The 72,089-nt window shown below is 36.3% G+C and overlaps 1 protein-coding gene and 1 pseudogene across 2 annotated transcripts; both read right to left on the reverse strand.

Moving 5' to 3' along the window:
• Window positions 1–10,610: 10,610 nt before the first annotated feature.
• Window positions 10,611–53,082, reverse strand: OLFM3 (olfactomedin 3). 2 transcript variants are annotated; one of them, XM_021690120.1, is made up of 8 exons: window positions 52,937–53,082; window positions 46,985–47,002; window positions 44,084–44,092; window positions 43,311–43,446; window positions 37,031–37,186; window positions 31,877–32,096; window positions 12,379–12,485; window positions 10,611–11,288 (listed from the first exon to the last, which is right to left on the reverse strand). In XM_021690120.1, exons 1-8 carry the CDS (start codon window positions 53,080–53,082, stop codon window positions 10,611–10,613), a joined length of 1,470 nt encoding a protein of 489 aa, XP_021545795.1. The 2 variants fall into 2 exon arrangements, with proteins under 2 accessions (XP_021545795.1, XP_021545796.1); XM_021690121.1 differs by lacking the exons at window positions 44,084–44,092; window positions 46,985–47,002 and having other exon boundaries at window positions 43,311–43,457; window positions 52,954–53,082.
• Window positions 18,168–18,604, reverse strand: LOC110580425 (annotated as a pseudogene).
• Window positions 53,083–72,089: the final 19,007 nt, after the last annotated feature.

Consider the following 72,089-nt stretch of genomic DNA (forward strand, 5'->3'; position numbering starts at 1 on the left):
CTCTGTCCCTTTTTTCAACAGATTATTTGGATTTTTTTTGGTGTTGAATTGTAATAAGTTCTTTATATATTTTGGATATTAACCCCTTATCAGATATATCATTTGCAAGTATCTTCTCTCATTCAGTAGGTTGCCTTTTCATTTTGTTGACTGTTCATTTTGCTGTACAGAAGCTTTTAATTTTGCTATAGTCCCAACAGTTTATTTTTACTTTTGTTTCCCTTGCCTTAGGAGACATATCTACAAAATATTTCTATGGCCGATTTCAAAGAAATTATTGCCTATGTTTTCTTCTAGGAGTTTTATGGTTTCAGGTCTCACATTTAGGTCTTTAACCTATTTTGAGTTAATTTATTATTTTTTTAAAGATTTATTTATTTATTTTTTAGAGAGAGAGCTAGTGTACCCAGAGGGGCAGAGGGAGAGGGAGTTGGGGAGAGAGAATCTCAAGCAGACTCCGCATTGAGCATGGAGCCCTACACGGGGCCCAGCCTCATGATCCTGAGATCATGTCCTGAGCCAAAATCAAGAGTTGGACGCTTAACCTACTGAGCCACCCAGGCGCCCCTTGAGTTTATTTTTGAATATGGTATAAGAAAGTGGTCCAGTTTCATTCTCTTGCATGTGACTGTATAGTTTTCCCAGCACCATTTTTTTTTTTAAAGATTTTATCTATTTGACAGAGAGAGACACAGTGAGAGAAGGAACACAAACAGGGGGAGTGGGAGAGGGAGAAGCAGGCCCCCTCCTGAGCAGGGAGCCCGATGTGGGGCTCGATCCCAGGACCCTGGGATCATGACCTGAGCCAAAGGCAGGCGCCTAATGACTGAGCCACCCAGGGGCCCCTTCCCAGCACCATTTATTGAAGAGACTTTTTTTTCATTGTATGTTCTTGCCTCCTTTGTTGTAGATTAATTGACCATATAAGTGTACATTTATTTCTGGGCTCTCTATCCTGTTCCACTCATCCATGTGTCTGTTTTTGTGTCCATGCCATACTGTTTTGATTACTACAGCTTTGTAGTATAGCTTGAAGCCTGTGTTCTCCCTTACTTTTTAATATTGACAATTCTCTTTATGGAATTATTTGGACTGAGTGGGCTCTACATTTGGCCTAGAAACATAAGCAAAGATTCTGAAGGTAAGAGAGGAAAGAGGACATTCAAAATGTGGATATAAACTTGGAGGAAAGAAAAGTAATATTATGTATGTGGATAAGGAGGAGGGCTTTATGACTGGATTAGGGGAAGTATGTTGGGTATTAATAGAAAATAAAGTTATAAACGTCAGGTGTATTCAGTCAGAACAGCCTGAAATTGATGTAATGGGAAGCAGAAAACTACGGTTTGCTAAAGAACAGGGAATGTCATAATGTTTCATCAAGATGAACCTGACAGAAGAATGCAGATTAGATTTTGTGAGGACGGTCGGAGACAGAGATACCTGACAGCAGAATTTTGTAGTACCTTTTGTAGGTAGAAGATGGGGAGACCTTGTATCGCTTGTGGCACGGGGGTGAGTCAGGAAGGTGGAGGAAAAAATCTTGAAACAACAGATTTTTATATTTTAGTAAGGGTTTGAATATAGGGAATGAAGGTAATGGAAGAATTAATGATGTCTCAAGCAGTGCTATTGGTGAAATGTAATGGTTTGACTGGTCAAGCCAGCAACATAGAGAACCTAGAGTTTACCAGAGAATACTATGCTAATATAGATGACATTTATGACCTCAAGAGCTCATAGTCCAGGGTGGAAGGCAGAAAAGGAAATGAACACTTATTTGTAGGAAAAGTACTATAATTGAGGCAAGTATAAGATAATATGACAGTACAAAAAGAGATCAGGGAGCATAGCTGAGGGAACCATTAGGAAAACTTTCTAGAAGAAGCAAGTTCTTAAGCTCATCTTTGAAACACAGGCGGGAATTAATCACATAAGAAAGACACTACGTATATTGCTATAGGTAAAAGGAATAGCAGGAGAGGAATGATGAGGAGTGAAACCTAAGTGTTTATTAGTTGAGCTAAATTATGGGTGGTTGTATTGTTGTGTTAAGGAGAGTAGACTTAAGTAGAGTTATCCTCTAGGGAAACTAAGGTAGGAAAGATTAGCTCATTTATGGTTATGCTATCTTTAAGTTAATGGAGTATTTGTGATACTCCATTAGAGTATCACACTTAGATAGCTAGAAATTCTCAACTTGGAGATATGAAATGGATTTAGAAGTCATTCAGTAAGCTGAAACCATGTGAGAGGGTGAGTTCTTAAAAGAAGTGTGAAGAGGAAAAAACCATGGATTTCAAACTGAGTTGTGTAAGTGGGGGGATATCCCGAGATAGGTAGCAAGTTTTAGTCTTAATTGGCTATATAAACAATATGAAATGTTTGTCTTAGCTTTTATATAATATAGGTAATTCTCTAGAAACTGCTTGAAAACTTTTGGAAACTGAATTAGTAAACTTTCATTTTTTGTCTTTCCTTTCCTTCTTGTATTCTACCTTTCAATCTGAGCTATACAAGGATCTGAGTCCCAGTTCATGCATAGCTTTATTGATCATTTAGAATAACGGATAGGAGAAAGAGCTTGGGGACCATGTAGTTAAGTGGCGTTCAACTTCTTTTTTTAAACAACAAAAAATGTTTTCAGACAATAAAACCTAAACGTAGGAACATTTTAAAAGGTAGATAAAAGTGAGGTTCTTTATTGGAAGTGGTGAGTGAGGGTTGTGGTTCGTTTTCCCACCTCAATTAAGTTTGTCTGTTTTTTTGTGGTAGATTCGGAAGGATCCCTATAAAAACCTCAAGCTCTAAAGGGCAGTTTTTGAAAACTGCTGATAAAGCCTCCTGCTTTCATTTACAGAAACCAAGAAATTTTCTCAAAGGCATATACTTAAACCTAACTTCAGAACTAATATTCTGCCTCTGCAAGAGTTGCTTGCAGTAGATGAATAACCCATCTTCACTAATGCTACTTAGAAGGCATTACAAGTTGCATTTACTTAGACTCACAGGCAAATTAATGACCATCAGATTTCTTATTGGTGCGTCCTTTGAAAATACAGGATAAGGAAGGAGGGGGTAACACGTGAAGAGGGGAGGAATGGCTCCTTTACTTTTCCCTGGCCTGGTAGCACATGCCCTTTTGAGAAAACCCTGTTGTGCCAAAGACAAAGTCTTTACTTATAGGAAAAATAAAGGCAAAATTAGAAATAAAGAAGTTGAGTGGGTGAAAACTTAGATGTTTTTTCCTTTTAAAAATGAGTGTGAAGGGGAGAAATAAGGCAAATAATGAGGGTAGCCCTTTTAAGGTATTTTGTCCTGTAATAAAATTCTATACCATGGAGAGAAAATTCACCCAAGAGAGTAAATTAAGCCATTTTTATCTTCTTTACACTTCCTGTATTTAAAATCTTACTTCAGTAAGAAATGGGGATTTGTTTCCAATAAAACAAATTTGGAAAAGTCAATTTCTCATGATGTTCTCAGAATGGAACAAAGTTTTTAGTGTTTTTAGATATGAGAAGATACTCCATCTTATACTTCTTTGGTTATTAACAGTTACTGTGGGATTATTCTGTGTTAGAAACTGCCAGGATATATAAGGAAAATAATTAATTGCCCCTACTCTTGAGAAGTCCATACTAACTTGGAGGAAACAAATAATGTGATGTGATAATTTCAGTAATACAAGATTAATACTTTGGGAGCACAAAAGAATGACTTTTTTATAGACTTCAGAAATAAGGTAATATTTTAAGTGAATTCTAAATGATGAACAGGAATTTAATGAAAGGGAGTAAGAAGTCAGTCTTGACTGTGGATTATGAAGGAAGGTATAAACTTTACCCTTTAATCCGACTTGCAAAATGAAGGGCTTGCTTGGTCAGGGAGCATTTCATAAAGCCATAGCTGATGGAGGTAGCCCTTGGCCAAAGCAAAAGGTAAAGCTGATTATATAGGAGAGGAATCAGGTCAATATTCAAAAGAAACGTTTCCAAATAGGGCACCCAATTCTGAGTATAGAAATGGAGATGAGAGGGTTGATTGAAGAGAGCTAGGAAACACTGAGTGAACCGAACAAATTGGAAGGTAATTGTTGAGAACAAACATCTGAAATAGGCATTGATTCAGATTTTAGACATGTTTAAATTTTGTCGTATTTTATTTGTCATAGAAATCCCATAATGTGAGGGAAGGTGCATTTAAAGAGCCAAAGGCGTGGTAGGAAGCAAGGCTGAGGATGGGATGATATTTTTGTTAAGTGACGTAAGAAGGAAGAGCAGTGGGGGCAGAGGGCAGGTGAGGGAACGATAAGTACTTTGGTTTGGAACATATTAAGTGTTAAGTGCCGTGGAACATCTATGGAGAAGTATAGACATTGAAACATAAATATTCTGCTTTCTTTTTAGGGATAAAAACGTTTGCCCTCCCTATTCCATAGGGCTGTTCTAAAGCCTTACATGAAAGAATAGAAATGAAATAGCCTTGAAAAATAGAAAGCCATGTACAATGGAAAGAGTTCTTTTGGTTATGTTTGTTCAGTGCACATACTCTAAGGAAGAATGGCAAGAAAAGCTAATCACAAATTAATTATGCATATTAGCCACTTTGCTGGGCCAAACTTTACCTGAAGGGCAGGAATATCACTTATATAGAAATTCATTACTTATATAAAGAAATGTTCTGTTTCTTTTTCAATGCATACTGCATATTACAAGAGTAGTTTCTAACAGAGTTTAATAAAGACACTGGAGGAGAGAGAATAAAAATACTTCTTTTTATTATTTTTGGTTCACATTGAAGTAGAAGCTAATGGATGTCTTCTCGAGTTCTTTGGTTGGGAGGGGGGAAGAAAACATCATTGACAGAAGCAGCTTCAATGCTTTACTGACTGGAGGTTTTTTTTTTTTTTTTAATAAAATCTTTTTATTTTCTGTAGCTGTAGATTGCATACATATCAAAACCAAGGCAAGTGTTATAACCTTTCCTTTTTTTGCTGTTTCTGTGTTGCCACAGTTGCTAATTTCAGAAGAGTAGTTTGCAGTTGAATTTGATGAAGCACACACCACATCTACTCAATTTCAGTCAGATTCTAATGGGGCTGCCAAAAGGCTGTGCTAGAATTTTAAGAAAGTGTTCTCAAGATTCAAATAGTTATAGGAGCCTTTTAATAGAGACCCTGGGTCACTGAATCTGGCAAGAAGGTGCCCTGAAGACTGGATCACAGAAAAATAATTAGATTTGGACAAAATATTAAATCCCTTTAAAGTTTTTATAGGGAACAACTTAATCTTGAGTTCTTCTGAGGAAAAAAATTACCAATAATATTAGGGTGTTGATTTTTTTCCTCTCTGAAGCAAGCTGAAATTCTTGGATTGCAAGACAGATAACAGACATTCAGTGCTTATCATAAAGATGTTCAGTAAATTTGTGATTAAATTAGATTGCATTGACATAGTGGTGATCTTTTGGTCATGGTTTTTTGGGAATGTGATGAAAGCTGTGAATCTTCTACATGAAAGAATGTACAACCACATATATACACTAAATTTAGCACATATTTTCAGGGTTCAGCCATGCCCAGAAGTATATCCTCAAACTCCAAGTTAAAAAAATAACTTCTGCAATAGAGACATATTAAATATTTGATCCATGGATTCTAGGAACGTAAAGGAAGATGTTCAGTTTTGTATGTGGATTGGACTTGTGACAGTCCATTCTTTGACTGAATTTACCATGGCAGGCTCCTTCTAAGAGAAATTGCCCTTTACTGTTCTCTCTTATACATCACTTTCTACCCCAATCCTGCCCCTAGCAAACATCCACTCACTTTTTATGACTTAAGGTATTTATTTCCTTCACAACAATTAGTACAATTAGAACTTTTTTTTCATTAATATTTTCGTTGCAGCCTGTTCTTACTAAAATGTAAGCACATGAAGAAAATCTTATCTGTTGACAGCTGTATCCTTAGCATCTAGAAATTGTCTAGATACATAGTTTGCTCAGGGATTATTTTTCAAATAAATGAATAAATAATGCTGTATTACCTAGCTGGAAAGCCCAGAAACTACATATTGGTAACATATATGAATTCATGAAGTTAAGAATTACAATATAGACAAAGAGGTTAGCTGATATGTATTACCAACTTCAGTATGATAAATTTCTATAACATGCTTGAATTTAAAATGGCTGATGCTTCTTTTTGCTCATTCTTTTGAGGTCTTTTCGAGGCCTTTGTCATACAGTATTTATTTTTTGGAAATGTCTGCTGATAATATGATATTTCTAGGTCTGATTGTGGTAGGCAATGATATATTATGGCAATATTTTGGTTATTTATTTATTTATTTATTTATTTATTTTAGAATATGGGTGTGAGCTCTTAGAGCTTGGTAGGGATGCAACTTTGTACTGAACTGCATTTATGTGTCTGGTATCAGCAAATTTCTCGTAGCACTAAGGTATTCCTGAGAAGTTTTCCTTATTTACCACATTGCTCCACATCTCTAAATAGGAATAATGTTTTAAGATAGTTATAGTTATGAAAGGTACTAAGTACTCTTGGCAAGGTACAGTTCTAGGTCCTTATATCATTTTCAGGACATGTTTAATAATAACTTATACTTGTAAAACTTATTTGGCAATCAATGAACTGAGCTTCAAAGGGGATAAGTTTTCTGCCAACCAGTTTGACATTTTGGAGACAAAGCAGAATCCAAACAGGATTAAAATTGCTCTAAGTGTAATGGAACAGGTCACCCAAAAGGGATAAATTAACATAATTTTAAGATGTGAATCTGATAAATCAGCTTGATAACGTAAGTTTGGGAGACTTTCTTTCTGATTGGTTAAAGGGTAGAGCAGTTTTCTATTAAAGAGACTGTCATCAGTTGAATTCATTATTTCATAGAAAAATAGCTAAAAGATTTTGAGGTTGGTTTTCCTTCCATAAACTGCTTTCATTGTATTTTTTCGAGTATAAGTTAAATTCAAAACAATATATTTTCGAGTATAAGTTAAATTCAAAACAATATATTTTACAAAGCCCCAGACCTTCTCTGAAGACTCACTGATTATGAAAAATTATTAGCTAAGAGATTTATTTATGCTAAGCTTACTTAATTTTAGAACCAGAAACCATTCCATGATCTTGATTTCAGTATGGATATAGCCTACTGAACTGAGTGATATTTAGTGCCTCTGAGACTTTCTAGAAATCAGTGTTTCTCGCTATGAGCAGTCAGAGATGAAGGTTTTGTGTCATCCTGTAACAGCTGAATTTTAATTTAATGCTCCCTGCCTATAGTGCTAGGTAGACCACTTGATAGTAGTTCTTCTTGTGATCCACTTATCATGTGATGATGGAGAAGGCTACGTAAGATTTGTCTGTGAATGCCCATTCTTTTATAATGCCATAGGAACTCAAGGTGTTCATAAAGGATATAATGGTACCTTCCTGGTCAAGTCAGCAAGGTGCCATTTTTAAATTCTGTCTTCAAAAGAAGACAGAATTCAGCTTTTAGAACTCTGCAATGTCTATTTTTTCATATTTGCTCTAATTCGAAGGAATGGTTTTAATTTTGCTATCAGTTGCATTCAAATTTAGCATTTGGAGAAATGATTTGGTAATCCTGAGTGCTAAGGAGACCAGTAGGGTTTTCTTTTCTTCTTCTTCTTCTTTTTTAATCTACTCTTTAGGGAGAATAAAGCTAAAGGATTATTACGTGTAAAACTTACCTTCAGAGGAAAATAACTTTTATTTTTAGGAGAACATAAGAACAATTTTGTATAGTTACATTTAAAAAATAATTCTTCTGTGTGAAAAATTTATACTTGTAAGTTTGGTAGTGATTTGAAAGACCATTTTCTTATTAGGAATAAATTGTTTCTGAAGACAAGATTTCATTAGAAGGAGTACTACGGATTACAAAGGATGAAATGACGTATGAGTATGGTGATAAAAACCAGAAATTCTGAATTTATGAGAAATCTTATCTAATTACTTGTAATGTTACATTTAGGCATATCATTATTTTCTCTTTTATCCTACATATTAGTAATGTACTGAAACACTATCATTTTGTGAACTAATAGATATAAGTGTAGATAATAAGTATTGTGATTCAAGTGCCACAAATACAAATGTCACACAAACACAATCAGACCATAATCATGTTATTATTTGAATGACATGGAAGTTTGTTAATGATCTGGTTAATTCAGAAAATACCAGTTGCACAGTTCATTTAGGATCAAGCTTGGATATCTTTACTGATAAGATTATGTAAATGATTTTAAAGTAGTAAATTATTTCCCTCATAAAATTTATTTGAGATTTAAAAAAACCCCAGTGATTAGAGTAAGTTATTATTTCAGGCACAAAACTGATGATAATTTATTAAGAAAAATGCTTTTGAACTGTAAATGTTTAATGCAAATCACATTTTTAAACTCATGTTACCCCACTTCTATGACAATAATAAAATCTGTGCTTGCCCTAGCAGCACATACAAAGAAATTGGAAATGGTGATGATACCTTACAAAGAAAACAATAAAGTGCTTTACAAGCTGCACATCTCACAAAAAAGCCGTGATCATCCAGGTTTTGAATGTATGTGATACTATATTACATAATTCTTTTAAAAAACAAGTAATGAAGACCCAGATATCCATCAGAGGCCATCTACTTAAAAATTATTTCATTTTTGAAATTAACTTTCTTTCTTCATACAAACTCTTGATATACAAAGTATTGGCTGATTATTTTTGTGGTGTGTGTACAATGACAAGTGAATCCCCTAAGTTTTCTAACTCTCAAAAGCAGAGGAGAACTTATATAAACATTTTAGAAGAGAAGACAACATTGCAAAAGGACCCAGAGTGGTCACCAAGTCATGCTAACTTTTTGTAGGCAAAAAAGAAAAGAAGTCTTTGTTTAACAATCTCAAGATTGAGTTATTTAATTCTATGACTTTGACAGTGAGATATTTGAGAATTATGTTTTGTGACATTTGAAATGAATTACTCTTAAGTGTTAGCATTCCTTTACACAATGCTTTATCTGAATTATTATATCCTTACTTTACAAAGGAAATTGTTATTATGTATGTGTGAAACTAAACATTTACCACAATTTAAGTTATACATTATTTGTTATAGAATATACTTTTTAAACTGTAAAACCAACCCACACTAGTTTCTGTAAAACTGCCTTAGGTAAGTATTCTTAACATATGGAAAGGACATCCAAACTCAACGACATGTTTGATAAATATTGATTATGTGTTTTTGGAGTTATTAAAACAAAATATTCTTAAAGCTTTCTTTTTTGGTTACATTATTTCTGTGCACATTATGAATCACGGTAACAAGGGGTTGCCTTCCCATCTTGTTTTCTGAATTGGCTTTTGCACATTTAAACTGCACAGACAACTTCCAAATCTTCCCATCATTTTCTTTTGCACTAATATTGCCAGTAACTCTCCAGAGCTCATAATGTAAATCTAGATGACCTCACAGAAATTTTCTTTTTAAGAGTTTCTATATGTGCTTCATGTACCTTCAGAGTCCTGACACAAGTAATTACATTATTGCAAGTTGTGTGTAAAATTTAAGTTAAAACACTAATATATTTATTTATGAAGAACAAAATTTGGTTGGTTGTATGATAAATGAGTTAAGTCAACTCAAATCCAAAATTTTCTGACTCAGTTGCATCTTTGCAAGCAACAATACAGGTTGCTTTCAGTGGCGTGAACAGAGTAACTCATCTGTAGTGAATCAGTTTTAGCATTCAGTATCAGTGATCCAATAAACTTGGTAAAAGAAATATTCTATGTAAGGGATTTAGTTTGATTTTTCCTTCTAGCTTATGAATTTAAGTAAAGGGGTAAGCCGAGAAGATATTTCCTTCTTGACCATACTTGAAAATTGTCCCGTAATAATTACTGAGATTAAATTCAGTGTATTTTATAAAAAATATTACTTACTTTCACAGAAGTGAAGAGATACAATTGCACAATGGTGGTTACAATGGTAGAAATACATATTGCCAATAAAATGTTAGCAAGAGATTTAAAAATGACTGTACAGCACCGCATCAGAGAATTCTATAACAGCAAAATGAGTAATATATTTTTTCCATATAAATAAAATCCTTAAATCTTTTTTTAGAAATAAATGGGAGGAAAGTGCTTTTTTTTCTAATTCCTACCAAAATATTTCCTGATGTAGAGCAAAAGACAGTAAAAAAATGACAGAATTAAAAAAAAAAAAGACATTCATGCATTTAAGCCATCATTAGTCTCTGACTCTAATATAAGGCAGAACATTAATCTTTTGCAAAACTATAACTTTAGCCACTTAAGCTCTTTTTAGTGCTTTTCATGACAAGGACATGATAGGCCCTGCAAATTTAGGAGTTAAGATGTGTTTCCAACAGGTTAATTTAGACAGGCTCGGCTGATTTTTGACAAACCAACTTTATAATAAAAAATGCTTTGGAAAAATGATGAAAAGTTATAATAAAGGGAAAAGAGAAGGGGTTCTATAGAGTTTATCACAAATGACGCGGTTATGATCAATGAAAACAAATTACATTTGCTTATGTGTCATCCTCTGTCTTAATAATGTGGAAAAGGGTGACATTGAATAGGACCTGGTGACCATTGTTCCAGGCATAAAGAGCTCTATCTCTTGCGTTGTAGTCAAGCATGGATATGTGAAAGTATTGGTTATGAAAGGGAATGTCCGTGTACTCATATGTGGAGGTTTTGGTGGAATATGAATAATACACCTTGGCTCCCGTTAAGTGGGAATTGGTGACATACAGTGTCCCACAAATCATGAAAGATTCCCCTGCACTTCTCTTGGGATAGCCAGTGCTCCAGCTCTTCATCACCTCCAGGGTATCTTGGTTAAGTTGACTGATGACAATATTGCCAGCATTTTGGTTAGTTGCATACACAGCCCACAGCCCAATCTCATCAGCCATTAGGTCGATGTCAGAGAATCCACCCCATGTATAGGGGTAAACGTTGTGAAAACCAGCATACTCGAGGCTTCGTTGGGCAAGCACTCTCCCCATATCAAAGCTGTATTTGATGATGATGTTACTCTGATATTTGTTAAAATAGAGTGAACCGTTGTAGACAACATGGTTGGTTCCTGCCCATTTGAAAGGGAGGTTGTATGTCCTTGATTCAGCCCCACTGACAAAGTCTGCGATTGATTTGTACTCACGAACAATTTTATTGTTAGTATAACTGTCCATGTACCAGACCTGAGGAAAAGGGAAAAAAAATAGGAGTGACTAAATTCTGTACTTTTCTGAGAATTCCAAAGTAAAGACAGACTCAGCACATTTTAATATCACCATTCTCAGGATCTGGAAGCCACATTATTTTACTGCTGACCTCCCACAATGTGATAGCACTGCAGGCAAAAATAGTGGCATTTTCTATGTGGAAAGCAAAAACTCAATTTACTGCCTTGAAGTTGATGTGCTTTCTGTTCTTTTTATGATTTATTTATTTCTTTGACCGTTCAGTGCATATCACTGAGTGAACTAAACATGTATCAATGCAAATCACATCACTTTGTTCAGCTGATAGATCAGTGCAATCAATGATAACTGCAAACAAATATCACCTTCAGCAAATGTGTTTTTTGCTCTGAAAATTATCGTCTAATTTTATTCATTTATTTCTCCTTTATGGATACCATAGAAACTTATAGTAACTCTTGTTCATTGGATCAGCTTATAGGTGCAGCTGCTTTTTAGTGTAACCATTTTATTAATTTGCCACTAGTCTCATTTGCATGTAACCCTTGAGAATCTTAATGTAAACTGAGTTTTGTAATAGATCATAAATAGCTCTATGTTAAGTTTCCAGTATATTGATTTACATAATACAGGCATTGCCAACTTATGAAAATATACTCCAAAAGTTTCAGTACTATTTACTTTAAAATTACCTCTAGATTCCAGGGATATTTCAACTTGTTAGTGAATTGGTTGCTCTTGAGTTTTTCACTTAGTGGTTTTTTTTTTTTTCCTCACACTAAGGAGCAGGTTTTAGAAGGAGTATATAGAGAATTTTGTATACTTATAATTAGCTCTTTATTAGCATTAAAACAAGACTAAAACTAATAAAAATAGGACTTGCTTTACTGGTGAGTTATAGTATGGAATATTTAATAAAATAAGGTTGCTATAGCTATGTTAATATTATCAAATTGAGAATAATTGCAAACAACGTAATAAAGTTGAAAGTTGAAACTAATATTCCTAAAGAAAATAAATAATTCAATAGACATAAAGTGCAAATAAAACATGATTCTAAGCAAAGGTGTTTGGGGAAGCAACATACTCTATTATTTTTTTCAGATGCTAAAGGGTCTGTCATCCAAGCGCCAAATCGGGTTCCAGATGTCTTGACTGTAATTGGGCCTGTGATTTTCATCAATTTGCCACATGCTGAAATTGGAGAAACATAAACATGTTGGGTGAACATGACCAATGATTGCAACACACAGACTTATACCAAAGTCAAACTAATACCATACTCAAGAGCAAAGAAAGGGATCCTGAAATAAAGCAAATCCATGAGATTAATATCACATATTCTGAATGAATGATCATTCATATTGGGTGCTGTGCATTTAACTATAATTTGAACCATGAGTAGCTGCTTTTTCAATGCTCTAAATCTAAAGAGTGGGAGTTTTAAAATAGGAAATGATTTGTACAGTCTGGAAAGAAATAGTGAGGGAAGTCATTATTATTATACCAATTTAGCAGCTGCTTCATTTAAGTAAAAAAGTCAGAGAAATTAAACAAATTGACCATGGCCTGTTTACCTGATCACCAGCTCTCCTATCTTTCCCCCTCCCCTATGGCTTGAGACTTTGGACAACTTATACTAAGCCAGAAAGATCTCTATAAGCTGATTTTAAGTTTTGGTGAATGAGCAGCTCCTGTGAAAGATATCTTTATAGAAGATAGCAATAAAAATTCAATCACAGTCTACCTGAAAGAGGTAGAGCTTTGAAGGGTAAATGCCTTGTGCAGGGCCTGATACAGTAGCCGTTGAAGGTGCAAACAAAAAAAGTCCAAAAAACTCAAGCCCTCAAGACCCTGTAGACACGTGCAGCGAAAGATATAGAGTATCAGTCAATGCAGTACATGATGAAAAATTAATGACTTTCTTGACTTTCTTGAAAAATTGTAATATTCTTATCACCATAGCTGCAAGATTTTAGGAAAAGCTCAGACTTCATAAATGCCAAAACCTAGGCCAAACAGAAACCCAGGCATTTTCTAAGATTTTAAACAGCAAAAATTAAAAGTGACTTACACATATTGTGAAAGGCAATATGAGTACCTATAAATGTTGACCTTTAGTCTATACAAAGGAATACCTTTCCCATCCATTTATGCCCCCTACTTTCCCCCTTATGTTCTTTTTTCTTCCTTTGCTTAAATTTTTTTTTGTTCTGTTTGTTCAGTGTTTCTTCCATTTTCTGCCTATCCTTAGAGTTTATAAATTTCTAGTTAGTTCCTTTTCCCGTGTATTTGGAAGATAAAGAACAGATTCCCCAAAGCAAATCAAGGACATTACTAACTGTAGTTTGAAGCTTATTTTGACTCCTTTTTCTTGATATGTGTTCCTCATAAGAATAATTTGTAACTGGTAAAATACTAAGCTGTTCAGTTAGGAGGATGATGGATGATAACGTTATATTTTGTACTATTATTTCAGTGATAACTACAAATTTAGTAATCTCTAGCACTTCATGAAACCTGAATGGAATACATTTTTCTCCTTTCATGAAAGAAATCAGATATGATGGCATTTTTATATATTTTATATAAATGAATTACTTTATAATTTCCTCATACCTGATAAACTAGGCAAATAATTAAAAAGACTTCATGGCATTATCTGTATTGAATAGCAAAACACTGGGCTAAACCTATTTAGAATATGTCAACTCAACTTGGTATAAACATATGGACAATACAGGGATAAGTACTATCAATTTGAAATAGGCAAAAGCAAATACATTCTGAATGAATCTCATTGAGTATATTCTTTGCACAATAAGTGAAAGTAATATGATCCTTAATGATGTCCTACATAAATATTTCTAAGTTCATAGATTATAAATGCATGAAAATTTCAAGAGAATTGAAATAAATAGGAAGATATCCCATCCCCTGAAAAAACACCACAAAACATGTTTTCCCCCCTTAGGCATGAATAATAAATTCTTTTGTTAAAATACAAATAGCAAAATAAGGTAAAATATGAAAAAGTAACTCTGGCTTAATATGATGGACTAATACATGTGTTTATCTCCTTTTTTCCTAAGATCTAATTAAAATGATAGTAAAGGAGTAAAACATGGGTGAAAAAGCCTAAAGCAAAGAGAGTGACATGAGAGTCATCAGTAGAGAAGAAAGTTTAAACAATTTCTAGAAGGCAGAAGGTAGTAGAGTGGTAATTGTAAGACGGTAATTGTGTAAGTGGTAATTGTAAAAGATGTAGGATAAGATAAGATGCATCAGTGTGTCTAAGCAGAAGAGGCAATTGCTAAGGAGGGAGCTGCTTTGAAGAAGAGAAGGGACTCACAAACACAGTTACTGCAAGGGTTCTGGGAGTGATATAGCGCATTGAAAGCATGCCTGAAAAGCAGTCAGTCCTGTCTTCATCCCTAGATCCAGGACCCCAGGAGGCAGCTTTAAAAAAATTCTACAAATCTGTGTTAAATACTTGAAAAGGATTAGGGCAACTAATGTTGGCATTGGAGCTCCAGAACAAAGGCTCCTGCATTCTGACATGGGTAGCCTTCTGCCTTACTCATTAGGGAAAAAAGTGGCAAGCCCTACCTAAATACACAGTTTCCAAGCAGATTTATTGTTCAGATCTTTAAAAATGAATGGATAACCAAGGATTAGCATGTGTTTTCAAAAAGCTTACAATGAGGGGCGCCTGGGTGGCTCAGTCGTTAAGCGTGGGCCTTCCGCTTGGGTCATGATCCCAGAGTCCTGGGATCGAGCCCCACATGGGGCTCCCTGTTCGGCGGGAAGCCTGCTTCTCCCTCTCCCACTCCCCCTGCTTGTGTTCCTGCTCTCGCTATCTCTCTGTGAAATAAATAAATAAAATCTTAAAAAAAAAAAAAAAAAGCTTACAATGAGAATGACTAAGGTAAAAGTGCAGAGAAAACAGACCCCATAAGAAGAGAGAGAATACAGAGCAGAAGAGATACTAAGGTACTAAGATCTTTAGAGAGTTTTGTATACTGTAGACCGTTCACTGTAAAAGGAAAACACAAAAGAGCTACTAGAAGTTAAAAATATGATTACATTTTTAAAAATAGGTTGGAAGATAAGGAGCTATCCCAAAAATTAAAACAAAAAGATAGACATGAATATAGAAGAAATACAGATGCATGTAGGATCAACCACAAAAGGAGAGGAAAAGAGTAAATTATCAAAGAAATTCTGCAGGATTCTTTCCCCAGTTACAAAACCTAAATACAGGTATCCTCTACCCTTCAAAAGTCTGTGTTACCCTGAGCAGTGAGAGTGGTGCCACCAAGCTCCTTTCCTGGAACTATACTCAGAATCTCAGCATCAAGCAGCTGTAGCTTTGAACTCTGACTATGAGCACCAGTACTTTATCTGGATTTATTTTGTGCATCTGTTAGCTAGATGTGTCCTAAGGTATCAGAAAAGCCTGAAAGAGGTTATTTTTTGGGTCTGGAAATGCTCAAGAAATTTTCTATATAAAGTAATGGTTACTGCTTCTTTTAATTTGCGCCATTTTGGCTTCTGAAAGTTTTCATAAGAATGCTCTACTCTCATATAATGGGGGAAGCCTGTGTTCATACTAAAAGGGCATGCCATAATGAATGAAAAAAGATTTAGTCTTAGAAAATTACTGTGACGTTTTAGAAGATTAATAATAAAGGGAAGAAAATGGAACTTTTCAGAGAAAGAATGTGAGTTGGTCACATGCAAACAGGTAAGAATTAGACTGGCATTGGGCTTATCAATACTGGATTCTGGAAGACAATAATCAGTGCCTTTATATTTAGGGGAAAAAATCAGAGGAAGCTATACTAGGAATATTGTCTCACATGTAAACTTTCCAAAGTTTACCTACAATGTACTTTTTCTTAAGAAGTTACCTGAGCATATATTGTAGCAAAATAAACAGTAAACCAAGACAGGGGAAGACATGAAGTCAGGAAAACAGTAACTTCTTGTCCCAGAATGACAACTGCACAGTAGACCTTGAGAGCAGTTAGTCCAGAATGGACAGACATGTGCAGGAGGGAGGTCTCAGAAATAAGAGGAATTGATCTATGGAAATACTATATGAGATCCGCTAAGAAAAACTGGGTATGGCAAAGTCAATTATTGAAGTACAAACATAAGAGGAAAATTCATTTCAACTTAACTCTAGAAATTTTCCCTTTTGAATGTCACAGATGATATGAAGTTGGACTCAGAGAAAAGGAATACATCAGGGTCCAGCACTTAGCTCCTGAAGAACAACATGAGCATTGTCATAATCATGAAAACATTTATGTTTAACTTGGAGAAGCAGCCCATAAACTAATTAGAGAATACTTAACAGATATTTAATCTACTCTGTGATTATGGAAACAACAAAATGTTTCCAACCATGATAACATAGAAGAATAGGTAAAATCCACACTATGAAAGAATTAAAAATTAGGAGAAGAGAAGAAAGAAAGATGGAGGTGTAACTGACATCATATTTAAAAATAGGGTGTTAAGAGAGCTTTCCTGTAGTTGATGAAAAAAATAATAAAAACTTAAATCTGAGGTGTGAAATTACAAAGTTGATAAGGGTTGAGCTGTATTATGAGGAGACAAGGAAGTGCCTTTGGCTAAGTGACTTAAGTCTGCATTTTGCTGAGCAGAAAGTCAGTAAACAATGTCCAAAATTGATACCCCCCCCAAAAAGTGGAAAAATAAGCATATTTTTAGAGATACACATTTAACCACCTGAAGCCCCAACATTGAACTTAAATGTGGTTGCCTCTGGAGAAGAGTTCCTTTTTATTCTAAGTCCTTTTTATTCTAAGCATATAATTTTCTAGTCATGTGCATACAATATTTAAATTATAATTTTATTTTATTTTTTTAAGGATTACTTATTTGTCAGAGAGAGAGAGCAAGAGAGAGAGCGCACAAGCAGGGGGAGCGGCAGGCAGAGGGAGAAGCAGGTTCGCCACTGAGCAAGGAGCCCAATGTGGGACTCAGTGCCAGGACCCTGGGATCATGACCTGAACCGAAGGCAGATGCTTAACCGACTGAGCCACTCAGGCGTCCCTAAATTATAATTTTAAAAGCTAAAATAGTTGCAAAAATTTAATCTTAGCCATTAAATTTAAAAAGCAAAAATCACATTTGTGAATTGCCTATTGAAAAATAATTTCCACGTTTTTAAATGCTGTGCTTCCTTGCAGGTCTAGGAAGTAGGTGGAAATTAAAGATTGAAATAGTCTCCAGAAATGAAAGCTGGGAGTATTCTGAATTTTAATTTGGCTTCAGTCCTGTAAGGACTAGATTGAAATTCTGTTCTTTAAACTTCCATCACTGTCTTAGAGTTGACATGGCAATCTCTTTCTCTTTAATTATTTCAACCTTAAAACAATTAGAATCCTTACTATGAATTACATTTATCGGTTATTTCATAGAGATGTTAAGAACAGCTAATAGGTGATTACATTTGTTTGTACATGTGTAGGAGCTATACTAAGAGATATTATGCATGTGATTCAAGTAGAAATGCTGTGCATTTATTTCAAAATAGTGACTATGACCTAGGAAAAATATGACCCACTTTGCATAGTGGGTCTGCATCCAACAGCACCTATTAGCTGTTCTTAACATCTCTATGAAATAACCGATAAATGTAATTCATAGTAAGGATTCTAATTGTTTTAAGGTTGAAATAATTAAAGAGAAAGAGATTGCCATGTCAACTGTAAGACAGTGATGGAAGTTTAAAGAACATAATTTCAATCTAGTCCTTGAAAAATTAGCCTAAAATTTCTTGAAAAATACCTTATTTTTATTTTTTAACAGTTTTTATTGAAAGTTTTATATAACATTACTTTATTCCTGCATCTTCTCAATTGTTTCTTCCTTATATTTGCCCTCTTCTTTTTTTACTTGGCGAGATTTGGCTTTATGTTCAAGGATTTTTTGGTGGTCCTTATCCAGTTTTAGTTTACTGATAACCATCTTGCTAGGGTGGATGCCCACATGGGTAGTTGTGCCATTTGCCTTCTCCCACTGTACTCATTCAATGTCGGTGACATCTTTTGTCCTGTAAACCTGGGCTACTTTGCAAATTTGCTGACCTTTGTAGTGTCCTCACCCAACCTGTGCTTTATCATCTTTTTGTATGGGCTTGCACTGAACATTGTACTTCTGTCTGAGCTTTTGGAAAGAGAAGAAGACATACTTTTCCTGTAGGTGTGAAAAGGTGCATGAAAATGCCTTTTATGGTTCTTGCTCTAGTCAGAAATCACAAAGGGACTGAATTTCATTTTGGCCCCTGGCACTTCAATGGTGGCCACAAAAGGAAAGAGTGAACATGTCTTTTAAAGATGAATGAGCTTTTGGAAAAAAGATACCTGGAATCTCAGAAGCCAGTTAAAACTAGTTCTGGATATAGATCAATATAATGTCTCAATATGAAACATAAGCACAATGGAATGTTCATTTCCATAACACTTTATATTCAGAGGAAATGATGAAATGGAAACACAGGAAGAAATTATAGTGACCTCAAGTTGTTTTGGTACTGAAAGTGAATGGAGATTTTGTAGTTATGGAGTTAACACTTTAGACGGCCAGACTCTACAATTAAAACTCAAAATGAGATTTTTAACCTTCTTTATCAGCAAAGTCAGATCCTCTAACATAGGTAGCCTCTATTGCCTCAAGACTGAAGCATAGTTTGGACAAAGCAAGAAGACACAAAGCCCATATTTGCCTCAGATAAGTGCATATTTCATGTGTTGATTCATTTTATGGGTGTGAATGAGTTTCTGGACTCAGTTTATGTAACATAACTTTAATATGAATTGAGTGGATGGATTAGTTAAAACCTGTACAAGAACTATATTTAGGACTAGGAATTGTGCCTTGAATCTCATATAATCAACATTTCCAAAAACTGACAGCACATCAGTCGCTTGAGGTGTCTTGGCTTCTGTGGTGTTTGGATATAACCCACCTTTTTATCCATATGGCAAAGGGATACTGCTGAGCTTAGATCACCTAGACCAGGAATTAAGATAGAATTTACACCAGTACTTAAAAGCTTCTGACATCTAAACTAAAAATGACTTTGCTTTCTTCTTGTAGCAATGGACATTTTCTTTGAAATACCCTCTAACCAGTTCTTAGTATTTAAATGTAAAATACTTAATTTATTCATTTAACAACCATTTACTGAGAACTTATGTGCCAATATTGTGCTTGGTGCTGGGAATATAAGGGGAACAGAGAGACAAAATAGGTCCATGTGTTGTAGCTTCTCAAAATACCATCGCTTATCCTTTCCATATCTTATTTTCTTCTTCTTTTTCCTTTTTGAATCAATTGAGAAGGGAAGTTAAATGAAGAAGTGATTTCAGACCAAAACTATATATAGAGAAAAAGGATGTAGCATTGAGTGCACTGAATATCTCTTGATATTAAATAAAAATTATAGAAAGTCAGCCCTGAGTACTAAAATATATAAGTACCATGAGAGACTATGGACTCTGAAAAACAAACTGAGGGTTCTAGAGGGGAGGGGGTGGGGGGGATGGGTTAGCCTGGTGATGGGTATTATAGAGGGCACGTACTGCATGGAGCACTGGGTGTTATACGCAAACAGTGAATCATGGAACACTACATCAAAAACTAATGATGCAATGTATGGTGATTAACATAACATAATAATAAAAAAAATAAAAAAAATATAAGCACCTCCTCCATTAAGACAGCCTACTTAGGTAACTTGAAATTTATCTAATTTTAAACCACATTTACCTTTATTCTTCTACAAAACATACTTAAATTGTCAAACAGAAAGAAACAAGCAAGTTCAGCTAGTTTCTCGTTTAATTTTCTATAAAAAATGAATGTGAGGGAGTGCCTAGGTGACTCAGTCAGTTAAGCGTCTGCCTTCAGCTCAGGTCATGATCCTGGGGTCCTGGTATAAAGCCCTCCTTCAGGCTTCCTGCTCAGCGGGGAGTCTGCTTCTCCCTCTCTCTCTGCCTTTCCCTCACCTCCTTCCCTGCTCCTGCTCTCTCTCTCAAATAAATAAATAAATAAAATCTTAAAAGAAAAAATTAACATGAGGGCCAAGAAAGGACATATTTAGCAATTGTATTTCTTATTAGGTCTCACTGATTTTGTCTTGCATATGTGTCTTAATGGTAGTTGTCCTGAGTGTGTGAAGGAAACCTATCTCTATAATCTAGCAAGTCAATATAATTTTGCAAACTTTAACTCTGTGAGATTTCAGTGAATGTTTTTGTTTTTGTTTTGTGAATGGATTTTTAAGTTAGATGTAAACCAGTTTTAAAATAAGCATGTGGGGTGCCTGGGTAGCTCAGTTAGTTGAGCGTCCAACTCTTGATTTAGGCTCAGGTCATGATCTCAGGGTTGTCAGATTGAGCCCTGTGTCACGTTCTGCACTGGACATGGAGTCTGCTTGAGATTCTCTCTCACTCCCCTGCCTCTCCCCCCCCACCCCCGCCAAACCGCTCATTCTCGCTAGCTCTCTCTCTCTAAAAAAATTTTAAAAAGATGCATGTGAAACTATGGGAGCTCAGTTCCAAATAAAGATATTTTATATGTAGTCTCTGGCCAGAGAGATTCCTGTGAACATTTATGAACTTTGTGTTTTGCATTCTTTGATTCTTCTATGTGATTCCGCTCCATCATTTTCCTCCATGTCTGTCACCCATTAGCTATCTCCCATCTGCCCATTGTGTAGTGCCAGTCTTTGTCTTCTTGGCACCACCCTGGGTTTGATCTTGATCCACCATAACTTTCCACCCCACAGTGACATTCTCTGAGTAAACCAAAATTTATAGCATTAATCTATAAAGTGCACCTGAAGTGAAAAATTATAATGGCTCAAAGTATCAACAATTTTAAAATAATAACATCTTAAATGAGTCATTTATTCATTGACTCATTTATTCATTTCATTACTCATTAATTCATCAAGCTAAGATTTAATGAGCATCAAGCACTGTTCCATATACTAGAATTACAATGGTAAGCAAAACATGACACCTCTTTTTCTGGTGAAGCTTCCATTTTGAAGAAAGGGAATAAAAGAAAGAAGCAAACAAGGAAATATATCAGGTAGGAAAAATTTTAATGCAGATATTTAAGTAGGATAATTTGATAGTGACTTGGGGGGTCTGCTTTAGATTCGGTGAGCAGGGAGGACCTCTCAGAAAGGGTAATATTTAATCTGAGATCTAATTGACAAGAAGTTAGCCATGGAACCATAAGTTGAAGGGACGGACATTCAGGCAGTGGATCAGCTAGATGGCAGTATCTTAAATTGGGGGGGGGGGTTTCCTTACTGTCTGGATATGAATACTGATTCTATTATTTACTCTCTGGGGATCTTGAACAGTTTTTAACCTTCCAGTGTCTCATGGATAACAACAGTAATAATATCTATTTCACAGGGTTATTGGGAAGATTAAGAAATATATATATAACTTAATAAATATTAGCTAGTCTCACTGTTCTTACAAAGGTCCTATATCTGGATATGCTTGGTGAGTTAAGAGACACAGAAATTTAGAGAAAAAAAGGAAGGCCAGTGTGTCTAGAGCACACTTGGAAAAGTAGAGGAGGTTAGAGAGATGGTCCAGAAGAGGAAGCTATGTAAAGTCAGAGTACTTGGATTTTATTCTAGGTATGATGGAAAGCTATCAGAGAATTTTAAGAAGATGGGGGAGTGACAGAATGTGAGCACTACATTTTAAAAAGGTCACTTTAGGTAGCATATGGAAATTAATTACAGAGGGTATACAGTAAAGGCAGAAAGACCAGTTAAGAGATTATCACATTGGTCCAGGTGAGAGATGATGGAAGTGGTGATGGGGATGGAAAATAGTAGATGGTTTGGGTTATGTTTTTTGGGATAAAGTTGACAGGACTGGCTTCACAATAGATGTTAGGATGGAAAGTAAAAAGAGGAATTGAAGAAAACCTTAAATTAAAAAAATAGTCCATGATAATACAAATTTTGGCTTGTTCAGCTGGGAAGATTGTATTGCCATTTACTCACAGGAAGTGACTGAAGAAGGGATGGGTTTGGGAGAAAAGATCAAGAATTCAGTACAGATTATTTTAAGTTGTTCATGACTGGTATGCATGCCAGTGGAGGTGTAAAGAAGATAGTATAAAAATCTAGGGAGCATTGACACCCTTTTGAGACACAGTTTTAACAGTCTAGGGAAAGCCACAGGCTAAAATTGCCTTAGAGAGAGGACATACACAGAAAAGAGAAAATCATTTAGAACAGAGCTGTGGGGCGTTGTGACCCAGCAAAAGAGCTCAAAAGAAGCTACATATGGGACCTAAAAATAGTGTAGTGTTAAGAAAAACAAAACAAAACAAAAACACAGCCTTTTAAGAAGGATGAAGTACTGGCTTGTGGGGAATACCACTGAGATATCTAATAAGCTCCCAGAAATGATCATGGAAGTGACCAGCAAGAGTCACTGGTGATCACAAGAATCAAATGAAGACAGTGTTAAGAACAGAAGCTGGATCACAGTTGGTTTTGAAGACTGTAAATTAAAGCAGCAGCTATAGAAGATTCTTTCAAAGGAGAAAAAGCAAGGGTCATGGGAACTTTTTATTATTGTGCTGACGTTATTAAGAAAAGTTTGTTTGCCTTTAGGGATAACCTAGTAGAGAGGGGAGATGGAAAAGAGAATAATTAAATAAATGAACTCCAGCAGTAGATGGGAATCTATTTAGGAACCATGAGTAACTATGTCTCTAGGTATCTGTTTATACTGTTTTGGGGAAATGGGGGAATATACTTTATTTTTATTCCCACAAATTCCCAGAAATTTTCAAGGAAATGTTTGTATGGTATATTCCATCCAGGTTAGAATGCTGAGGTGGGTGTTAGGAGATCTGGTTCCTAATCTAAGCTGCAGCATTAAATTATCATGTAAAATTGGATAATGCACTTACTCTCTGGGATGGAGTTTCCTCATCTCAAAGATGGAAGTTCTGAAGCTTGTCATTTTCTTATTCTAATTAAGGAAACATTGAGTGGATAGGGGATCAACAAACTTTTATATGTTGCTGGGAAGAAGGTGGTGTTTGTGGTTGTGGTAAAACACAGGGTGATCATGGTCATCATCATCATCATCATCTGCTCATATTCTTGGGAAGCAAAAAAACAAGGCTGTCAATGTTGCTTTCTTCCCAGTTGAAGTTTATCTTCTAAATACTTATTTGATTCTGAGCTAAAATTCATCTTGGTAAATGAAATTGGTAAAATAAAGATGCAGGAATTTATAAACAACTGGCTGCTTTTTTAGTTATAATTTTATGGATATTAGTGTTAAGTGAACACAGGTATTTTCAGATTCTGAAGGAATGCAGAAATTGTAGAAATAAAGTAAAATAAACAATAGAAGTCATTTCTGTTTCTTGGCTCCCCAAAGCTAGTTTTTGTTCAAATAAATCATTATCTTTCTTACTTCACTCTCACTTTCTGTGAGGACAAAGCCAGACAGAAAGTATAATTTCCCCAAATGCCTAGAAGACAAATGTTCTTGCAAAAGAGGATGGCAAAGAAGGAAGTTAAGAGTCTTGCTTCAATGATTTTCTTCTGCTATGCGCCTCTGTCTACAGTGAGACACATGAAAATATTAGCATTTTATAATATATTGCATATGTATGATTGTATACAGAAAATATACTGAATAGATAGTTTAGGAAACTATTTTATTTTCTGATGACTTTTAGACATTAAACTTCTTATGATTAGTTGCAATCCATATTTATCAATCAGTAGCTCAGGAAAATATATCATTTGGGATTCAGCAGATCTGTTGTTTGGATCAATGAAGCAAAAAACCACCTGTCTTTTGTTTATTTCTTCAATATATAATTGTATCTTGTAATATCCTGGACTAACAGCTTCTGGATTTAAATCCTAAAGCCATGCCCATATAAGTAAATTAAATGGAGTTGTGAATATCTTTATGACAGAATGTTATTTCTTTTTACTTAAGGCCATTGGAGAACTCATGTAGCAAGAAGTAGATATGATTTGATCTTTAAAGTCTATTAAAGCTACTGAAAATAAGTTTGTCTCTGCCATACATAGTGAATTCTCGTATAGTAAAATCTATGTAGATTACTTAAAATTTTATTTGTATATTTAATCTTGGCACTTCCACTACTGAGACAAAGGTGGTGAAAATGATGGACCTAACTGATTATTGGATAGGGCACTAGAATGAGTTTTTAGTGGGTGTCTGGTAAATAAGGCCAAGCATAATATGTTTCTAAATACCTGTGTCTTTCCAAAATTAAGTTTTAAATTTATTAATTTATTGTAACTAGCATTTTATAATGTATTGCATGTGTATAGTTCTGTATATTCAAAAATACAATGAATAGGTAGTTGAGGAAAGTGACCATTTTATTTCTCTTGATTTATGCAACTATTCTTAAAATTATCTCAACTTTTTCTGGGATAGAGCTTATATTATGAGCATATGTTTCAGAAGAAGCCTAGTTAACATCCAGATCGAAAGGAGCAAAATTGTATTATGAAATCCCAAATAATTTGGCAATTCATGCTTGCTTCTGAAAGCACAATTTTTATATCCTTGGAAGTCTTACCATTTAGTTGTAATCTAGGAAAATGTAGGACATAAAAAGAAAGATAAATAATAAATCAATTTATGGTAAGATATACCAATTACCCAAAAGTGTGCTAAAATAATGAAGGTTCCAGGATTCTGGAAGAATGAGTCATCACCAAGTACTTGGATACTGGAGCAATTGCATTCTGTATTACAATCTAGAATTTTAGGGAAAGTAGGACTGTCCTTGCTAAATAACTCATTTGAAGATCTTCTCAATTTAATTTTTGGGATTATTCTTGTAAATTTCCCCTACTAAATTTCCAAGTTAAATCTCACTCCACTTCACTCCAGGCACACAGTTTGACTTTTCTATTAATTCCCGCTTTCACTGAGATTTTCAGTGTCTCTTGTTTTAAGTGCTAGGTAGAACCAAATATCATGTGTTTTGTAATGAAATGTTGCATTGCCATTGAAGAAAGGACAGATGGCAACAGAAACAAAGGTTAAAGAAGGCTGTGCTTTTGTTGTCTTTTTTTTCCCAAAAGAACTTTGGCTTTGTAAAAGATACAGATGTTTTATATATGACATATACTGATTTATTTCTTGAGTGCAACATAAAGTTTTTTATTTTAAAAATATTTGCTCTCGGGGCACCTGGGTGGTGCAGTCAGTTAAGCGACCGACTCTTGGTTTTGGCTCAGGTATGATCTCAGGGTCATGAGATCGAGCCCCGCGTCAGGCTCCTTGCTCAGTGCAGAGTCTGCTTAAGACTCTCTTTCCCTCTCCCTCTGCCCCTCCCCCCCCTCAAATAAATAAAATAAATTTTTTAAAAAAATATTTGCTCTCAAACCCTCTGTTGACACTAATTTTTACCTACTATGTTTCAGGTGTTTTATGATGGTCTAAAAGAATTCAACTGGAATAAGACATAGATGGCCCCTGATCTCTCAGAGGAGGGGAAACTTGTCTTTAAGGGGGTAAAGATTAAAAAAATATAAAAAAAGGTGTGCCAAGTTTCATGGGGAGTGGGATGGGGGACTCTGGGAGACTGTGCCGGGGTAGCCAACCACATACAGGAGCAATCAGAGAAGGCTCCATAGGAAACTTGGTGTCTGGTGTGTAAAATGCAAAATCATTAGAATTTGGATAGGTCAGGTGGAAGAATCTTCTATGACAGGGTAGAAGAAGGTCCGTGTCCAGCCAAGAAAGCATGCATGACTGAGGAACTGAAAGATTAGAATGGCTAAAGCTTATAGTGAGTACATGATGAGAACTTGTGAAAAAAGGGCTGGAGAATTAGGCAGAATCCATGTCATCACGACAGACCATGAAAAGCTATTTGGATTTAATTTTAAAAGAAAATCATTTAAACATGGGTGTAATATGATTAGATTTGCATTTGGAAAAGACTACTCTAAACACCTCATGTGGTGGAGAGGGAATGACTTCAGGTAAAGGGGAGTGGGTAGGAGGCCCCCTGCAGTAACCCAAATGAGGGATGATGAATGACGGTCTGGGTTAGGGTGGTGGAAGTGAGGAAGCAGGAGAGAGGTGGTTTTAAGAGATTGGTTGGAGTAGAGGAATGATGTGAGTGCACGTGAATGAGGCTTAGGAAAGGATAAAAATGTCTCTCTACCTCCTTTCTTTCTACAGCAACAAAGAAAGAAATCTGGGGATGAAATCTGCCTTTGAATTCAGAAGGAACTTGGGTTTAAAGATGCTGCCTCCATCACGTACCTTTGGTAAATTAATTTAAACTGTCTGAGCATGAATTGCCCATAAGAGTGCCTAACCCAGAGTTCTTGCGGTGGCTAGAACTAACACAGGTACAATAGCTGGCCAAGTGCTTGTCAAACAGTAGGCTGTCTGTACTGATGTTGTGGTCTCCTTTTGTGCGTATTGCAACTTCTTAACAGTAGAGGGAGACAGGGTGCTACTACTCATCTTTGTAGCACCCAGTACTTACCAGAGTGCCGGTACATTCTGGAGAGTCAATAAATATTTGTGGAATGAGCAAATAAGACTATTACCACATAGACAATTTGCTTTCCCTTTTAAAATCTAATTTGGCATAAACATGCCAGTAACCCAAATTTCATACCTGTGACCTAAAGTTTTTTTTTTTTTTTAAGATTTTATTTATATATTTGACGGAGAGAGAAAGCGCAGAAGCAGGGGGAGAAGCAGAGGCAGAGGGAGAAGGGGGCTCCCCGCTGAGCAGGGAGCCTGATAGATATACGATATATAGATATATACGGGGCTCCATCCCAGGGCCCTGGGATTATGACCTGAGTCAAAGGCAGATGCTTAACCGACTGAGCCACCCAGGCGCCCTGACCTAAAGTTTTGAGTGCTCCTGCTACTTCTCTCTATTGAACATGAAACCTCAAAACTGTTAATAGAAAGATGCATCCTGTGGTTCACTAGATGGCACCACACCATTGCCCTAAAGTAGAATTAACTTGAAGGAGTGGGGGTGTGTGTGTGCAGAGGACTGGAAAGACTGATTATTATCTACATTAAACATCTATTGATGCTCTCAGGGTGTGTGAGAGCTTTAACTGTGCTTTTTTCAGCAAATTCTCACATGCATATAATTATATTTTGCATGTCTAGGAATGGGATATTTAATTAAGCACACGAGACTTTATTCTGTCTCTCACAGGAGAAAATTAAGCAGTTAGGAAAGAGCATTACTGTACCTCATTCAGGCCCACTAGGGTGCATTACTGTTGAAGATTTTCTCCCCCTTAATTTCTATTTTCTCTAAAACCTTAATTCTCTAGTAGAAATAAGCTGAATGGCGCCCTAGTGCTCTCAATGACTTGTGATTCCTTTAGCGCCTTGTTTACTATTTGGGAGTAACTTAGACCTTGCAGGCAATGAGGTTAGTTTGTTTTTTAGTATCTTAAAATTTATGTGATGTATAGTGTGACATTTTCCCTAAAAGCAAATTCACTGAAAAGGTGAGTGGGAATGCATTCATCATTGTTGCAATTTTATTCTCTTGCCCCAATCCATTTCTGCCTTCTGCTAATTGGTTGTGTGCATTGAGAGGCTTTTGTAAAGAGTGAAGATGCCATTGATGGATGAACCTTCTTGCTCCTGTTACTATACTGAGGATACCATGATTATCCAATGTCCCACTATAGATCCAGACAGCAGAGCAACTGGATTTTAGATGCTTTGGAACATTGAACCTCTCATGTTTTTTTCCTGTACATCTCCTGTTAATGATCCTGATGTTGATAACATCTGTTTTCTGAGTCCATGTGTTCTGATATTTTGATAATTGGGCAGTTGATAGGAGGCCTGGAGTTAAAAGAGTTCTCAGAGATAATTTCATCCAATCTTTATTTAAAGTCCCAGGAAATAGAAATACAAAGTGGTATGAGACTATTAACTTAAGGCACCACTCTCAATTATGTGTTTGTGTTTTCTTCTGCAAATATACGTTTCAGATACTTCCTTTCAAACTGGAGTAATTTTTAAAAGGACAATATGAAGATTGTGTTATTTATTTTTTCAGGGACCATGTAACTTCATACTCATGGCATTAAGGCAGTCTGTCTCTACCTGGATATGTTCTTTACATTGTAATTAATGGTTGTGATCCATTTGATAAATATTTTTTCTGCTTAGGAGACTCTCAGTAAGTAGTTCTGATTGTTCTGTAGATCTGTTCTGATGGAGAAAAGTACTCAGTTCTTGGGACAAAAAGCATAAATGAGTTAGAGTCATTGCGGCACCGCCTCTCTACTAAGTAAATAGGGATCTCAGGACTACTAATAACCTAGGAAAGAGTTTATAACATGTGAGAATTAGTTCTAATCTCTTGTGTAAGGTCATATCAATTAATTCAAATTGCAGACATCTCATTAAATAAGAAAGTTGAATACTATTTTATTGCTGTTAGATATTTGCATTGGTAGCTAGGTTTTGTTTTTGGTTAGTTAAGATAAAATTAAATATTAACTAGTTAATGCAGTTAATTTGACAGTTACATTCTTTCAAACTTTGTTGTCCGTGAGGACAAATTAATAAAAAGAGGCTTTGATGTTAAAATATATATATATTGTGGATCACAGTCCTAAGGCCTGAGGACATCATGGAAACATTATCCATGGTTCAGTAAAAAGGAGTAGGATGAATTTACGTCCACTTAAATTTATCCCCTTTGTCCCAGATATCATTTTCAATATTAAAGGAGGCTGTGTGTGGGAGAGTTATATGTGAACTGAAAAAAACAAAACAAAACAAAATGGGATTGTGAAAGAGCTGAAAGGAGTGTCAATTTCATTTCCTAACTGCAACATTATTTCTTGCTGAGTCAACTCTGAGAGAATATGTGTTAGAAGTGAAATTCATTTCTAAAGTTAAGCAAATTCCAAGAATTTCCCATGACAGTCCCTCAAAAACCTGACTGGCACACTTTAAGGTCCAAGGTGTTTACTAGCTAGAACTATTCTATTGCCTATCCTTCCTTTAGTAGAGTGCAGGTGTACTTAGCAGATATCTGGTCTTAGTGTACAAAGCCTGTGGCTTGAGTTTATTGTGAGCTGGTAGGAATGACCAAATGAATTGATTCTCAGAATCTGGAGTGATTCATCTGTAACAAAGAGACCTCTTCCAAAATAAAGTCCTACACAGACCAATCCTATGCACTGTCATTTACAGAAAATCTGTAACCAAAAATTTTATGAGCTAATAAAAATGCATCTGGATATTTCTTTGTAACCCCCAAAGTAATTTAGATAGTGAAGGCACTCAGTTCTTGGACTGAGATTTTCTCCTCATCTGGTTTGGTGGACACATCATCTGGCAGGCTATGTAATATGTGCATCAAACTAAAGGCATTTTTTTAATTTAAAAATAAAATATAACAGAATTCACTTATGTCAGTAATATTTACCTGTTGGATATTAGCAATAAACTTCATAACATTAATTATAAAAGAACAGCATATAAGGAGGTTATCTAAGTGCTATATCAGATAAATAATTCCTCCTTTGCTTAGTCTTGGTCAATCCTGTGCCACCTGACTCAAATAGGTGGCTAAGAGAGTTTTTTTTTTTTTTTTTTTTAAGGAAGACTTGAAATAGCTTTTACTGTGTTGAAAGTTAGAAATTGTTACTATATGGCTCCTTATAGAATTAACTTATTTGGCAAATATTTATTTGGAATACAAGGTTTAAAGGGAGGATCATAGACATTGGAACAAAATCTAGAAGATAGCTATCCAATTACACATGCAATGATAATGAAGCATGAAAAGTCCAGTCATTGGTGAAATATCAGTGTTTGGGAGCACCTAGCTGGGACACACAGTATATACATAGGGAGAGCAATGAAGGATTCTGGCAAGACGTGACATTTAACCTGAGACCTGAAGAATGAATGGGAGTTTGTCTCATGTGGCAAGTAAACATGTGTTAACACAGAAAGGATAAGCAGGAAAGAGCGTTTCAGGGGAGGGGACAGGCATCTCAACACTGCCCTGTGATAAGAAAGTGTGGAACACACATGACTGGGATGTAGCATGTGAGGGGAAGAGCGGCAGGACCTAAGATGGGAGAAGTAGGGTGGGCTACATATGGAGGGCCTCATAAGCTGTGGACTATATCCTAGGATTTTCAACAGTGCAAACTAATTTCAGATTTATGGTTCAGATAAATCCTTTTGGCCATAATGTGGACAATGGATGAAAAGTGCAAGACTAGGAGTCACAGAATCTACTGGAGTCATGATTGTTAGGAGAAGAGTTATAGGTGAAAAAGTGTGGGCCTTGACTGATGAGGAATAAGGAACTGGGGGTGCCTGTACAAGCGTTTAGCTTTAGGGTTTGTGTTAATTGCCTTCAGAGTAATTTTGTCAGAATCTCTAGGAAATCCTGGGTTGACTGCAGTGGGGCCTCTAATGTGATTCCCCACATTGTTTTGAACTGTACTAAATGCAACGTTTTGTATATTCACTCTCTTTTTTCATTTGGATTGCATTTGTAAAATAGTCTTTAAGGTATTCATCAGCCATTCAAATTTTAAGTGTTTACATTTATTCTCTGAAGTTGTCTGTACTAGAAATGATCTTTTCCAAATTCTTTATTTCTCTTTTTAGTTTATTTTCAATTTCAGAAAAGTTTTTCTTTCCGTTGAGGGAACGCTCTTCTATGGTTATTGACTTGACCTCCCTGGCATGTCACTTCATGTCAACAACCAAAATACTGTTCCTAAATGGACTAACAACCCCTCTTTAATTCAATTTGTGACCACATATTTATTTTGCATTAAATTACAGACTAATGCCAGGATGATTTCAGTTGAATAATTAGCTCATGGGTGAAGGGGAAGAGTTTGGAAACTTAGACCAGGTTGAACCACACATTTTAGGAGTCAAGATCTAGAGTCCATATCCCATGTCATATGCTTGACCCCTTGCAGAGTAGTGAATATATATTTGAGTAGGTGCCTCCTTTTTATTTCTTGAGTGGATCAGAATAGCTAGCTGATGGCAATTCTCTGTAGTAGAGGAATTGTTTTTATTTGATTTAATCACTGCATAAATCACTTCATATTTGGTCCCAAGGTAACTACCTTTTTCCCAGCCTCTGACTTTCTCCACTACTAAAAATGCCTCTCCTCCCTTCTAGCCAAGTAATGATTGACCATCACATATTATCTGTCTGGAGTAACTTACTGCCATTAGTGTAGCCAATAGAATTGTCTGTATTATTTCAAGCCACCAAATGGTAACAGGGTGTTCTGAAAATTAGGCAACTGTTAATCAAATAACACTGATTACACAGGCGTGCTTAAGGCGTTAAGGAATACTTAGAAAGCAGGCTTTGGTTTCTCTATAATTAGGTATTCATGACTATCTGCAAAATGTAAGAATGCAGTTTTCATTGAAACCACTTAAAAGCACAACTTAAACAAATGAAATTGTTCTACTTACTCAGCTTTTTCATGCAGTCACGAAGCCTGGTTTCCAGGTTCAGCACCCTTTGATGCAGTTCCTCATAGTCATAGGCACCGATTTCCTCTTGAATCCCAGTGAGGACGGCAGACAGATTGCGGATTTCCTCCTTGAACTGGGTGATTAACTTGGCATCTGTTTTGTACTGTTCCAGCACAGGGATCAAGGGCAGGAGTTCATCCATCTTCTCTTTCAACTCCTGTGAAAACCAGCCAATTGTTCCTGAGAGTCATTGAAACAGATCAAGCAGCTATGTTCTTTTTAATATGATACCTAAAGGAGATTATTAAAACAAATTCAAAATTCCTTTTTTTGAAAATTAAAAGAAAAATTTTATTAATTTATAATCAGGATACAACATTATATTAGTTTCAGGTTTACGGCATATTGATTCAATATTTGTATATCAAAATTCTTCTTGATTTTGGGTTAAAATTAGGTACTTTGTGAGAATGTAAGTGGCTACATGATCATTAGTAGTAAATCCATTTATCTCAATACAAGAACCTCTCTTTAAATGGTTATGTGCTTTTCTTTTTTTTTTTTCTTAAAGATTTTTTTAATTTATTCCTGAGAAGCAGAGGCAGAGGGAGAAGCAGGCTCCCTGCAGGGAGCCTGATGCAGTACTGGATCCCAGGATCCCGGGATCACTACCTGAGCCGAAGGCAGATGCTTAACCGACTGGGCCACACAGGTGCCCCTGTGCTTTTCTATAAAACAAATTGATCCTTATCATAATTATAAAAACTTTTTATGATAGCAATTAAGGGTTAATGTATTATTTCACTTTCTGGTAGCATTTTATAATGTGAACAATGCATTATTTAGGAAATATAATCAGGGTCCATCTTCTAATTGTGAATTACTAGAAATAGCTCACTGACTAATTGTCTATGTTATGGGGATACTTACAAGAAATTTTGTATCCTGGAACAGCTTTTCTGTAACACTTAGAATTGTTCCAACTATGGCTTTCTCCCATTCTATCCCTTCCATTATGCTCAGGTAGTCCTCATTCTTTTTAACATCCATCTTAGCACAACATCATTAGGAAGGTAAGTTCAGCAAGCATAATAAATCATGCAAAGCTCCTTAAAGCTCAAAGAAATGCATGTTGCTGTTTACCATTTTGAATTATTACCCACACTCTGACTCCATTTGCTCTAGCATAGATAATTTAGAGCTCTTTAAGTAAGGCAGAGTTGCTCACCCATGTAGTGAATTAACTCCTTTAACTCTTTCAGGGACCAATGTGCTCACAGTTTATGTAACAAAGGAACTAGTTGTACAGAGTTGTTCGAAACTGCAAAGTTGATTTTCATCTGGAGAACAAGAAGCATATTTTGCCAACACAGTGTCTCTTTTTTTTTTTTTTTTAAAGATTTTATTTATTTATTTGACAGAGAGAGATAGCAACAGCAGGAACACAAGCAGGGGGAGTGAGAGAGGGAGAAGCAGACTTCCCGCCAAGCAGGGAGCCCGATGCGGGGCTCGATCCCAGGACCCTGGGATCATGACCTGAGCCGAAGGCAGATGCTTAACGACTGAGCCACCCAGGCGCCCCAACACAGTGTCTCTTATTTCTAGCATCACGGAACTGAGCCTCACCTGCAGTTTCACTTTCAGTTTCTAAGTGTGTCACCCTTTCTTCTTTTCCTTTAATTTGGTGGTAGTGGTCAGTGAAAATATTTCATGAGTGTGAGTCAGTTGTGTGTGTGTGTTTTTTTTTACAGATGATCTCATTTGTGGAAAGAGCTGTCACTGTTAGGATCATTTGAGAATAATCCAAAGGTGCTGTCAGAAACCATGCTGTATACTAACTAATTAAAGGAGCTGAAAATTGCATTTTAAAATTACATTTGGAAGATGTTATTACTATAAATGCATTAAAATAGCAGGAGCTCCCATTGCTGCCTTGATTTATGGGCTTATGTTTCTTGTGGGGAAATTTCCACTTGCTCTGTAAGCTCAGAATTCTTCAATTTTGTCTATATGTCCATGCTGAGTGGGAGGGGACAGAGTCTTCATAATGAGAAAGATTCATAAATATCACAGTGAAAAGGTGGAATTGCATAGCTCTACTCATTTTGGTGGCTCATTTGGAAATAAACTTATTAGTCTGAGCATCTTATGGCATCCCAAGAGGAAGACACAATTGCTTCATTATGATTTTAATAAGAAGAGTTCTGTTGGTAGCATTTGCTGCATATTATAGCAACAGTTACAATGAAGAGTTTTATGTTACACTATGGGAATACTGAAAAGAGAGCAATTCAGTGTCACAATTTTGGGGACTTTTTTTTCCCTGAACTAAAAAAAAAAAAAAAGTAATTATATTTTAGGATCTTTTCAAAAATTCATAATTTGATTATTGGTAATCAATTTTGAAACTCTTGATGCTAGTCAGAGAGCAGTGGAACGTTCGACCAATATACATATCAAATACTTAAAAGGTTAAAGTAGAATAGCACAGATCTGTACTTACTAATTTCTTCTAGAATTTCACTTTCTACTATGTCGCTCTTACAGCAAAGGTTGTAGCTAGACTACCTTGCCCAACCATGATCTTTTCATATAAGAATGATAGTCTCAAGTGTGATAACTAGAATAAGATTTTCATCCTACAAAGTACAGAAGACAGAACCTACTTAGCGTTTTTGATAAGTTGAAAACGGTGTACCAGAGTAGGATTTTCTTCCAATTTGAACGTATTGTTTGATGTAAACTTACTTTTGGAATGTTCCAGTTCTTTGTCTCAAATATGGCATCTCAGCACCTAGGTGCCGAGTCACCATTGGACTCATGCTCAGACTCAGTGAATACATAAATTCAACAAACATATTTAGCATGTTATTATTATAATTAAATTTCAGAGAGTTATAGTCTACTTGGAGAGGCAGTATAGAACTGGTAATATTAGGCTTACTTCTAGAGCTGGATGTTGTGGTTCTGATGTATATTAGGTATTTAGTGCTGAACAAATTGCATCAATTTCTTCATCTCAACGATGGAGATAGATATGGTGCCTACTTTATAATATTGTTGAGAGGATTAAATTAGCTAATATATATTTAAAGTTGTCAGAACTATGTGTTGAATATGTGTAACTCTTCAGAAAAATATTATTGCTGTTTGGATTTTTACATATAAGTGAAGTATCTACTTGGATTATGTGAATTAGTAAAATCAAAATCATTAGGTCATGTGGTGCTACCTGAAAATTAAGTTTTCTTACTGGTAGCCTGGCTGCTGCTAGGCAAACTTCTAGAAAAGGTAAATCATTTCCTTGAGTTTCTCTCAGCTTTGTATCTCTTTGTTTACTTCTGATCTTCTCCCAACAGTTCCCACAGATGGACATGCTTCATCATGTGTCCCCAGGCAGGCCAGGCCTGGCACCCTCAAACTATCCCTTGGCATCGCAGAGTTCTGCATTGTCCATCTGAGCTTAAATAATTTTCACTCTGTGCCAGACACCCTGAGCATCTCTCCTTCTGTCCTCCTTCCTTTCTGGGAATGCTCTCCCTGTAAGTGCCTATCTTGTTGATGGTCTCAGCATCCAGCTCACGTTACTCCTCTACAGCCTACATCCTAACCCTGAACATGGCAAATGTTCTGGTTTTCTCCAAGTCCTCTGTGATTGTGTGTGTGTGTGTGTGTGTGTGTGTGTGTGTGTGTGTGTTGGGGGGACTAGTCCAAAACTACTTTCTTGAAAATTGCCAAATCTTGTAACTCTTCCCCTGATCTTCTCTGAATGAAATTAAATAACATTACTCTTCCCTTTGTGCTGTTAAATAATATTTATGCTTCCATTTACTATCAATTTTACCTGTTTGTTTTAGTTGTCTTTCATAGAAGAGAGATCATTATATATCCAGCAGTGGGCCCAACTCTGCCTTGCACACAGTTCATGCTCTAATGTTGGTTGACATTAACTCATTTCCTCCTCAGCCTTATATTTTTCGCAGTTTACCATTCCCCCATAAATTCTCTATTCATCCAGTTCACTCATTCTCTCATTTCCAATAATATTTACATTTATTGTATCTTCTAAGCCTTGTGTTAATTTGTTCTAATTTCTTAACCTCCTGGCTTTGTGTCCTTTTCTCTTCAACTTAAACTTCATGATTCATCCCTTCAGCCTCATCTCTTGTCAATACCCTCAATTTTCTTACCCTCTCTTCCTTCTGTTGTACCTCTCTGGTAAAACTTTAAAACTGGTTCACCGCGAAACTGTTTTCTATACCTACCTACTCGGCTCCTGACCACCACTAAAGAAAATTACAAAACCATGAAAATTTCTGCCAGATCAAAATGTGCTATGTGGAGATCCTATCACATGTCCCTGACTAGCTCTGTGTCCATCATCATTATGTGTGAAAAGCACTTCTGATGCTTAAATTCAGGCCCATTCCCTTATCATCAGCAGTGACTTTCACTAGAGAAGGGAAGGAAAAAAGAAACTATTATGCTTATAAAACCACAGTATGTTTTATAAACTATGCGCTATCGCTTTGGAGGCAGATTATTTCTTTTTAATAGAGGCTCAAGTGGTATAATCATAGTCAGATTTTTAAAAATATGGCACTGTCATACATAGGTACTAAACATCCACATAGCATGCTTAAAAGCACTATTTCTCCATTTTCAGTGTTTCTGGATAATAGCCAAAAACAACTTAAAGTCTAAGAAAAGACTTGGTATCAAATTATGAAACATCCATCTTTTTATTTTTGTATGCTATTATTAATGGTATTATTGCCTCTTTTAATAATAAATATTCTCTATATGTCTCTTGATATTAGCAGGGCATAAAGTCATCAGAACAAACTTTGATAAATTTAATTATTAATTTTCCTTGAGATTTCCCCTTGTCTTAGATATTGAATTGCCTGTAAATATATCCAGAAACTCCACCAAGCTCTAGGAGGATTAGGCTCTTTTTATAGCAAGTCTGCTATGCATTCCTACCAGCTAATGGTCAGTTTCAGTGGAGAGATGATTGACATCCCCAGTGAGTCTTTAACCTTGCTCGTATGGGCCAATGCACAGTTATTTCTAGCTGATTGCCATGCTGTCTGTCCATTACACTCAGTGTCTGATTTGGATTGACAGTATTGCAGAAGTCAAACCTACTTGAAAATGCTTGGTCATTAGTGTCTTCCGATCATCTTCAATCTGCCGAAACTTGGCTTTCAGCCCTTTCATTTGGGTTTCCATTTTTAGAACATATTGGAAATCTCTCTGAGTTCTCAAGTTTAAGACTTCAATAGACTGGGACATGTTCTGAACCTGTTAAATAAGAACATTGGCTATACATTATTTTCTGTGTACAGGAGCATGCAATCACTACTGAAGTAGCAAAAATGACATTAACATAAAGAACTGCCAAATATCAAATCCATATTTGCAGCCCCACACGATATGTTTTCAGAGAACAATTCTTTGTGATAAACAATCAAAAAATTCGGCAAAGGAAAATTAAACCTAGGTGGGAAATAATAAAATTTGACATTTAGCATTAGAGATAAATAAATATAAATAAGAGTTTAATAAATCAGAAAAGTAAATTTTAAAAACAGAAATTTCATTCCAGGGGTTTGTAGGCTTATAATGCCCCAAGCTGTTGAATGTTAAAATGAGTTGTTTCTGTAAGTACTAACTCTGATTTCTTCAAGATCGGGATGTTTAGCAATTGTGGATGGTAGTGACGTGTCCAACAGAATTAGAATGCATTCATGTCAGTACAGTTATTTCAGCATCTTAAGTTCTCCCAGGGGTGAGACTGAATTGACCAAGATGCATGTGGCAATGCTGGGACACCCCCAAACATAGTGTTTAAGAGACCTGGAAAATGGCGCTGTATCAAGTGTTTGGTAGGTAGGCAGTAAACTCCCATTAAGCTGATGGTAACTTCTTAGGTTCCTAGGGCCCCAGGCTATGTAGAAGTAGGAAATAGGTGACTTATAAAACATTTAGAAATGGGAAAGAAAGGCTGCTCTAATTTTTTGTGGTAGCAAAAACCTAAAAATAAAGTGAAAATGTCTAATAGTTGGAGAGCTAGTAAATGAATTGGGGAATGGAGGACAAATACACTGTTCTAAAGGGTAAGCTAGGTTTCTGTACCTTGGTACTCAAAGTATTGTCTACAGAGCAACAAGTTTGGCATCACTTGGGAGCCTGTTAGAAATGCAGACTCTTGGGACCTACCCCAGAGCTACTGAGTCAGAATCTGCATTTAGAATCCCCGAGCGATCCCCGTGTTTATTAAATTTTGCTCAACATGGAGGAATTTCCATGAGAAAAGCAAGTGAAAGGAGCGAATGTAACAGCCTTTATATAATTTGATCTTTTATTCTAAATCAAATTCTCTGTGTGTGTGTGTATGTGTGTGTGTCTCTCTCTCTCTCACACACACATACCCATAAAAGAAAATGGGGCATATGAGCAAAAAATCATGGTGGAGAGAGGTATGTAAGGATTAGAAGAATACATATTGGGATGTTAGTTTTTTGGCAGGAGGTGAGATGTGGGTGAGAAGAGAAGTAACAAATATTCTAGAAAGGAGTCCCTGCTAAATAGAATATATGTAAATTTGCATAGAATTATGTTTTATTTGCATGAAATGAATACATGAAAGCACCAAAAAAACATTGTGGTGGAATTTCAAGTGAATTTTACTTTGTTTCATACATTTTTATGCATTATTCTTTTTATTTTTAAATACGCATTATTTATGTGTAAGTGAAAAGTTATTTTCATTGCAACAATTGTGAGTTACAAATAAGGAAGGAGTAATTTATTCAATTTTTGTCATCACATATGTCACAAAGCTCAGTGGACCAGCTAGTTATAAAGAGCCCATTGTTGGTGCATTCCTCAGAACTGGAACATTCCGAAAAGGCAGTGCGTTCTGCAACCTTGGCTTGCCTACTTCTACTTACTAAAGAAGGTTATATTTTCCTGTTTTGTTTTTCTTTTCCTGCTGTTTCACCCATAGTGCTGCCTTTTATGAATGCTATCTTTTCAGGTGTTATTAGAGTCTAGCTTATATTAAAACTGATTGTGTATTGTGTGTGTTGGGTCGGAGCAAAGAAGCAGCTGCCCTTCTGTGAGCTCTGTGAGCTTCAAACCTGCATCTTATTAAAATCTTTTATTTCCAAGATCTTACACAGAACCAGGCACAGACTAATTGCTCAATAAATACCTATTGGGTAAAATTATCTTAGGTTTCCGATAGTACTAATAGGTAATTAGTCTTTTACTATTTTAAGGAAAGTTCCCTCCTTCTGTCACCGTTACACTATATATACCATTACATCACTCTCAAATATTTCTTAATTTACTATCATTCCTACTTAGGCAGCTTCATTTTTTTTTTTTTTAATCTTTATTGCAGCACAAAATTACTGAGACAGCATTGAAAGATGGAGATGGTAAATGCATCTTGGATAAATTTGATGCTCTCAAAATAATTTTCAGCTCCATTATGGTTAAGCATGAATAAAGAAAAGCCATTTGTATTAAAGAAACTGTCTACACATTTGAATATAGCATTTGTCTCCGAAGATACCCATCATTGGCATGACCATATTTTCCTAGGAATTCCATGTACCTAGGCAGAGTCTGTACAGTGAGAAAATGATAGGCAAATGAGATATTCGGGATAGCCTCTCTTTTATTTCACCTCCGACTAACCCTATGGAGTTAATTTTCAACTTTATTTGTGTTGTGAGAAAATGCGCTGAGAGAGTTTTTGCTGAGGCTTGATTGTGACCATCTATATTGTAGAACTCTGCATAATTATAAGAGCTACCTTGGGGGTAATATATATATATATATATTAAAGATTTTATTTATTTATTTGACAGAGAGAGAGACAGCAAGAGCAGGAACACAAGCAGGGGGAGTGGGAGAGGGAGAAGCAGGCCTCTCGCGGAGCAGAGAGCCGGATGCGGGGGTCGATCCCAGGACGCTGGGATCATGACCCGAGCGGAAGGCAGACGCTTAACGACTGAGCCACCCAGGCGCCCCTACCTTGGGGGTAATAGATAGAGGTAGAGCTGGGTAGTTGAAAAGGATTTGGCTTTGGTCTGTCTTTTGCTTTTCCTGCTAGCTATATCTGAGAATGTTTACTTTCCCACTGTTTACAGAGACCCCCTGAGTATGTTTCCTGACGATACCTGAGACTGGATTCCCACAGTTACACCTGTAAGAAGGAGACCCATCTGCTGTGGTTCCTCTTTTAGTCTGTTTATCTCTCATGTTCTACAGCTTAGTTTTTCATGTGTGTCCCTGTGTTTAGACCCTCTCTACATCATCTGGCAAGCTCACTGTCTCCCTGATAATTTTTTAAACTATTTATCTTGGTTCTTTGTATAAATAAAATGTCTGAGGCCTTTCTGACCTTAAACACAAATTAACTTAGATTTTCACTGTAATTCATAATTATTGTGGAGGCTAACTTGGAAAAAACACAGCCTACAGTTCAATATGTTTGGAGAGTGTTGGCATTAACAAAACTAAACAGATTCTTTGCTGTAGGTCTTCACAGAACCTTTAGTATTGAAGTGTGCTGGTGTAGAGGAAATCATCAAGAGCGAAGTATCATGTACAGTGTTTCTTAAAATCATTTTATTGGGTGGATGTCACTGGCATCCTCTTCCAAAAATCACACTTTAGGAAATATTGTCCTAGACAAAGCAGGACATCTTCAACTGTACAGAGAAGCTACACAGCTAACAGACATTTTTTAAGTGAACAGTTTTAGTTTGGGTGTATTTATTTTCATTATATGGTAGTAGAAGGAAGTTATTGTTGCTAGGCTTGCAATTGCATAAAGTCAGCATGTCTCTATTAACAAGACCTGAAATATTGTGAAACCAATTGTAATTCTTTAAATATTAAGTAATATAGATACTGATTAAAAATGTCTGACAGTACATCAGTTAAGTGTGGGTACCACTGGTGACATTCTGGTTGATACTAGCATGATGCTGAGAAAATGCCAAGCTTATCTGGTAAAGCCCCACAGCCTACTGGTTGAGTGACATTGGTAGGTTCTTCCACCTCAAAGAGCAGTTTCTTTTTATGTACACTTAGAAGGGCAGGACCTCAGCTGTGAGGAGTGAATGGACAGGGTACAGATATGATGACATATGGGACATACTGTTATCAGCATTATTCTTCTTAAAAATATTTCCTTATTATACGACTAAGTCAATTCTTTGGCTGATAGTGAATGGGCTGCTTAAACTCATGCTCCTGTTTTTACATCTGGTGCCCGTAGGTAGATGGGAAGCTATAGAGAAGTCAGGAAGGAACTGGCTCAGTCTGAGTAAGGAGTGCTCGTTTCACAGGGCTTTTCTTCGGGTCAGTGCAGCAAACTAGTGCTACTTCTTTCCTTCAAGCCACTCTGTGTACACAATTGACTATTCCTCTTGGCCTATTAATACCCTCCAGTGAGGAATTTAATATGCTTAACTTGTAGAGACCTAGATTCTGTTAATAAATTTTGTGGGTTTTTGGGTCACTGAAATATGATGATTTTTTTGAAAGTGTGATTTCCTAGAATTTCTTTAAAACATTAAACATGTTGCATATTAGATGGAGTGGTCATAGACATTTCAGCGATTGCTTTCAGCCAACCTCCTGGGTTGTATTTTTCTTTGCCTTATTCATCCTGCACTAATTCCTGGTTTTATCATAGTTCTGGAATACATTTCACTTTGGACCTGTAGAGGGTATTATCCACTTCCTGATACTTTATTTGAATTTTTTGACTGATTTTTGAAGAAATGTCTGAATCTCTATAGAGGTGTGTATATGTAGTGCTATACTGAAAAACAGTGACACAAATAATAAGATTATAGTGTTTAAGAATATGTTTCTCACCGTAGCTGATATAGAAAAAAGATGCTTTTGCACAGAAAAGAACATAGGAGCAGAAAGTCTGTAATTTGAGGAGAAATACCGTTTAATAGAAAAGAAAAAATTGGATTTAAAAAATTAAATCTTTTTACCAATGTAATTAATTTCCCTAGTAGCCAAACAATATGAAACTATGTATTTGGATTTTTTTCATAGAAATAAAGAAAATCAAGATTGGTAAGCAATACCCAAGACAAATCACAGTTCATATGTCATGCTTTCTAATAGCTAAGAGGCACATTAGCTAGGGTCATTAACTTAAATGAAAATGACGTTTGCTCTTGTCTGGGAGACAGATATTGAAGGAACAAGGGAAGATGGGATCGTATAAAAAGAGACTTAAGAAGAGAGAGCCAATAGATTGATGATATCTCTAAGGAGAGGGGGAGGAAAAACGGGACTAATCATTGTATAAAAACAAGAAAAAAACTTTCTTAAAATCTTAGCGCATCAATAGACTTCCAAGTAATGTACACGGAGGGAATTTATTTTCATTATATGGTAGTAGAAGGAAGTTATTGTTGCTAGGCTTGCAATTGCATAAAGTCAGCATGTCTCTATTAACAAGTTTGATGCTTTCATTTTCCTAGCTCCTCTTAATTTTCCGTAAAAAGTTCCTATTCACTGCCATCATTGTGTGAATGATCATGAAAATGATATTGCACAGAGTGAATTGTTGAGTATGGTGTCCTCTAAAAGCACATACTACCTTATTTATCTTATTATCCCTGAAGGTATTTAAAATTCCAACATGTTGCCATCCCTCCATCAGTCTGGCCACCCAGCTGTCCTACTATATTCACAGTGAAATTCTGAACGAGAATGATTGAAAGAACCATTCATTGTTTTTTTTTCTTTCTCAAACTAAACATAAATAACCTTTCATGAGCTGACTTCTATCTGTAAAAAAGAATAAATCAAGGGCATTCTGCATTTGATTGTTATGGATCTGGCTTAAGTAAATTATATGGAGAAAATGCTATTGAATGAAATTGAAGAGCTTAATGTTCAGGAAGGACTTAGAGAATGATGATAAATACTTGAAATTACTCATTATCTGTTCAGAAAGCTTGCATATTGCATTCCATTATTTTAACTTCCTTGCAAGGTTGTTAATGGGATTCAAATGCATAAGCTCAAAGAGCCTAGTGTGATCCTGGGAGTGGAGGATAAATTCCTGGCATAGGAGTAAGACTGCCTGCCTTTTTTTTTTTTCTTAAGGATAGACCAACTGGATATTAAGAAACATGATAACCAGTCTTAAGAAGGTAAGATTGAGAAAAGTAAAAAGTAATATAAGTAGAACAGTAGAGCAGGAAGCTTGAGGTACTCCTTTTCAGGAAGGGGAAAAAAAAAGTTTATTTGAGAAGGGGGACAAAAATTGGAAGGACCTTCCTCACCATTGCCTGCTTTCCCACATTTCCTTTTCAAGGAATGGTAGATTAAAAAAAAAAAAAAAAGGTTCACGGAGGATGGGGATACCTACCTTTTCCAGAAGCTGGCGAAGCTGCCTGCTTTTGGCATCCCGGGAACACAAGTTTTGTTCTGGAGCCACCACTGTGCATATGCATCGTCCATCGGGATCCTGTGCTGAACTGTAGACTTGCCACCCTTCTTTGGGACTAATCTGAGTCTGAGGAAACCAATGGCAAACACACAACAGAGACCTCCATCACAGGATAAAGAGAATGTGGGTTTGTAACATTTTAAGCAAAGCATCTTTTTTGATAATTAAAGTTTCTGTTTTTAAAGTTAGAAAGAGATTAAATAACTTCTATAGGTAGCCTAGCTTCATTCAGTTACACCTTCTTTATCAGTCCCCCAGAAGGAGAATTTTTCTTTCTATATGCTCATATTATTAACTACTTATTGACCCTACAGCACTCCCTAATGCTTTTTGTCATATTTGGACATTTTAGTGCAACTTTAGAAGCATCTGATAACCACTGAATCACATATCACTAGTCTTTCTACATAAGATCTGTTACCTTGTCTTTCTCAACAGTAAGTGGTAGTTAGTAGTATATATATATATATTTATCTGATTATTATTCATGTGTGATATTCTGAAGCAAAGCCCTATCTTAAGGACCTTCCTGTGTATTGAAGGGGCAGTTATTAATAAAGCTAGAAAAGTAGCATATAAGAATATAGGGTAAAAAGAATTAGATCAGTATGGTTTTGCAAAGGAAGCAGAGTCCCAGAGAGGTTAAGGAGAGTATTTTGACATAGTCCGCCAAATTCATCTCCTCAGATTACTTCTGTGCACTTAATCACCACCCTACCTCTCTAGAATGCTAGCTTAAAGTGGCTTTCCTATCTATGAAGGAGGCAGCTTAAAGTCAGCCTCCTATATCTTCCTATAGGAAACTTCTTTCCAACCAAATTGGTCTGTGTGTGTCCTGAAAGCATGCCAGCTTGATTCATATCTTTGTATGTTATTCATTTTGTTTCTCCTGCTTGGAATACCTGTTTTATAAACCTTTGGTTTACTAAGCCGTTATGGTTTCTACTTCTTCTGAAAGATTGTATTATTCATTAGGCATTTAATGTGTATTGTCTAGTGTTCTATTTGCCTTTCATATGTCTTATTTCAACACTTAGTTTATATCCAACTATTAGATAGTTCCTGTCATATCAAGTACATTCTATCAGGTACAAAGATAAGTACCCTCATCTTTTATCTAGTTACTTTGCAGAAAGAACTGTGCTTTAAACGTATACTCTCCATTGTACAAACAGAAGTCACTGCGGATGACATGATATACTGCCCAGAGAAGCCCTCATTCATTCCTCCAGCTGCTGCGATTATCAGTAGCTTGACTCTCCATTGGGTTTCTCCTTGGGGATTGCCTAGGCTGAAGAATGCAGCCTGTTCAAGGTCAGGCTTTATTCCAAGGGACACATCACATGCATTGACTTTGATGATGCAGCAGTACAAAGAAGCACCCTAAGAAGCAGGAATTATTATTTCCATTTCACAGAAGAGGAAATTGCCTGGGAACGCTCAGCTTGGATGTAGTAGAGCTCATATGAAACCAGGCAGTATGCTCCAGAGCAGCTGTCAAATGGAAATATAATAATTTTAACTTTTCTAATAGGCTTGAAAAAGGAAAAAGAAATAATCTTAATGTATTTTATTTAACTCAGTATATCCAAAATATTTCAACATGTAATCAATATAAAAGTTATTCATGAGATACTTTACATTATTTATCCTCTTTTTTTTGTATTGTCTTTGAAGCTGTGCATTTTATACTTACAACTTACCTCAATTTAGATTAGCCACATCTCAAATGCTCAGTAGCTACATGTGGCCTCCTTATTGGACAGTGCAGCTCTAGAGCCCTGCTTTTAATTACAATGCCATATCAGTCTGATGTTGAACAGCCAGATAATTGTTTTTAAAGGTCAGTCATGGATATTGAAAAAACTACCTAACAGATGTTACATAGACAAACCATCCAATTTGATCTGAATTTGTTTTTCCTGTGGAAATATCAGATAAATCAGTGGGCCTCTTTCTAGCTAAGTCCTGGCTTACTTCTATAGCTAGGATTGGAAATTCATCAGCCTTTCTATGGTTTCCAGGGATTCAGCAGGTAGATATTTCTTGTATGATCAGGAGAAGAGGGAGATGAATTTAGTCTAGAAAATAAGGTATTTAATGAATCAGATTGGAGGGTCAAGGCTGAGGAAGAGTGAGAGAAGGGCTAAGGGTTGGGAACTGAGATGCTGTTAGGAACCAGGAGGCGAAGAGAGGCCAGCAGAGGATTGTCTTGCAAAATGCCCAGTGTTACTGGACTCAGCTGCCGTTTGCCTATAGACCTGGAGTGTTTTGCCAGGTTAAAAGCAGACTCTTTAAAGAACTAACGCAGGCTGACTTCCCTCTCCACAGATCTGCTATCGCCTGTGAGATCTTCTGTCGCTAGAATTCACAGCGGATACCGATACAGTTTCCTACCTATCCTGTCCCAGGTCCCAGATCACTGCATACCATCAACCAACACACAGTTCTTTTTCTTTTCAAGGGCTTCAGCAATAATCACTAGAGGGAGCGGATAGGCATTCTGACCACAATCATGAACAAATATCAGAGAAGCTATAAGTTATAAACTCAAACTCTTGAAGATGTCATAGTCCTTGTCCTTGATCTATAATGAGAAGCAAATGGTGCCAGTGCTCTTTTTAATCTGCCTTTTCAGATAATTCATGGAGGCTTCCTATGCTGCCTTTTATTTCTGAAGCATTGGATTCATTAATTATTCCTTTTTTTTTTCATTCTCTCATCCCTTCTAGCATTTATGCCTGAATATCCAGTTAGGATAGAAAGATGTACTTAAAATTATATATTATTAGAGTCAACATCTTTTTTATTTTTTAAAAATGTTTTATTTATTTATTTGACAGAGAGAGAGAGATGGCGAGAGAGGGAACACAAGCAGGGGGAGTGGGAAAGGGAGAAGCAGGCTTCCCGCTGAGCAGGGAACCCGATGCAGGGCTTGATCCCAAGACCCTGGAATCATGACCTGAGCCGAAGGCAGACGCTTAACGACTGAGCCACCCCTGTGTGCCTTAGAGTCAGATAGCATCTTAAAGATTATTGTGTTACCCTTTTTGTATTAAAGAAGAAAAATGCAGAGATCACAGAATGGAGATAGGAATGGTTTAGCAGAGTAGTTTCAGTGATACAATTAGAGGTTTAAACTAAGTAACAGTATGAGGCTTAAATATCTAGACATAGGTCCTGTAGTTTCAGTTAGACCTCACCTAACATTGGACACAAATCTCCAGTATGTTAGAAAATTAAATCTTGTCACTAGGATAAATTTAGCTTTTGGATAAAGGAGCTCAGGTCACCCAATTATAATATTAAAATATCTTTAACAGCAGGGCAAACACTGATAATTAAACCTGGCAGCATTAATATTGGTGTTCACTTCCCAAGTGTTTGGCCAACTAGTGAGGAGCTTATCATGACAGGGCAAGGTGTCAGTTGCTCTCTAGAATGACGGAAACAGGAAAGGTGAATACGGTTTGATGTTCATTTAGCATTCTCCCTCAAGTGTCAGCTTAATAAAAGTAGACTCCAGCCTTGTTTGTACTTCCAGTTGTCTTCTTGTAAGAATCATTGAAAAGAGCCATGACCTTATCTACTACAGAGTTAGTTTGAATGATCTCAACTATAACAAGTTACCTCTTGGGCAAGAAAAAGGTAACTCAAAAGAGAAAAATGCTGATATAAAAGATGAGTGCCTGACAGTCCTGTGGGTTTTGATAGAGACCTCTTTGTCAGGGTCAGTGATAAATAAAGGAAGCTTTATGAGCATCTCTAGTGCTCTCTTTTAGGGTATCTATAACTGGCATTGAAAAGAGGGTCAAAATAAAACCAACTAAGACCTCAGGTGGAAGGAAATATTTAGACAATTTTTGGATACCAATGAAAAAAGACCTGCCATTTTAACTTACAAGAGCAATTATTCAGGTGTCTGTAGAACTCAAAGTAACAGCAAACATTTATGGGGCTCTAGCCATTACTTGGCAGTTCGCATGTACTATTGCCTTTGAATATCACACTAACCTTATGGACGAGGTTATGTTATTCTACCCATTTTATAGATGAGGGAAGTGAGACTTAAAGACCGTAAGGAACTTGCTCAAGGTCATGCAGGGGCTAGTCAGGAGAGCTGGGATTTGTGGTTTGATGTCAGTTTGATGTCAGAGTCTGAGAGTTTAACCACTACATTGCACCATGAGTTATCTGAAATTGCCTTTTATAAATGCTAAAGATAACCCTGAAAGCATTTTGGGAACTGCTGTGAAGGCCAGTACTTGGACCCGGAGGGTGCATGTGGTTTATTACTATCCAAAGCATTGCTAATCATAGTGGTTACTGATTCAGTTCTCTTTGAACCTTTTGTGTTAATTAGAAGAACTAAATGAACTATTTAGCAGTTTTTAATATTGCAGAACTCATGAAATATTTAAGAATGCTCTAAATAGGAGAATTAAAATGATAATTTTAACAATTAGATTTCAAGTCTGGGTTCTTTCCTTATAATTTAATTACCAAGCTATGCTTTGGTAGCTACTGTGTGAGAGTTTTCCCAAAACTCCAGCGGCTTTGTACCAGAAAAGAAAGATACCGAGGTAAGAGTAAAAATAAATAAAAATATCTTGCATTTCAGTTTGTTTTCCTGTTTATAAAATCCCACCCTTTGTATTAATCTCATTTTTTTTGAAACAACTACCCTTCCTTTGACATAGACATTATCTTAGTTATGAGGAAATTGAAAATCAACATAAGCAATTTTTTTCAAGTCATCCATTTAGTAAATGTCGTGTATAGGACCTTAGACCCAGTTTTCTTCAACTGTCAGCCCAGAGTCTTTACTCCCATCCTCTGCAGATAAATGCGGACAGATAGTCTATGTCCACTCACCAATAGCCAAAAAATTTTCTTTGGAGGAGGTGCACGCAGGCAGATGGAGGGCATCATCTAAACAGTATGGAAATAAGTAGCGATTGGTACCCCAGAGGAGCTGTTAGCAGTAAAGACTCAGCAAGACAACTGGATGTTCCTGTGGTGGGCTCTGCAATCATTTATCAGGGCCCAGGTGGAGAGGCAGGCGAAGGACAGAATTCTGATCCTTCCAAGCGAACCGGATGGGCTAGTTGAACGTTGCTAGGTCTTAGGTTTTATCTTGAGTTTCTAGGCATTTCATAGAAGTACAGACTGAGGCAAAAAAGAATAAGGAATCTACCTGTTGGAAGTGGTGTACAAGGTACACAAAATAAAGCAGAGAAAAATCCATTTACTAGCCCCTATTTGATTTAGAGTGGAGTTACCTAACTGATGATGAAACCCCTTAGAAATTTTTTGTCTGAGGACATGTTTGGTCTCAGAGAGTGAAATGTGGTTTAGCATATGCTAATGGCTCTAGTTGTGAAGAGAGGAGAAATGTGAGGAAAGGAATGGGAGAGATGTTGACAGACCATGCTGAACGAAGTTGTGTTCCAGAGGATGTGTTAATAAAGATGTCACTGCATAACAGTTTTCTTCCTATTTCTTATGAGACTAGTTGGAACTGAAATAAAGGCATATTTTCACTCAGGAAAGCCTCAAGGCTCTAAGAAAAACGACTATTAAAACAACAACAACAACAAGAACAAATGACAAACAAGAAAACCAAAGATCTAAGATTTAGGTTGGTTGAACAGCTGTATTCATGTTCTGGAAATCACAAAGATTTAGAGTTGGGAAAGACTCAGAGGTCAGACCTGGTCCTGTGTCTTTCCACTCAGTCACGCTTCTGTTCTTGTGTTTCCACTCGAACTCTGCATGATAAGAATTTCGCTGCCTCATAGGCGGCGCCTTCCAGTGGTGGAAAGCTGAGGGGCTTGATCTGAGCTTCTGTCTTTGTAATTTTCCTCTTTTGGCCCTACTTCTGCTTTAAGTACTTAAACAGGAATACAGCTACTCTTGTTCACTTTTCTTCTCTAAAAAGGCAGTTATCACTTTCTCTGTGGCTCTCAAGATTTGCAGTTATTTTTCTCATCCATCTCCCACTCCCTAATTTGTTTAGTTGCCCTTTCACAAAAAGGGATATTGCCTAAGGATTTGAGGAAGAAAAACTGTAAAACACAGAAGTCAGGTGTCTTCATGCAGACTGAAAAAAAGTTGGTGAGTTGAGAATAGAAATTTAGAAAGTATGGAGAGTTTGCGTCAGGGTATTCTACTCATTTTACAGAACTTAAAACTGACTAACTCAGTGAAGAAGTTATTTATGAGGAGAAGTCAGATAGATGTTTGAAACTGTAGCAAAACAAATCACTTATGCCCACAGGTTCCCTTTGAGGCCTCTTCCCACCACAGCAGTCGGGCTGACTGGGAACAGCTGGTGTCTGCTGAACGTCCTCTGCTTATTTAATTGCTCTTTTCCAGGTTCTTCCTGGTGTGGAGTCCACAGCGTGGGGGATTTCTCAGAAGCTCAGCCTCAAGGGGCAGTTACCCTGTGTCAGAGAGAAGTGCCAGAGGGAGTCTGAGCGTTCTGAGAGCCAAGGCTTCACCTCTGCAGACACCAGCTTCTCCAAAGGCTGATGGGCCCAGTGATAAATTGGAAAGAAAAAAGAAAGGAAAGAAGAAAGAAAATAGGGCCAAAGAGGAGAGTAAAGAAATGTTTCTAGATTTTAACAAAAATGAGAGGGAGCGTAGTCCCCTAATAAGGAGCTGTATTTAACTGCTTACTAACAAAAATATCCTGGAAATTTAAAAACCTCTTTCAGCTTTTGAGACAATCAAATGCACACTGCCTATTTCAGAGACACTTGCTATAAACAGACTTAACTGCATTTAATCATTGAAACTCTTTTTTTTTTCCAGGTTACTTGAAACTACCCTTCTAAAGAAAGACTTCGTATTTGTGTAAATCTGTACTTTTTGCCATCTGCACATCCCATAAACACTCATAAAACAAATTTTAAGACCTACTCTTTTTTTGTTGTTTGTTTTTGTTTTTGATGTTTACACAATTGCAGGCTCATCCCATTCATACTGTCTAAAGTGAGGACATACAGCAAGAATGTTAAAAAGGGCAGGATATCCTAACTAAATCTACTAGGAAGGGCACTCTTAACCCTTCCATTGAAGGGAAGTGGAGTCCAGGGTGATAGGAAACCATCTGATCAGGGCAAAACGAACCTACTGTGGCACCAGGGCCAGACGGGGTAAGGACTAGTAAGGGATGAGACCACTCCTCTGATCAGGACTGTGGTCAGGTGATTTTCTTCTTCCCTTGGCTCTCTCATTCACCAGCTGTTTAGTCACTTACACATTTTGGGTCATTCCTCCCACTTGCAGCATGAGGAGGTTGGATTAGATCATTCATATTTCCATTTGAGCTCGAGTGCTAGAAGGTTTCTCTGGAGGAATCTTGTCTAGGGCCAGGGGTTGATTGTGTGGGGAGGGAGCAGATGGTGGAGGCCCGATAAATGCCCCCCCATCATTTATTATTTGACACATGATCTGTTTTACAGATTGGATTTCCACTTCAAGTTTCACTCAACAAATATTTATTCATTGTGTATTACGTAAGATTTAATTTGGGGGGTGTAAAAAAGGCACCACTGCCAAAAATAGTGTGAAGATAACTGGCCTGGATGGTTTCAGAAATCCTTTCCACCATTAACATTTTATGATCTCAATCTAGGAAATACAGATTCATTCATTTTTCACCATGGGAATCATAAGGTATGAGCAATTATCTTGAATAATTAAGGTAGGGAAATGTCATAGCCATTGTTCTTCTGTAAAGTATGCCACTTTTGTAAAACATTAAAAAAAAAAAAAAAAGCTTTTGCAAGCTGGTTTCTCCTTTCTAGTGAAGAACACCATAGTGTAAACTTCCCTGAAGTTTTTTTTTGTTTTTTTTTTGTCACCCAAAGGAGGATTTGGCTGTATCAGAACCTTCACAGACCATAGCAATGCTTTCTATTTTTCAACCAACAGATTACTAATCAGGAAGTAAAGAAAATGAATTTACTTTAACCTTATAAGATAACTAGAAGTCCTAAAAGGATCGTGAATACTTCTGGAAATTTGATTCTCCTCCATCAGCAACAACAGGAAATAAGAAAACCGATGTCTACATACACAAAAAAATACACATATCAGAACCAAGCTATGAAGTTTGGAGTATAACTCATTCATGAATTTCTTAGTTTAGATTCATTTTCTGAAAGAGTTAATTCAACAACTAAGTTGTTGAGAACTATCAGGTTCTTGAACATTGAGAAAATTTGGCTCAGTGTATATTAATGTAAATTGATTTGATTTTATAATTATTTACTGATGACATATCATGCTTTCTTTATAGCTAGAAATCTCTTTTACATCCCTCTTGCCATACATACATCATGCAGGTAAGGAGGGGAATTTCAACCGTAGGCGATTTAAGGTGACTTAAATGACCTAAGGGAGGTAAACATAAAAGTGGGTCAAAGTGTGCTTCACATGTGCTCTGCCCACGTCCTAAGGACTGGCTGAATCTAGCAAATTATGTAATTAATTTGATTTGGCTCTATTCAGTTAATTACACATTGATAGATTAATTATTAGTAGTACCTGCAAATAAGTCTTGAAAATGGAAGGTTGCTTTTCTTTTAGTATTGGACTTTTCGATCTACTGGCAAAATCCAGCGATAAAAGATAAAAGATAGGATAAAAAGGTAAGATAAAGATAAGGTAAAGAGCTCCAAATACTAATTCTTTCTGTATCTTTTTATCTGAGTGCAGGGAAATGATTTTTCGAGGATATTCCTTCTGTTTGAATTTGTAACTTTTGTCTGAAAAACCAGTAGTTTTCATTTTTATTTGAAAGGTTTTAGAGTATTGCTAACTAAACCATGGTTCAAACTACCAGAAAAGACTTCGTTATAATGTGGGAAGGGTTAAAAAGACATTAATTTTAGGTGAGTGAAGGCTATAGGAGCAAGACTTGTGATAGGAGAGTCTTTATAAAAAATTAAACAATTAAAGGGAGATGATTTATCAAGTAAGTTTTATATTGCTTATGTTTCTTAGCTCTCTTAAAGTCTTTCTGGCAGGTTTCAAATTGCTGAGGTTTTTTAATTTGTGTTTAAAAGAGGTTGGTTTCTCGGACTGAAGGCATTGCAAACAGTCCTAAGAATTGAATTCCAAGGAAGAACCTGCTATAGGAAAACTAGGTTAGACAGAACATACTCAATAGCATACTCTGTAGGAAAAATTACAGGAATTTTACAGACATTAAAAGAAGTAAAATGATAAAAAAACAAAACACATTTCTTAAAGAATCCTTCCAAACCTCAGGTTAATATAGTTAAGTTAAAGCTTATCAGTCTTAAGTATTTAACGAGTCAAGTATTTCCTTTCACAGCTAATTTCTCAGACAGTCCATTTAGTTTTTGGTGTAGCTTTAAAGTGTTCACAAAGAAATATCCATGACTAAAGTTAGCCCATAAATATTGTATCACTGAAGCCGCCCTGTAAACAGAGAAGCAAAATCTCAGCCTTTGCAGTTTACAAAATCAAGCCCACTGGTTTAATGCACTTACTTCCCAAGATGGCCAAACCCACCGGAGTGACTTACTAGGGTATCTGGCGTCGACAGCCTCGTGGTGTTCAGTCCTACCAAGGATGGGAGAGTTTGGGACATCCAGTTCGAGATCATTGCCATGGTACTAAGCACAGCGCCAAGCTTCAGCAGTGGAGGACTCATTGCTGTGGAGCTAACGAGTTTTCATAGTGACTGATTAAGATCCCGGTGCTGGGCTAGCAGCGGGAGGCGTGACTGCAGCACGCCTCATCCACAGCATGAAAAGAGATCAACTTGCCCAGCTCTAATCGCTGGGGAAAGCTCACAGAACCTCTTTCCCCCCACCCTCATGGGAAGTGCCTTGCTCTTCCTTTCCCTTCCTTTCCAGACACTTTGCTGGTTCATTAAAGGAAATATTCTTGATAGGGCTTGGTTGGTAATTATGAGAGCGAAGGTTGGAGGGAGAGGGAAAGTTGAGCTCTTCCTGCTCCCCTGTAGTCAGTTTCCATCAACAGAATCTATTTCCTCTGGGGTTTCTGTGAGTATAATCAGCTGCTCTTTATTGTTCATAAAAAATACACCTTTAGATGGAGGTCTGCCAAAGTGCACATTTCAAACATCAAACTTAATATCTACAGATTTCTCCCAGCGTAGACAGAGTACTTTTAGGCAGAGCGTGAAAACAAAGTTTGCAAAGAATTTCCAAGATGATCAGATATTGAGAGTAAGAGATTTAAAGTTTTTTTTAACAGTAACCTAAAATTAACATTGTTGCCTCTAAAAAAAAAAAAAGTCAAAGATTAATAGCTACTGCCTGTGGAGAACATTACCCTAGGCAACTTACTTGTGAATAGACAGAAAAGGCAGCCTTAGAGAAAAGCTTTTGTTATGGAAATTTTATGTTAGCAGTTTTGCTTTTAAGAATGAATGCTTCTTCAAAAAAAAAAAAAAAAAAAAAAAAAAAAATAATTCTTAATATTTAATAAAAAAAAAAAATTAAAAAAAAAAAATTTTTTCAAAAAAAAAAAAAAAAAAAAAAGAAGAGTGAATGCTTCCTAGTTGGTCAGACAAAAGACAAACTCCCTTAACTGTATTTTCACCTTGTGAAGAATGACAGACCAATACCAGAAGTCTGTCATGAGAAAACATGTGACTTATTAAAAAAGAGCACAGAACTTGGCTTTAGGGAGCCTGAGGGTCCAGTCCTTTTCTCCTCTGGTTAGTTGAGTGACTGGCCAGTGACTTAACATTCTTTGGCTTTCATTTTTCAGGTTTGGACTCCATGCTCTCCAAGGCCCCTTTCAGCTTTAAAATTCAATGATCTGTTTATTAGAGTTCCGTTGGCAAATGTGTATTTTGAATTTGGGGCTTATGGATAGTATTATTATATTCTTTTTACAAATACTATGAATTGCCCATATCCAAATCTCAAGTCCCGAATGGAATAAATGAGAGGCCCTTGTCTTGTACAATATATGTGTTCTAAAATGAAAAAAATGTAGAGAAGAAGACATGAAGGGAAATATGGCTGAATGAAAATTAAATGAAAAGGAACCTGTTATAAGAAGGAAACATACTATTTTGATTCCTTAGGAGAATTCTGGAATTGTTTGTAGCTTGAATTCTCAGCCAAAGATATATATATTTCATAAACAGTTTGGCAGGAGAAATAAAGGAAATGTCTTTAATAAAATTGAAAAAGATACATATTTATAGAGGTGTGTATGCCCTTTATTCTCAAAAAGAGCTTTAAGAGACTCCTCAGGTCTTTCTTGCTTCTATTACCTAGGAATTTAGGCTTTTTTTTTTTTTTTTTCCTCCAAATGATTTTAGTTGACTCTTATTTTTTTTTTTAACCACAGGCTTAGAAAACCTAATATTACTTATTTGTGTCTTTCAGAAATCATATGATATGAGAGATCAATAAGGATAAAAGCACAATAGTTTATATATTAAAGTTAGCCTTGAATAAGAGTATTCATAGAAAGGACTGTGAAATTTTGCATTAGTATTACAATGTGGCAATAACAAAAAGCAAAGTGGATTTACAAATCTAATTATTTGAAAAGTACACCTGGAACTTCACCTGATTTAGGAGGGGGAAGTGTCTTTTCAAGAGCTTAATTTCCAGAATTGAAAACTAATATACATGCAATTGCTAGATAATTTAAGATGCAACATGCAGCTGGTAATTATAGTTATTAATGAACTATCAGTCAACAAAATAATAGTATCTTTAGAAGAATATAGGATTGAATGTCAGGGGAACCAGTGCTCTTATTTGCAAATTAAAAAAAAAGAAGAGGGGCGCCTGGGTGGCTCAGTTGGTTAAGTGTCCAACTCTTGATTTCGACTCAGGTCATGATCTCGAGGTTGTGAAATCGAGCCCCTCATCGGGCTCAGTGCTGGGTGCAGAGTCTGCTTGTCCCTCTCCCTCTGCTCCTCCTCTCTCTCTCTCAAATGAATAAATAAATAAATCTTTAAAAAAAAATGCATACTTTAAAAAGAAAGAAAAAAAGAAAAACAACACAAATGGAATGCTTGTAATTTCTCAGAGATTCAAGTAACTAAAGAATGGAAAGAGAACAGCAGTGAAAGTTTATAATTCAGTGGTGTTTATCAATAACATCAAATCTATAATGTGTTGTTTTTAGAATAGGTTTAAATGGCACACATTGAAATAAAAAAGCTTAAATTATAATGATTATTAGCTGTGGGAAATAAAAATAGCTACTATTTGTAAAGAGCTAAATAGTTTGCTGTGCTCTCATAATCCAGTGAAGTGATTATCATTATAATTTCCATTTCAGAAGTTGAGTTCTAGTTTGCAGATGGGGGAGGTGATTATTCTATGTAGAAGTAACAACCTGTTTTCAGGGCAAGAAACTCTGTGGTTACAGAAGTTCCATAAGAATAGTGTGAATGGTGGTGATGGAGTAAGTAGCAAGAGATGAAGTTGGAAATACTGGCAGTGACCAGCTCCCAGACCTTCAGGGTCACCCAAAGATGTTCGGAAATTAACTTGTATGTAATTCAAGAATTTAGAGTAAAGCAGTGAAGTCATTAGTCATTGAGATTTATATCTCAAATTATTATTACTTTGGTGTTTTTGTGATAGAGGATAGACAGATGGGTATTGCAGGAACAGCAAAGCAAATCCGAGACAAAAAGTTCACATAATGGCATGTTCTCCTAGTTCAGGCAAAAAGGGATGAGGTCCGGGACTAAGAAACTTCGTGAACTTCAAAAGGATGGATTCCATGAAGATTTGAGGTGAATTGATAGCACTTAGTGATTGAATAGATGTAAGAAGTGAGGGAGAGGAAGTTACGTGGGTGAATTTCAGATTTGGGGTTTGGATGGTGAATATTCATCAGGATAAGAAATACAATTGTCACATATCAGGTAAGAGTCACCTATGGTAGAGGAAATCCCTGAATGGTAATGTACCATACATATGGAGTTCAGAAAAGAGTTAATTTCACTAGATCACAAGGGCCTAGTAAAAATAATGTGTCCTACATAGATGACAAAAGTGGTTAATTTAGCCACACACTGTCTTATTAAACTACCAATGATTTTATTTAGACTTTAAGATAATATCTAGATTTGACTACCTGTACATGATTACCTATATGCTTTTCTTGAAATATAATAAGAAAAGTTCTATCACTAGAAAATAGTGAAAAAATTACTATATCTAGTAATCTAACAGAAAACGTGACCTGACTACACACTTATTTTTTTTTTAAATCTCAGTTAGGTCAATAACTATAAAACCCACAACAGTTCATTATTGCTCATGGACTGTTGAAAGATATTGATTAATGAATATATTCATTAGATTTTTTTTATGGTAGCCCGTCTTTTATTACCTAGAAAATGTTTCATGGTAAACCTATATGATAAATAATTAATAAGCAAATATTGACCAAGAAAAACTTACAGGTGATCTTATATAATACTGGCATATTCTGTCATTGGAATTTTTTCCACTTGATTTAGAGCACAAATGTTTAACAATGTTTTAAAGCTCAAAACACTTTCTGGTTTGGGGGCTATTTGTGTAGTAGGTATGTGTGGGTTTTTGGTGAACCCAGCTTAGGCAGTAAATACATGAAAAGCCCTGATGGCCACATAAAATATGATAGAAAACCAAAAAGTTTGACTTTAGGCAAAATGAGAGACTCATATTACTTGTTCAGTAATAAAAAAGTTAAGAAGGAATAGGCTACTCATACTTTATTTTTGTAATTTAAAAAATTTAAACTTTGTGGATGGTTTGAGAAAGAGAGGAAAATGGCATATTAGATGTAGTTGTAAAGATACAACTGTAGGGAGTAAAGAAATGATTGAGGAAGAAGGAGAAGGAGGAGGAGGGAGGAAAGAAGGGGGAGGGGGAGGAGAATCCGGGGAGGAGAGTAGTAATTGGGTAAAATACTGAAAGATGAATTGTATTGATTGGCTAAAAGAACAGTTAAACTAAAGTAACCTCTGGAAAAACAAAGTGGACTCCTGTTAGCAACTTAAGTAGGAGAAGTAGGAGGAGTGGCATAAAATTGAGGAAAACAGAGTGCTTGTGTTGAAATCACTTTGGTGATGCTGTATTCCCTGGAGAGCGTGGTTTGTGAATGATTAGGTAAATAAACAGTTCCATTTATGAGTATCCCGTTTTCTCATCTGTAAAATAATGGGTAAATGAATCAATGTGGAAGGACTGAATGAGAGAATATATTTAAAAGTGCCTGTAGCATGGCAGATGCTCCATAAATGGTAGCCTTATTTTTTGGTAAGAAATGGCATGATTGAGGCAGGGCCAGAAAATGTAGATCAGTTTAAGGAACATTAGGCCCTGAAAAGGTGGGAAGTTTGTCTTTTCAAGGGGTAATTGAGTTGGGCTTGGAGGATATGAGGACATTAATACAACTCTGCTATGCAACACAATGTCACTCTGGGTTTCTGGAACTAATAGTCCAACTCAAAGCAGAAAAAGGGACTAGTATTCATGCTTCCTCCTTCATTAAGAAGTCAGAGTAATTACTAGAAAGTTTTCCGTAAGGTCCCACTACCATATCTACTTACCCACCTCACCTAAGCCCACATACACCACCTTTTCTCCTGTTGTTACAGATGAATTGTCTGTGTTCTAGGTAAGATTGATCCCTCCCCTTTGCACTAGGTCAATACCTTTCAGAGTATCATGCATAGGAATTACCTGAAAAGTTTGTTAAGACCTACAACCTTAGGTCCCACCCTTAGGTCTTATTTATTGGCTCTAACATCGGGTCAAATAATTTGCATTTCTGACAGTCTCCCAGTCATTTTTGGACCACTATTTGAGTAGCCTGCCCTAGATAACATCCATCTGACCTATTCAAAGACAGCTCTCTTAATTCTCTCTGACATTGAGAAATCGTCCCTCTTTAATGGATCACTCCCTTATATCTCTTATTTTACATTCAAACAGTACTTTCTTGATCCTACTTTATATCTATTTATTCCCCTATTTCTCACATCTTTATAGCATACATTCTTGAAAGAGTTGTCTATACTCACCATCTTTAATTTATTTCTTTCTAATTAGGTTTTTGTCCACACTTCTCTACTCCACTGGTATTATTTTTATCAGAGCTACCGATGATCCCCACATTGCTAAATGATCCCACATCTTGTAGTCAAATCTCAGACCTCAACTTTCTTGACCTATGGGCAGCATTCATTAGGCTTTTGCTTTCTCCTCCTTGAAGTAATTTCTTCACTTGGCTTCAAGGATATCACACTCAACCTAGTTTTCCTCCTACTCCCTGACCTATCTTTTTCAGTCTCTTTGTTGAATCTTCCTCATCTATATACTAATGACTCCCAAATTCATTTCTTCCTAGCAGACCTCTCCTATCAATTCAGACCTGTATATCCAATTATCTACTTGACATCTCCACTGGGATGTTTAATAGACATCTTAAATTGAACATGTTAAAAAATGAGCTCCTTCCCCATCTCCAGCAGACAAAGCAAAACCAAAAAAAAAAAAATAAAATAAAAAAATAAAACAAAATAAAACACATACATGCAGACATTCCTATAGTCTTCCCATTTCAAATCCATGGTTAAGTTGGTCAGACCAGAAAGTTAGGTTTCAAATTTAACTTTTTTTTTTCCCCCATATCTCTTATCAATTCCATCAGCATGTCTTCTAGTCTCTACTTTGAAAAATATATCCAGCATTTTATACCATATCACAGTGCCACCATGCTGCTCCAAGTCATCATCATCTCTCATTTAGTTTATTATAAAAGTTACCAGTTGTTGACCTTGTACTACTTCAGTCCATTTTTAACTTCCTGAACCAGAATGATTCTATTAAAATATGTCAGATTATGTTATCTCTCTGCTTAAAACTCTTTGATAGATCCTGTCTTGCGCATGGTAAAAGTCAAAATGTTGAACTGTAAGGTTCTACATAATCTGGTTTCCTTTTATCTTTCTGATCTCATTCCTTACAGCTCTTCTCTTTTTTCATGTCACTGGAGCTACTCTGCTCTCCTGGGCATTTTTCTCAGAGATACAAAATAATCTTCCAACTCAGGACCTTGGACTTGTTCTTCTCTGGTGGAATTTTAATCTCTTAAATCCTTTTTGTTTTATTTAAAAAATTACCTTCTCAAATTAAAAAGATAAAAAAATAAAAATAAATAAAAATAAAAACTTACCTTCTCATGAGGTCTTTGCTGATCATACCATCTCAGATTTCTACTCTTCTCATTTAGTTACTTCTACTGTCTTTTGATATTTACTTTTTTTCTCCTTAGTATTTATCACAAGTTAGCATCCCAGTATATTTTATTTATTCATCCTGTTTATTATTTGGCTTTTTTCCACTAGAAATTAAGCTTCATGAAGGTAGGACTGTTGCCCGTTTTGTTCACTGGGGTATTGTCAATGCTTAGGAGAGTGCCTAGAACATAGTAGGTTCCCAATAAATATTTATTAAATGAATGACTAAATGAATATGTTACTGTTTTCTTCCTGACTTGCCCTTGGTTTTAAAAGGAGATAATTTTCAGTGTGGAATTACAATAGAGCCTATTTTTTGCAAAACGAATCAGTGTAATACATTGCATTTTGCATGTGTGTTTTTATGTGTGTGTAATGGATATATATATGTGAGTAAAATAATAGCGTAAAATATTGAAACATTATGCTTAAAGTTAAGCATGCTTTTTCTGTCCAGATTTCAGATTTAGAATGCAAGCACTTTTGGTCTAAGCCAGGAAATACTGTTTCTAACTCTTGTTATGTCTTCTCTTGATAAAGGGCTCAAATCACTGGAACCCAAAATAAATACGGAGGCAATTTTTTCTTCCTCTTGCCTTTGGCTAATAAAGTTTGTCTCTAATAACGTAGGGAAGGTGGAAGAGACTGCAGGCTATGGAAAGGATGAGTTTAAACAAAATGAGTTAGAGAAGATAGAGACCTGAGTGTCCATTCACCCAACTCCCCTTCATTTGGCCCTTGGCAATCAATTAGGGACCACTTGTAGCTCCCAGAATTCAGTGCTTTGCTACTCTTGCCTTGAGCTTTCAGGGTTGTCTTAAAAGTGTTCACTAATGAAAGAGTGAATTTAGAGTGAAAAACATTAGCAAAGTTCTTTAAAGGAGGGATTTCTGTCTTTTCATCTTTGCCTTCATCTGCGAAGCTGACTGATGCTCTATAAGCCCGAGGGATCGTTGTTTGGCAGCTGTTGTTGCTACTTCAAAGGAGAAAAAATGGATGCGTGGGGGGAGGAATATATTCAGGGCAAACATGTTTTTTCCCCTGACTTTCTACTCAACATTGAAGAAGTGGGAAAATATAAATCCAGGATTAGACTAAAGGAAAGGAGGATGCAGTGTGGTGTGACAGAGAGACCCTCAGACTAAGGCAAGAGACTTAGATTTTGCATCAGCTTAGTCACTGTCTTGCTCTAGGTTCTTCAACTGGGAAATGAAGATATTAAACTGACTTTCCTGTGTAGCCCCTTCCATAATTAAGTGCCATCCCTAAGAACTCAGCTTCTATCCCTGTAGTCACACAGACACCTCCTCATTCTCTGCTCTGACACCTCCTCATTCTCTGCTCTGACACTTCTAGCTAGCTCTGTGATCTCCCAGAGCCTTGATTTCCCTGTGTGTAAATTGGTGATAATAAGAGAATCTGATTCCTTAGGAATTTGTGAGGATAAAATAAACTACATATAAAGCACTTACTATAGGACCTGGTAAACAAGGAACTTTCAACCGATGTTAGTCATCATCTAGTGCAAAAGATAGTTATGTATGTTTTCTCCATCTTTGTGGAAGAAACAATAGAGATAAAAATTATTAGTGAGAAGTAGTGATGATCATCAAACTTTGTGGTGAATTACCAATATAGAGGCTTATCTTTAAGAGTTTTAAAAATGCAAAATAGGGCGCCTGGGTGGCTCAGACGGTTAAGCGTCTGCCTTTGGCTCAGGTCATGATCCCAGGGTCCTGGGATCGAGTCCCACATTGGGCTCCCTGCTCAGCAGGGAGCCTGCTTCTCTCTCTCCCTCTGCTGCTCCCCCTGCTTATGTGCTCTCTCTCTCTGTCAAATAAATAAATAAAAATCTTTAAAAAAAATAAAAATGCAAAATATTTTTTGATTCATATGGTTGATTCATAGGGACTGACTGCTAACAGTATTCTAGAAAGGTTCTAAAACATGCCCATCCTACAGGCAGCCTTGAGGAGATGCCTGTGTAAGTCTGCCTGCCTGGCACTGTTCTAAGAACTTCACTTGTATGAACTTGTTTAATTCTCACAAAAATCCTATGAGGTTGGTATTGTTACTAAAACCAGTTATAGATAAGAAACTGAGGCACCGAGATGTTAAATAAGCTAGCTGAGGTCACACAGTTAATAAATGGAAAGGCCAACATTTGAACCCAAAGGTCAAATTCTAAGTATGTTCTTGACTATTATGCAGATACACACACACATTATAGCAAATGCTGATGTCAAATTTCGTCTTTTAAAAAAATAATTGGTATTATTTAGGAGAAGCACTGAAGTTTAGTCATTGCCATGTCCTTGGTAAATGAGTTCTTTTTTTTTTTTTTTTTTTAAAGATTTTATTTATTTACCTGAGAGAGAGAATGGGAAAGAGAGAGAGCATGAGAGGGGGGAGGGTCAGAGGGAGAAGCAGACTCCCTGCTGAGCTGGGAGCCCGATGTGGGACTCCATCCCGGGACTCCAGGATCACGACCTGAGCCGAAGGCAGTTGCTTAACCAACTGAGCCACCCAGGCACCCGGTAAATGAATTTGTAAAGCTAAGCACACAAAAGGAAAATAACATGTCTTCACTTATTGAGTTTCTATTTAAGTGTGACAGAGCAAGGCTCTCACCAGGGAGACACTGACTCTCAGGTAAGTTGAGCCCCTGCTTCATTTCACTGGAATCTATTTTCAGATTTTTAAAATTCACCTAAATCACCAGGGCTGACTAAAGTGTTAAATTATTGCCAAAAGCTTTTCTGGAAGAAATTGTTTAGGAAGAGAAATCTCAAAGAGGTTGAAAAATTGCCTGGTGATCAGAAGGAAGGCTGATTTCAGTGGTAGCATGAAAGAAGGAAATTGGATCCTCAAATGTGCAATTTTCTGAGAAGTTGTTATAAGTTGTCTCATAGAGTTTATATCTGTCATGAAATTTGAAGTGTATGTTTAGCAGGAATCAAAAATCTGGTAGTAGTAAATAACCCCAAACATCAAAGTATGAAAGAAGATTACGTTTGTAGCCTGCTTTTTAACAAATTCGCATCATAGCAGTCTGCAGAGCTAATTCTTATGTAACAGCATTAGCTAAATTATTTGTCAGCATTGCCCCCTCATCAGTATGTGTACACAAGGTTGTTTTGTGATTTGAAAGCTCTGGGCAGACAAACATAAACATATATGTCTAAAGATCCGGACTTGAAACAAATCAGGCATGCTTTGTCACTGAAAGTGTTGTGAGAGTTATTCAGTTTTATAAAAGGGGGTCAGAAAAACAGAGAAGGCCAGATCATTAAAACAACCACCACATAGGTGAAGCTGTACAAACTCATTACTTCATTCCTTGTCCTTTTTTGTCTCAATGCAATTAAGAACTATTAACCTTAAAAACAGTTTTAGGAGGACATAAGTAGTAACTTAGAAACAGCTCCCTTTGTGAACACCCATCTAAAAAGGGGTAATTGACTTATATAAAGTGTGAACTTGACAATAGATAAGTAAAGGAAAACAGTGTTGACAAAGGTTGTCTCTTGTTATTGAAATTAAATAGATACTTTTTTCTGCTTTGTAATATTCTTCACTGCACATTTTCTAGCTTAATACTATTTTCTGCCGTTAGAAAAACATAAGCAGAAGTATGTTATTACTCTCATAGACTTTTAAAGGCATTGATTTATTAAATATTTATTAAGTGCATTCTTTGGGCCAAGAACTGAACTAAACTGAAAAATGCAAGATTAGTATGATATAGCCTCATCTTTTGAGTAATTTATAAATCTGGGAATGTAACAGAACATAGACAATTATGCTCATTTGAGTTGAATAGGAATCTTATAAGTATAGAGATACAGTGGAGTAAAAAGAAGGAAGAGTCAGTACCATGTAGTGAAATGGTCAGGAAAAATTGGTCAGGAAAAATGTCACTGGAAAAAGATAGTGCTTGAGCTAGTTTTAAAAGTCCAGTTCTTAATTTCTTAATTTCTAACTCACTCAGCGAAATGGACTGTCATTTATTATGGGTCCTTTAATAAGATAAAATTTAAGTCATAAGAAATTTGGTTCTGTGCTTCAAATAGTAGAGATTTATGTACTTCAGCCCTTCCTTTTTCAGTATGCGTCTTCTGTCATAGGATTTTACATTTGACCTCTCTTTTGATTAATAAAATAAAATCATGGTATTTACACAAACTATAATATTGGGCTACCAAGTGTAAAGAGACTATGAAAAGAAAATGGACATTATTATGAAAAGAGCATTTTTCTTGAGAAGGGAGACAAATAGAAATACCGGAGCTCCTGAAGGACCTTGCATTATTAAGAAAATGTTTTCGAAATTTTATGCACATGTCAGCGAGGGGTAGTTTGAATTCTAATATTTACACATAATCTGAGTGGTAAAGTATCCAGCCAAAAATTTAAATCTAGTGTAGAGGCTTCTTGTCAGGTCTCTGCAGAAAGCTATGCAGGTACATTACCCACATGAGGAGTGCTGAAATATTTGCCATTATTGGAAGCGGATTGTCCTTGTAATGCATTCTCTCTCTCTCTTTCTTTCTCACTCTTCTTTTCTTCCCTCCTCCCTTCCATCTTCCTATCTTCTTTCTCAGCCCCCCTCTTTCCCTTTTTCTCTTTCTTTTTGCTATTTTTCTCTTTCACCTTTACTGAACTTGATTGAGCCTTCCAGGTGTCCTGCACTGAAGTAGGATCTGAGTATGGTTTTCAAGGGCTCTCCTGGTGATGCTGATGTGTTCCCTATTTTTTAACTATTGCCTAGGTTGTATGTCTGCAATTTAAGCTCGGATAACTCTAATATTTTGTACTTCAAATTGGAAGTTTTATGTTTTACCTCTCTACTCCTTCAACAGTATTTGAAACAAAACAAAATAAACAAAAATTCTCTTAACATTCAAGCATGCATGCTTAGGCTGTAATCTACCTCTGACTGCAGTTCATAAAGTTTTCAAGAAGGTATCGAATTTGAAACTGGGGACTGCTCATAACTACTGTTCGGTAAAGGTGGTACATCATTCATGTGAACCTCATTAATAACTTTTTCTTCCAAGAGTGATTAATAAATACGTCAGTGATAAAATATAAGTTTCTTCTCATATATTTTTGCTTTCAATAATATATTTATTAATATCTATCAAAATACACATATAAGATACTCAATATTTTTCTACAAAATTACATTTAAAATTATTTGAGGAGCAAGGTTTGTTTCATTGTGAATCATTTATGCATTTAACAGGGATTCATTGATCATCCTCTATATGCTAGACACTAAATGCTAGAGATCAAAAATATATAAAATTCACTCTCATTCAAGATCTCATATTCTGGTTGGGTTCTGATAAGAACAAGGAACAAATACATCTATAAAAATTATTTCAATATAATGTGATAGGGAGTGTGTACAAAATGCAATGGAACATAAACAGGTCAGCAATTTCTGTTTGGGTGGGATAGAAAAGGCTTCAGGGGAGAGTGGGTTTAGGTGGATTCAGTAGAATTTCCTAAGTAGATCAGGAAGGAAAGGCCATTCTCCCCTGGAGAGGAGAATGTGAAAATGTACCACTGAGGTCACATATTATTTAGGGAACTCTAAATGGCTTGGAGTGAGGGCAATATAGAGTGAGTGATGGGGAGGAGGAGGGTGGAGATAAGGTTGGAGAGCAGGAACCAGCAGATGCTTGCAGTTCTCTCAGGAGATTAGATCTCATTACAGCTAGTCTTTCAAGAATTGCAGAAGGGGGAATGATACCAGGCTCCTTTGATATTTAGAGGGAGATCACTCAGAAAAGATGCAATAAATATTGGGGAGAGGGGTGAGAAGGAAAATGACAGCTGGGAAAGCAGGATATTGGTGCCCTGGTAAGAATTAAAGAGAAAGACAGAGAATGGGGGCCCTTGATGTAGAACTTTGTGAATTATTAGATGTGGGGACAAGACTGACCTCTAGATTTCACAAAATTGCATTAAATGTGCTTGAGAATCTTCTAGGACAGGGCTATTTAAACATTAAGGTGCATATGAATCACTTGTGGGTCTTGTTAAAATGTGGATTTTGCTTGAGAAGTGGGGAGCAGGGCCTGAGGTTCTGTTTTTTTTTTTTTTTTAACGAGAGAGAGAGGGGGAGAGAGAGAGAGAGAGAGCATGCAGAAGGAGAGGGAGAAGCAGACTCCCTGCTGAGCATAGAGCCTGACACAGGGCTCCATCCCAGGACCCTGAGATCATGACCTGAGCCAAAGTCAGACGCTTAACCGACTGAGCCACCCAGGTGCCCCAATGACTATGAATATTGTGCCTTACACAACTTCAAAATGGCAAGATTTGGGTAATTGTCCTTGGATAACTATGACTTAGGCTTGACTAGAGACTTAAGCAGAGTAAGCAGGCAGCCATGTAGTCTGATTTTGGGCTGGGGTGGCAAAGGAAGAAAAGGATGACAATTTCACATAATTCACTTATTTTAGGAAATTAGTATATTAACTATATCTAAGAGGTTGATGCATTGCATGTCAGCACCTATGGAAACTTGAAAGACATTAGTTTGCTTTGGTTAAACTTTCATCTGTCATAACTGGGAAATATCTGGAGTTCTGGGTACTGCCTGAAGTTATAAGTGTTAGAGTCTTAGTGAAGACTTGGACTGTCCCAAAAGCCCCACGAAAATACTGGGTCCACACAAGGTGCAAACAAACAGGAAAGCCTGAAAAGTTCCCGATTGGCAAATGAATAAAAACAAAACTACCCATGTGATGAGGGTTAGGAGGTCAGGATATCTGGATTCCAGTCCTAATTCTTTGTTTAAAGTTAGCAGGATGAAATGCCTTAGTTCTCTTCAGTTCCAACATTTTCTGATTTTATGTGCATTGTGTTAAGAGCATGAAGAGTTTGAAACTAGATATACCTGGGTTGGAATTCCAGTTCTGTCACTTACCATGTGATCCTGTGTAAGTTCTTTTCTGAATATTATTCTACTGATCTTTAAATTAAGGACTATAATAGCTACTGATAAAGCCCATCTGATAAAGAATTCTGAGGATATACCTATACACCAGTAAAGTTAGGCTTATCAACTTGTTGCAACAGTAAAGATTGTACATCAGAGGAGACATGGGACATCTCACCAAGCAAAGGAAAATGCAGGGTTAAAAATAAGTCTTGGGAGAGACCAGAGTTTAGACACTATTTAAAGAGAGCGGAATTTTGATAATGCCAAAAAAGAGCAAGGCTGTAATGTAAAAGAGTTAATATCAGACTTGCATTGAGAAGGGGACTCTGGATTCTGTTTCCTTGGAAACTACAAAGTTAAGATAAATGTTGAACATTATGTCTGAAAAACCCTTATCTGAAGTTTTGCACCTGGGTTGAAAATTGAGGCTGCTTCTCAGTGTCAATGTGACTTGAATCCTCCAGGCAAGAGTGGACTGTTCCATTTTAACTGATCTGATTTCAAACAGCTAAGTTTCTGAGCCTGTGATTTTAGAGAACAAAGTGTCTCAGCACTACATCCTTCAGCAAAGTAACAAAATAGTATTTAGAAGTTGACCTTACAGGCTCATACTAATAAAATTAGACCAGGCATATGAAATGCTGAGCACAGTGCCTGTTTTACAAGCAATTATTACTATTATTATTAGTAGTACTACCGTTTGGCTGTCCTTTCACAAATATACCTCCCCATAATAGAATTGGCTGTTGAGTTAAAGTGGCACGTTAGTCACTAAAAAGCACAATTTTGAAAAGCCACCCAGCCAATAAAAGGGCGGTCTCCATTGTTTAGCCCTTAGGAGCCCTGTGCTTTGAACAGTAATCTGGAGGCAGCACAATTGCCTGTTGCTTTTGAAAATACAGATTTCTGGCCCCACTTCACCAGAAATGCTATTCAGAGGGCTTGAAATGGAACATGTATTTGCACTTTCCAAAAGCTTCTGATTTTGATGTACAGCCAAATTTCAGAAATACTCATATAACCAAATGAGCATGGGGAAGGATCATCACAGTATATATGTCCCTCCCCAATGGTTAGGAGTAGAAGTTTAGAAGATCAAAGAATGTGGTTTAAAGATCATCTAGTCTGGGTTTCACTCAGTCTTTTTTTTTTTTTTTTTTAAAGATTTTATTTATTTATTTGAGAGAGAGAATGAGATAGAGAGAGAGAGCATGAGAGGGGGGAGGGTCAGAGGGAGAAGCAGACTCCCTGCTGAGCAGGGAGCCCGATGTGGGACTCGATCCCGGGACTCCAGGATCGTGACCTGAGCCGAAGGCAGTCGCTTAACCAACTGAGCCACCCAGGCGCCCCTCACTCAGTCTTGAAATGCATTTTGCAGCATCCCCGATACATTGATTTTTCAACTTGGATACCTTCAGTGTTGGTAAAATCAATTCTGTGCAGCTAGATGCTTTGGTATCAGATGTTTCTAATCATGAGTAAGTCCTTGGTATCCCTCATTCCATTCACTGTCTTAGTTTTGCCTTCTCAGTACCAACTGGAAGGTCTTGTTACTGTTACTAACGGCCCTTTAAAATAGCAAGATTTCTAAACTTGTCTTTTTTCAAGAAGAATATACTCCACCTTTTTGACTATTCCTCTTACGGCATACTTTAAGGGCTTCTACCTTCCCGGCCATTCTCATCTGGGCACACTCTTGCTGGTCAATATTACTATGCTAAGAACAGAATGAAATTCTGTGAAATACTCCAGGTTGGTCGGATCAACCTAGATTGGAGAAAAGTAAAAAGCCTTATTCATAAAAATGACGATATATTTTTCCTCTGTAGGATTAATGAAGCATATCACAATTTAAGTATATTATCCTTTCCTTAAAAGAAGGGTGATTATGATTCTAAGAATTATAAAGAAAACATTTTTCACTCTAACGCAACAACTGCTGTCTGTTAAAGTCAAGTCCAGTTTCAGAGAACATGGTAATTTTGCACTTATGATAATACATATCTTACTGATGAGTCAGTCAGGTTAAAATTTTCTCATCAGTCCACAGGATGATCTAAGATACATTGTATTTTTAAATCCTAGTAAGGAGTGAGTAGGTTAGGGTTTCCCAAGTAGCTGTTTATTCCTACAGAGAAGTTCAGAGTCTTAGAGTTTGGATCTCCAAGCATCCTGTGGCTTTAGAAGTGGACTGAGACTCATATCAGCTCAAAGGCCACAAGTCCTCTTCTCTTCTATTTTACGGCTTTGAACTTTAGATTCAAATTCAACACTCCCCCCCATTCCCTTACTTCCCTAACAAACTCAAACATATTGGATTAGCTGATACCCAGTTGGTTAATTCAGGAATGATGTCAATATAATGTGAATTTACATCGGTTCATACATATTTTTTTCTAGATCGTTAATATTTTGCACCACAAATAACAGAAGCAAAGTATAGTAAAACAAGTGAACATAGCAAGCTCTAGTTATATAGTTCTTTGTATGATGATACTTCACCTAATGTCATTTTTCCTGACTTGATGTGGAGAGGCACTTTGTCTCTTCTGCTCGTGGTACTCCCAGATTGTGCCTTTTACTTTTGTCTATGTAGCTCAGCAGCCTGAGTAGATCCTTACATCTCCTTCTATCAGGTTGCTTTCAAATTTTCTTGAAAAGTTAAAATCCTATATTTACTGAAGTATTTCCTTATTTATTACAAACTAAGATTTTTTCTTAACTGTGTTAGTATGTTAACACTTATTGTTTTTGTTCTCTAACCAAATTATATAGATTTGAGTGGTCTGATATAACCTATTATCCCATAACCCTTCTTGTTTTTGATGCATGATTTCAGAAAATGTGATGTTTTCTTCAGGAATGTATATTTTGCATTTTATTTGCAGATTTATCAGGAGACTCGCAACCAGAACTGGTTGAGGAACTGTGTGGTTTGAAGGGTTTTATGGGGCGGGGGTCCTTGGAACTTTACCCTGCTTAATGCCTGTCCTTCCTCTAACTTAGACATTTGGGGTCACCCTCAATATCAGTGCTAATATATATGCCTTACTAAATGTGAAAAATTAATGGCTCAAAAGATGACACTTTTCTCTCTCAGGAATTGTAAACCACCTCATACCACTATACACAGAGGCTGGCCCATAAAAACAATTTCTTAGGATTCCCACATTTCTCTTCCATCTCAAAGAACTTCAGCCCATTCTGTCCAGTCTTATCCAATATGATTGTGCTTCATCTTTACTGCTTGGCTTCAATCTCTTGTGTCAGACGCCCTTAGTTGATCAGTATCTCTGTCGCCTCCATATGTGGAATTCGCTATGCCTTTCTTCAGGTGTTTACACCATGGACTTTCTGCATGGTTTCTTGTTTATTTCATCTTCCTTGCTCCAGTTCTAAGCACTTTGGAGCCTGCTCAACCAGGCTGAGTTTTCAGCAGTGTCTCTGGTTGGAACAGCCCTGATCAAGCCTTAAGACGAAGTTGATTTAGAGAGGTTCTGTCCTGGGAGCATATAATGACATTTTTGATCCTACAGGCTTACTTTCACAGTCACTCTTACTTGCCAAAAAGGCTATGCCTTTTCAGTCTTTATATCTGTGGAAGTAATCTATCAGTGCAAGCCCAGAGTGGAATTCAGTCTACTGCAGGCCCCTAGGCCTTTGGTTTTTCTTTCATAACATTTTTTTAAAGATATTTTATATTCTGGTAGACTCTGAGTACGTGATATTATTCTTCATATGGGAGGATATTTGAATAGAAGAATCATTAGTTCCTTTAGATCAGTGGCAGGTCATTCAGGAGTGTTTTGTGCCAATGTACCACATAACAATTTCTTAATCTAAAATCATTAGTATTTATCCTAGCATATCTAACAGCCCTATAAAGTCACAGCCTAGACAGATCCTGGGAGACACTGACTGTGGTGCCATCAGTCCAGGGCTGGTAATGTTCACATTAACTCAAGAATGGGCGAGGTCAAGGACTACTAGGTGAAACATGAAACTCTGAAACATTTATCTCTACTAGATTTACTCTTCAAAAGAAAATAAGGAGTTTTTATTAAATTCTTAAAGAATTCACACAACATTTCTAGTTGGTTGAATATTCATTTGTTTGGTCCCAATCTTTCTCAAAGAGAAAGTCCAGTGATTTGCCATTATATGTAACAAAGCTGTTTGCATTTCCAAATGCACACAAAAGAGAAAATAGCAATCATATTTCATCAGCTGAAGGAATCTATCAATATGTAGAACACTAATGACCATTCATTTGTATATTTAAAATATAGCCAGATGAAATAAAGTGTCTCTGATTCCCAGAAAATTGTTTCATCAGCCAAATATATTTAAGGAAACATTATTTATGTTTGGTAAATATAAATGAATATGATACAATTATCTCTACTTTGAAAACATAATTGCTCTTTTGGAAGTAGAAGCTCAGTACTTTTTTGTTTTAGTCAATAGAATCATCCATTTGGATTAAAATGTATTTTTGTGCTGGTATTAAATTGAATAAAACTTTAACTATATCTATTCCATTCGTATTTTATCAAAATTAAATACTTTCAGTATCATTGTTCAAATACTGTAATTTGCTTGTTGAATCAATAGGTAATAAAATTTTAAAACTTATATTGCCATATCTTTTTAGCTTACAGTGATTAGTACCTTAATTTAAATCCTTGGCTTCGCAAAATCTTAAGTAGTAGTTAAATGTCATAGTGTATTAGGAATGCAGTCTGCACTTCGAAATCTGGTTAATGTTAATTTAAGAAATAGCTAAAAAAGAACGTGGGGAATTAAATAACATTTAGTAGTACTTAATGTAAATTCAGTAAATTATGCAAATAAACATTCATCTATTCATATTAATGTTTTTATATATGCATTCTGCATAAAAACTTTGCAAGTTAGGTAATCATTGAAATGCAACATGTAATGATCACTTATCACTTATTCAAATATTTGAAGTATGTGGTTTTTTTTTTTATAAATAGTAAGCATGGCTCAGTACTGGAATATAGCTTCACTAATTTTAAATTTTGTGTTCGTGTATGATTTAAAATATCTATTTGGCTTTACTATGTGTTGTGTCAGAGAGAAAGCAAGCAAGAACATTACATTTTGATGATGTTGGAGGAAGATGATACCATTCTTTCAAATTGAAGCTCTTGACTCTCTTGCTAATGTGGATGGTAGTGACTTACAGGTCTGCCTTTCCTGTGGTCATGGGGACAGCAGTATGACAATACGTTCAAAGTAGCACTTATGTTTACATGCGCCTTACTAGCAGTTGCATTGCTGATACTTTACAACACGCTTTTGTGGTAGGTTTGTATTGTTAAACCCGTCTTAATAATGAACAGTTGGAGGCCCAGCGAAGTTTAAAAAAAACTGTCACAGAGCAAAGTAGCAGAAAAAAAAATCAAACCTCTGATTCTTTGATTTGGAGATTATA

Source organism: Neomonachus schauinslandi, chromosome 4, assembly GCF_002201575.2.
Source record: "Neomonachus schauinslandi chromosome 4, ASM220157v2, whole genome shotgun sequence".
NCBI lineage: Eukaryota > Metazoa > Chordata > Mammalia > Carnivora > Phocidae > Neomonachus > Neomonachus schauinslandi.

Coding starts and splice junctions, on each gene's coding strand:
- OLFM3 (XM_021690120.1), bottom strand. CDS start 53,082: ATGAGTCCTCCACTGCTGAAGCTTGGCGCTGTGCTTAGTACCATGGCA. Junction 37,187..43,310: donor TTCGCCAGCTTCTGGAAAAG/GTAGGTATCCCC, acceptor CTTATTTAACAG/GTTCAGAACATGTCCCAGTC. Junction 12,486..31,876: donor TGACTGCATGAAAAAGCTGA/GTAAGTAGAACA, acceptor CTCCAATTTCAG/CATGTGGCAAATTGATGAAA.